This window comes from Trachinotus anak, unplaced genomic scaffold (assembly GCF_046630095.1).
Source record: "Trachinotus anak isolate AG129_WGS33_773 ecotype Australia unplaced genomic scaffold, CSIRO_AGI_Tana_v1 ptg000019l, whole genome shotgun sequence".
Lineage (NCBI taxonomy): Eukaryota > Metazoa > Chordata > Actinopteri > Carangiformes > Carangidae > Trachinotus > Trachinotus anak.
The window spans coordinates 8,321,951-8,394,039 of NW_027273870.1; the positions used below are offsets into that span (position 1 = coordinate 8,321,951).

The 72,089-nt window shown below is 41.0% G+C and overlaps 3 protein-coding genes and 2 long non-coding RNA genes across 5 annotated transcripts in view; 1 reads left to right on the forward strand and 4 right to left on the reverse strand.

Moving 5' to 3' along the window:
• Window positions 1-967: 967 nt before the first annotated feature.
• On the reverse strand, window positions 968-21,109 carry chrna6 (cholinergic receptor, nicotinic, alpha 6). Its single transcript, XM_071505216.1, has 8 exons — window positions 20,885-21,109; window positions 10,728-10,867; window positions 9,620-9,664; window positions 6,954-7,063; window positions 5,733-5,940; window positions 4,342-4,953; window positions 2,708-2,980; window positions 968-1,407 (listed from the first exon to the last, which is right to left on the reverse strand). The coding sequence occupies exons 1-8, from the start codon at window positions 20,940-20,942 to the stop codon at window positions 1,282-1,284; spliced, it is 1,572 nt and encodes a 523-aa protein (XP_071361317.1). The 5' UTR covers window positions 20,943-21,109; the 3' UTR covers window positions 968-1,281.
• A 10,675-nt stretch (window positions 21,110-31,784) lies between these two features.
• On the reverse strand, window positions 31,785-45,265 carry chrnb5a (cholinergic receptor, nicotinic, beta 5a). Its single transcript, XM_071505250.1, has 8 exons — window positions 44,491-45,265; window positions 39,687-39,832; window positions 37,362-37,406; window positions 37,148-37,257; window positions 35,882-36,408; window positions 34,530-35,020; window positions 33,643-33,788; window positions 31,785-33,013 (listed from the first exon to the last, which is right to left on the reverse strand). The coding sequence occupies exons 1-8, from the start codon at window positions 44,534-44,536 to the stop codon at window positions 32,998-33,000; spliced, it is 1,527 nt and encodes a 508-aa protein (XP_071361351.1). The 5' UTR covers window positions 44,537-45,265; the 3' UTR covers window positions 31,785-32,997.
• Window positions 45,266-52,425: 7,160 nt separating this feature from the next.
• On the forward strand, window positions 52,426-59,078 carry LOC139636984 (uncharacterized). Its single transcript, XR_011694510.1, has 2 exons — window positions 52,426-54,024; window positions 54,389-59,078. It is a non-coding gene; the product is annotated as an uncharacterized lncRNA (long non-coding RNA).
• LOC139636983 (uncharacterized) lies at window positions 56,241-57,024 on the reverse strand. Its single transcript, XR_011694509.1, has 3 exons — window positions 56,891-57,024; window positions 56,558-56,735; window positions 56,241-56,380 (listed from the first exon to the last, which is right to left on the reverse strand). It is a non-coding gene; the product is annotated as an uncharacterized lncRNA (long non-coding RNA).
• A 2,374-nt stretch (window positions 59,079-61,452) lies between the features above and the next one.
• Window positions 61,453-72,089, reverse strand: part of rnf38 (ring finger protein 38) — a 26,176-nt gene continuing 15,539 nt past the window's right edge. Inside the window, exons 4-13 of the mRNA XM_071504499.1 lie at window positions 67,840-68,042; window positions 67,383-67,755; window positions 67,107-67,271; window positions 66,676-66,846; window positions 65,898-66,083; window positions 65,693-65,796; window positions 65,502-65,586; window positions 65,135-65,256; window positions 64,899-64,998; window positions 61,453-64,082 (exon numbers count right to left, since the gene is read on the reverse strand). Coding sequence (XP_071360600.1) covers window positions 64,020-64,082; window positions 64,899-64,998; window positions 65,135-65,256; window positions 65,502-65,586; window positions 65,693-65,796; window positions 65,898-66,083; window positions 66,676-66,846; window positions 67,107-67,271; window positions 67,383-67,755; window positions 67,840-68,042 — 1,572 coding nt within the window. The 3' untranslated portion in view covers window positions 61,453-64,019. The remainder of the gene's footprint in view (window positions 64,083-64,898; window positions 64,999-65,134; window positions 65,257-65,501; window positions 65,587-65,692; window positions 65,797-65,897; window positions 66,084-66,675; window positions 66,847-67,106; window positions 67,272-67,382; window positions 67,756-67,839; window positions 68,043-72,089) is intronic.

A 72,089-nucleotide genomic window follows, 5' to 3' on the forward strand; every position in this document is an offset into this window, starting at 1 on the left:
ATTTAAGAGATTATGACCAGTAAATTGAAAAATGATTTTAGAGGAGCGAGTTGGTGAGTTTTATGGAAACTGACGAATTCAAGTTATGATGATGGAAGTACCACCACTGCCTCTGTTGCCTCCATTTCCCGTCATGGGAGCTGTACTTTTAATTCTTGTTTAACTTGGTTGAAAGCAAGTATTGTGATGGATGCCAGTTCGTCTTAGAATAGAAGGAAAGAAGGAAAGTCTCAGAAACACGCTTCATTTTTAGAGAGAGACAGATGAAAGAAATGCTAAATGAGAGCCTGCACTGATTTACTGAAGCAATAAAGGCTCGCCCAGATGTGACTTCATGACTTCGGCTCTCTTTTGCTGGATAGGCGGCAGTAACAGCACTCTGTTTTGGTTTTAATCTCTGGACTGTACAACTCTTACTTACTGCACTCACTGCCAGCTACACAGCTAAAGCGAGAGAGCTGCGTCAAGTGAAAGCCAGCTGGTGATATAGCAATGACTGGCTTGAGCTAAAAACAAAACTAAATTTAGTTATTGATTTTCATAGTTGTTACCTGTAGCTGACAGCTACCTTTTGTGATGAAGACATTTTTAATAATTCAATTAGTTGTTCTGGCTAAATGAGGCACCAGATAAATAGGTCAGGGTGATACGCTTAAGCCCAGCTAACCTCCTGCTAAAGCTAACCTTACTATTTTAGCTGAGTAGCTGCAACCACCTGCTCCCCTTTTGACTGTAATGGATTCTATGTTTGGTTAAGCTACATTTGAATCAAATATTGAATTGTACCTCAATTCATTTTATTGTATATATACAGAATATTATTAAATATAAAATACTTTTTTTTTTAACTAATTGATAAGAGTGGTGAAAGAAAAGATTTATTATGTAAATATTGCGTTATCCCCTCACTTTCTGTGCCTTAACTAAAGGCAGAGGGCAGTGTCTGCATTTTTAGTTTCAATGGCAATTTTTTTTTTTTCATTTTTCGGTAAATTAAGCCACCTTAAAAGACATAAAATTAAGGCTTACAACCTTTGTGTTTGTTACACAGTTTACTGACCAGCCTTTACTGGCCCCATTCCTTAAAAAAACCTTCTTCCTCAACTTCACTGCTTCTGTAGTTACTGCTTTCTGTGAAAGGCAAGAATCAAATCCAGCACACCAAATTGTTCTTTAGGACTCAAAACGTAGTTTTCTGATTTGTCAACTGAGAACTCAGAGTTAGTCACTTGTACAGGATTGGTCGACACAGGGTGGCAGCAAACCCTGATTGGTCAGTGGTTATGAGACGAAGCCAAAAAGCGGCTGGATGAAGAGGCCCACGGTTCCCAGGACGCACACGGTCACAAACACCCACAGGAAGATTCTATCAATCACCATGGCAACGTACTTCCAGTCATCCTCCACCTGTGAGCAAGGGAGGGGACAAAACAAAAAAGTGTGAGAAGATAGAGGAAAGTGTCAGTGGTGCCAAACGGAAGATGAACATTTTTAGAGAGATTCTTTTGATAGGCGAGTGAGGAAAGGTGAGACAGTGAAACAGCGAGAGTAAAACGGGTGATTCAGAATCTCAGAAGGTGGGAGGTTGTGGGAGTTGATGGGGTGAGGTGAGGATTATGCACCAAGGATAGAAAGAGGGAAAGACAGAAAAATACAGGCAGAGAGAAAAGATCTGAATATTTCTTGTAAGCCAACAGAAAATTGATACATAATTTACACAGGAGGAAATTATTATGATAATCACATTCAAATCACAGCGTCAAAAGAAGTGACAGGCGTTTTGACAAAGCTGATTGAGCCACGAGTTTTGCATATCAAAGGCTGCTTCTTCCCTTTGGGAGATTTCACCCACTGTATTTATAACTGACAGGGAGACATGGGAGAGCTCTCCACTCAAATCTAAAATAATTTGGTTCTAACTTACACTATTGTTAACTTATGAGCTGGTTAGGATTTGCAGAGCTCTCCCAGGCCAACACGGCTTAGAGTGTTTTTGCATGAATACATTATGCATCAAACCCACTTTCTGTGTGTTTGGTTTCTGTGAGTGGCTGTAGATTTATGCAAAGTTTAGAAACAGTGGAATATCATATTTCCTATGAGGTTTGATTCTGAAGTTTTGTCAGACACTGTATTTCCGAAAATAGTTCAAAATAGTCAAATTAGAGTAAAAAGACCAATTGAAGAATTTAGAATTTATTTTCATTTGGCCTTCATTTTTATCAGTTAGATAATTGTGAATGTGGTAGGTCAAAACTGATCTAGGAAATCACTGGTAAACTGACATGTACATTCACAACAGAGATTCATGGTTATAATTTTACTGTCTGCCTTGGCTAACCTGATGGTGCGTGCAAAATATGACTGATAGACCATTTTCACAGAGGACACATTGACATGTCACAGCTGGTAAACATAAGGTGCAAATACTGTTTACATTTAGCTGCTTCGGACCAGAGGCATCGTTAATGTTATGAATTATACCTACAGCTGTACAACACCCACACAAGTCTTCGAACCTAAATGGTCATATAGGATGCTCGTCCCAACCCTCTGATACGACCCTCTGATGCACCCCTACCAAAAACTAGACGTGTGAATACAGCAGCTGCTGAAATGAAAAAGCTACATTGCATTTGCTTTATTTTTTCTTCTAATCACTTGACATCCAGTGTGATCAGTTACAGTGAAAATAAGCATGACTCACCTCTTTGGCCTTGTTGCGGCTCCTCATGTTCTCTGCGATGTACTTGACGCTATCAATGGCCTGTTTAATCTCAGGTGAAACCACTGAAAAGGCCACCACTGTATTGATGCTCTGTGGACTCAGCTGACATGTCATCTTCCCTGTGTCTGGTGTTTCTGGGGTCTCCTTCCCATGCTGGCAGGGGCAAGGGCATTTCTTCCCAGTGCAGCCCTCCATGGAGGAGAGCTTACTGTCCCCAAACTCCAGACAGTTGAGGGAGCCTCCTCCGACCTGCTGGGGACCACAGCCAGAGTTCAGATAATGTTTCACATTCTTTCACATTGTTTGGTAATATTTTTTCTTTTGCAGCCATGGTTTGTTTCAGAGATGTGGGATCTCAGGGATAGATCTGTGGGGCTTCAGCAGACTTGTTTATTTCCAGCGTTTTGGGGAGTAAAAGCAGTGCGGCCGCAGGGCTCTCATTGCTGACAATAAAGTCGAAAAGTTTTTTAGTGGATTCACCTGGCTGTACTTGCAGGAACCAAACAGCTAGATCCCAAGGCAATACAGTATTGAAAAGTCTATGATAAGATAAGTAAGCTGTCAAATGGTCAGAAACACTTGCAGTTTGCTGGTGGAGGCAATCCAAGGTTTTGAGTATTACTGTAAGAATGGTTCAGTTACCTCCCCTAGGCTCTTTTCCGTGTTATAACTGCCTGAGATCTGGCAAAATCAATGACTCCCACAGCTAAACATATTGAGCTTCGCCCATGTATCACTGAGACCGAGCAGGAATCATCTCATTGCGCTACAAAGAAATGAATATTCCTTTTCTTGAGCAGGAAATTAAATCAAAACTATAGTGCTCTAGTCAAAGCCTGGCTGCCTTTTTCCTAATATTGATGGAAACATAAATTTAAATAATAAAATGTAACCGTATCAATGAATAGATTAATTTTCACAAATTGGAAAGTTACACATAAAGAATTAATCTTTGACAAAGGATCTTTGAGCTCTTTACATGTGATCAGCCACAGAATTGCTTTGTACCTGCATGAGCCATTGTTTTTCAATGAAGAGAGTGAAAATGGCAAAACCCTATAGCCCTTTCAGTACTGTTCTGACATTATGCTTCAGTCACTTTCAGCTTTGACCTTGTCCACTGTAACCTCTTAACCTTTGTTTTATTCTTCAAATTTCGTCACATGTTGGCTCTTTGTTGTACGGTGGCCCTGAGAGCTCAACACACTGCAACTTAAAGAACACATTCAAAACAAGCAAATTCAGAACACAGCCAAATACACAAACTCTGTGAATTGAACAAAAAGTGTGTCCCAGCTGGGTTCATCACTTTTTTTGTGTCTCCTGGTTCAGCTTCAAGTAACTTATTTGGTGTGTCTTGAGCTCTCAGGGCCACCGTAGCATTGTGCTCTTTGCCACACAGTCATGCAGTCAGACTTTCTTTGAGAATATTCAATTGCATAAAGAAACTGTTGCCTGAACTGTTGTTGGTGTGGGAGATCTTTCCACAACTCCAGATTTCAGGTGGTGTAGCGTAGCATGCAAGGGTTCTGTGGTTCATTGAACAAGTCTACAGTTGACACTTAGGTCTGAGGGGGGACAGCAGGAGTATATAGTGGGTAGGGTCCACTTACCTGCATCAAGCTGTTCTTCCTTTTTTTCCCTCCTTTCCCTCCTCCGCCTCCTCCTCCCCCTCCAGCTCCTCCTGCCTCCCCACTGCTGTCCAACCCCCCAGCTTTGCTGTCTTCATCAATCGGCCTCCGCATCAGCATAATCCTCGGCAGTACTTTGAGAAACACAGAGCGCACCCAGCCCGGCATTGTGTGGGTCATTGGTGTGCGGTAGTGTACATTAAGCACAAACACGGTGATGACGATGCTGAGTGTGACGAAGATCATTGTGAAGAGCAGGTACTCTCCAATGAGCGGGATAACCAGCGACGTGGAGGGAATGGTCTCGGTGATAACGAGCAGGAACACAGTGAGGGAGAGCAGGACGGAGATACAGAGCGTGACCTTCTCTCCACAGTCAGATGGGAGATAGAAAACCAGCACTGTGAGGAAAGAGATGAGGAGGCAGGGGATGATGAGGTTGATGGTGTAGAAGAGTGGCAGACGCCGGATGTAAAAGGAGTAGGTGATGTCTGGGTAGATCTCCTCACAGCAGTTGTACTTGATATCATGCTTGTAGCCTGGAGCATCAATGATTTCCCACTCGCCGCTCTCCCAGAAGTCTTTCAGGTTCACCTAGGGGATGGAAAAAGATCTTGAAATCAAATCATGCAATGGAATGACACTAGCACAACATTCAGGCTAAACTTACCAACAGTATGACACATATAAGGCTCAATGTTTTGGTTTTCATAGTTTTTTTTTTCCTCTTTAGGTGCAAACCAGCTTAAAACCAATTTTCACCTGGATTTTATGTCCACATGCAACCAAAACTTGTCACTGCAAGGAGACGCTGATCACTGTAGTTTACAGAAAATAGGAGCCATCTTGTTACAGTTCAGAAAATCTCAGAGTAGTGAAAAAGAAAATAGGTTAAAAAATGCAAATGCAGCCATTGTTTATCCCTCTCAGTGAGTAAAACAACGAAATGGTTAAACTACATAATGTAGAATGTAAAAGATGCTTTAAGGGAAACTTATAATGTTCTGTTCATAAAACTGAAGCACTTGCAAGAGACAGATTTTTAAAAATAGAACAATTTCAATGGAGAACCAGCAGAGGCTGAGACTTCTAGTCAATCTTCAAAAACACTGGATCCTACACCTCCCATAATGCAACATCATAAGCATTTGTCATCAAACTCACCCTGCTTTCTAAAACCTACTTTGTTCAAACTCCATGCCCCCATTTTATGATTGGCAAGGTAACCCTAATGACATCACCATGATATCATTAGGTTTTTTCTCAGACTTCAAAAAGCTCCTTCCAGAGCTACAGTTTTTACAAACTCAGTTGAGCTCTCCATCATTGGTTACACCACATTTGGACATAGTCGCACTAACACTTATACTGACCTTGGACCCAATAAGTACCAGGTCAATCTTGGCTTTGTCATAAGTCCAGGAGCCAAACTTCATGGAGCAGTTTTGATAATCAAAGGGGAAGTAGGTGATGTCCATGGGGCATGAGGATTTAAAAATAGCTGGAGGAACCCAGGTGATGGTACCATCAAACTTCAGCAGAGCCTTGGTCTTGTCCTCCACAAGGAAATCACCTACAGCGCTGTATATGATGTGTGTGAGTGTGTGTGTGTAATTAAGCACACATATTCCCATGGCAGAGAAGATATGAAGAGATATGATACAAAGGCATATGTGGGCGTTGAATAGGAAACAAAGGTTAGAGGAAGGCAGGCATTAAACAATGGGAAGTGAGGGGGAAATGGAAGCGAGGAACACAAGAGAGGGGAGAAGATAAAGAGGTGAGGTTACAGAGGTAGGAAAGAGGGCATCAGAATGACAATGAAACTGCGTTACACATTAATGTGTAATACAAAACTGCCTTAGATTAACATTATGAATCATTATTGTAAGTCAAAAGCGAAATGAGTCCACAATTAAATGAATTAAAATTGAGAGAACAGAGCACAGCTAAAAATATCCCTGAACAATAGACCATCATGTTAGCATTTTTAAGGTTATCAGTCAGTCACTGAGGTATAAAAGACATTTATTCTTCAAAAATGCAATATTTTGCAATAAGTACTTGGGAAACGAGCACCATGCTGACATACTATCATTTTATGAAGCTGATTTTGCCTATGTGTTAGCGAACAGTTGCCTATTTACGCCTTCAAGTTTCATGTTTCTAGGTTTTCTCTTCCTCCAGCCTAACTTGGAAACTGCCTGGCTCTTTAGCTGCTAAATGTGCCACTATGTTCACAAGCTAGTGGCGAACTTTGTCCATCTTTTTTTGCTGAAAGCAGCTACCTGCTGTTGCTGAAAACAAGGTTGATGAGGGTCATGAGAGTGAATGAAAACACTAAAACTTCAGGCTGTAAAACCAAAACAGTGAGCTGAAAGAACCTAAATTGCTCCATAGAGCTGACGGGACTAATTCTCTTTGGGTTTATCATGTTTAGCTTTTAGCATGTAGTCATTTCACCTATTGCTAATATAAAAATATTGAGTGATGCAGCTTTAAGATCCACTGTCAATGCTGTTTTTCTTTCTAGTTTCTAAAAATTACGGTTATGATGATGCTGTTTGAGCTAACGATAAGGTTGACAGCCTCACTTGTTGTAGAGCACAATGTCAGGTCTCCAAATCTTGTTTGACGGAACTCTAATGAACTCAATCCCATCAAACTCAGCCGGCATCCATCGCAGCTTGTAGTCGTTCCAAATCTTAAAGAGAAAAAGAGAAAAGCATTTTGAAAATACTGGGGAGTCAACCATCTGTTTTGTGTTTTGCATTGTACACTGCACAGATCATCAGTCACTGGAGACATTCTCCTTCATGGGAATATTTTGAAATACATATTTATACTGCAGGCAGAGCTCCCTTTGATGTTTTATAGTAGAGCCAAATAAGGACTTTGTAGCAGGAAATCCAATGTTTATAGACAGAAACATGAGTTTCACTGAGCATTGAAATACTGTCATTGCCTATGCACTAAAAAATTGAGCAAACGTGTATTTTTTTAATGCAATTCCTTCTGGGAATAGAGTCGCAATGTAGCAGTTTTGTAAGCAAATAATAACACTTTCACAATAGCCACATCTGTATAAGCAGCAGCTCAGAGAGAAGGGGAGCATATGTGTAAATAGCTCAGTGAAAGAGATGAGGGATGAGTGCGTTCATTTGCTATTCTGTCAAAATACCTGCGGGTAACGTTTCATGAGCTGTGGATCCATTAGTCGTGGCTATTTGCATGTCATTCAAGATGAATTCATTCATTAGCAAAGCGGATTAATAACCAGTTATGACCTGGGAGCTGTTTAATTAACCACTTCATGCTACACTGGTTTTCCATTTATCTATCCTGGCAGTTTACAGTATGATTGGCTGGAGATGTAATTCCTGATGGGTCAAAGTGGTCATATACATATACATATATCTGCTCCTGTACTTGATATGCATTTTGTTTTACTACAACAATTATTAATTGTTTAACAGGTAGCCATAGGTAGTGACCATGAACAGCCAACCATTCTCACAAAAGAATGAACGTCTTAAACTTCTTCCTACACTTAGAGACTATATCAAATCTACTGGGGAAATAGGGTGAAAATGGCTTGTGTAATTTTATTCTATTTATTTATTTATTTATTTTTTTAATTTAGTGAGCATAGAAAATAATTTGGTAGCTAGAGAGAGGCTGGAATAACCAAAAATGCTGCCATAAATCCAGCAAATTTTTCTTCTTCTAGTGCATGCAATGCTAATGTTGAATCCTATATTTTGCCTTTCCCATTTATAAATACTGTAACAAATTGCACCACTACTCTCATTATCACTACAGTAGTGGATTATCACTGCTCTAATTATTTTGTGATACAGAGGGGAAGGTCTGACTCCACAGCTTTTGTCTGAATCTGCTGAGAAACAGAGCAACCAATCATGATTATTGATCCTACAGTATTTATTTATTCCATTGCCTACTTATTAATTTAATTTAGGGAGAAATATCCATATTTTTCATTTGATATTTATTCGATTTCCTATTAATATAGTTCATCAATTAGGCAGCTTACTTTTTGTATTCATGAATTAACTGATAAATAAATGTGTCTATTGTATCAATAACATAATGACCTCTTAGTCTTTGATAAAACCTTTCTAAAATATTAGGTTCAGCCCTCCATTAGCATAGGCTGCTTGATTAGTATTGACTGGCCTATGAGGGCTGAAAGAAAAAATGGAGACATGCATCAGAGAGGGGAAAAGATACAAAGAGTGTCTGCAGTTGTACAGTATTTAGTTAAAATTAAGCTCTCTTATCCTTTACATAAAAGTAGGCACTAGAGCTTGGTCTTGAGGAGCATAGAGTGAACGCATTTAGAAACACCGTGCACTGTTACAGAAGGAATCCCCTGCAGTGTTTCTGCAGAACAGACGCAATAAATTCATCTAAAATGGCTTCCACTGTAAAACCGCTGGCTGTGATTCAAAGTCCTTATGAGTGACTGTGGTGTTGACACAGCTTCTCATTAGTGATGCCTTGTTATAAATAAACAGCTCAGCCATTACAAACAACAAATGAGATCAGCCCGTACAGGCCATTTAATGCATTTTAATTGGAGAGCCCAGAGATCACAGAAACATCTTATCTACTGCTGAATCACATCAGCATCCAACTGTGGTTCCACCATGTGGTGCAATTAGTCTCTGATTTAGATCATTGTGGTCTATAATATTTATAGTAACTTTTTTTTCTATAAGAGAAATACAGGTTGCGAATGGGTGAAGAGGAAAAGGAAAAGAACCAGAGTGGTTGCAGTTTGGAAGATTTGGAGGATAGCTGTCTGAGTGAGGTCAGGAGTTCAGGGTCCGTGGCTATAGATCTGCTGAGAGGCAGGACGTGACTAACCATATCACTAACATCAATCACCAGCTGCTTGCATCCAAGTGTCTATCTGAGATGTCCTTGTTTCCTTGTTCATTTGTGCCTTTATTCTCACTGTGTTTAACATTTCAGTGATGTATGACGTTCACATACACACACATCTCAAACAGACACAAACACACACAGGGATAGAGTGAAGCACAGGTTGGCATCTCATACTGGTGTCTGCTTAGTATGTATAGATATGTGCTCACACACATGACCCCTCTTCAGGCTTCACTTACCTCTGTCTCTGCAGACCACAGGATGGGGGTTGTGTCAATGAAATAGTTAATACACTGTCTGACTATGTGTGTGTGTGTGTGTGTGTGTGTGTGTGCACGCATGTACTTACATGCCTCAGCCATAAGTTTGTTTCCATGATCTGATTCACCTCATCCTGCAGAGACACAGAAAAGGAGTGGAGCTCTGTGATTATGTGTGTGTGTAAGACAAAGTGCGTTGTTGGTATAGACAAAAAAAAAAAAAAATCAAGAGAGGAATAAAAATACACATTTAAAAAAAAAAATGGAATTCATCCCCTAATCCTTGTCCTCTAAAGTTGGAGCTGATTGGCTGAAAAGGTTGACGATGAGTAAGTTAATAATAGATGGAGAGGTTACAGATGTCACCTCCTCTCTACCTTTTCTCTGTGACCATGAGGCAGTTTTGATTTGCAGCCCTGTGATTCTCAGGATTCCACATAAAGCACATAAAGAGACGCATCAGCCACATGCTGTATACTATATACAAGCAGCAAATGTACACAGACACACACACAGAGTGACACATTCCCTGAGTGCACCCATGCCAATGCACACACATCCACACACTCACCTTTAGATTAATCTCACCTTGCAGAGCAAGCAGATATAGCTACATATCAGTCCAGTCTGAAAAGGGCTCCTGCAGGCAATTTTCCCTTAATCTGAGGATTTCCATTCTGAGCTGAAAACCTCTTTTCACTGGGGGATGTGAAGCAACCCCCCCCCCCCCCCCCCCCCAACCACCACCACCACCAACCTCCACCCCTCCCTCCCAGCATCATCCCCCATCTGCGTTAAACTTAACACAGCCAAAGCAAAACAGCAGTGCATAACAAGACCGTGAGACATTTTTAGAATCCGTGAAACTGAAAAGACTAAATAAAGACTGCATTCACTTTCCGCTTTCACTTGTCTCGTTCCGCAGCTTATCTTTCAGCTTCTCTGATTCAAAAGGTAGAAAATACGATCAAGATTCTCATGAGAAGACGTCTCACAGTTCACACAGACTCTCACATGGTGTTTAGAGGATGCTACTAATGACACATTTTGGACTCATTCACCTTTGTCCATCTGCACTTATGAAACATGACATACAGAACTGAATGTGCACGGTGCTTTAAACACCTTTTACATTATGTTGAATTGAGTCTTAAATTCAGTTCCTGCCTTGTGTGTGTGGGTGTGTGTGGAGCTTACAACTTTAACCAGCTGCGAGATGGAAACCTCAAACTCCACAGTGACGGGGTCAGAGACATTTTCCACTGGTCTGATGAACTGGTTATATCTTCTGAACAGTTTTCTGAACAGCCGGTCCTCTGCCTTGGAGGAGAAGCAGTCTGAGGGGGAAGAGACAAAGAAGAGGGGGCAGACAGATTGATCAGTGGCTGGGCGAGTGAGTTTCAAAGAGAGATTTGAGAGGAAGTAGTTGAAACAAGATACTGTGTTAGAAAAAAAAAATTAATATGCAAAAAAATGTAGCAAATTCAGTTCAAGTCTAACTATATAAGTCATCCACAGTCAATTCCAATCAACTCAAGTCATGCTACAAATAATTATATTAATGATAAAATGAGAGAAAAATCTACGTCAGCCTCTTCTGATGCAGCGTTATGCAGCGTCACATCAATAAATCCTTTGAGTTTGTGGAGAGAACGTTTTATGATATTTGATGAATTGCCTATAAAGAAGTCTTTTTTAGATCATAGTGTCTCTGCTTAGATCATCAGAGTCTACTTTGAACAAGTCTTTGACTCGAGATAACTTCCGTTCTCTGTGTAACTGGGGGAGCCCAGAGCTGCCATGTCCATTCTGAATGATATGGTCATATCATAAATAGTCTATTATCTTAAATTCATTTTTCTCTTTCTGCTCTCACAGGGTATATGAGAAAGGGAGGAATAAGCTCATCACATCATTGCAGCTCACAAATGCCTCGCACTGACCTTTGACCCTGAGCTGAGTGACAAGACATCTTTCAATTTCACCCTTTCTTTATTTTCAATTTAGTTCAGACCCATGAGACTGTTGTCATTAGCTCCAGTTTCCAAACCCATCACCTGCCCTCTAGACTTGGACTTACTGATGCAGTGATAGACCTCCTCGCAGTCACTCACCATTCAACCCCACTGTTCCCTATCAGCTTTTACAACTGCAGATGTTAAACCCCTATTTCAGAAACCAAATCTTAACCCTGTAATTCTGAATCATCAAAGGCCAGTTTTTGTGATGGGTATTTTGAAACTGGTGAACCTAAGACAAACAACTCTCCTCTTAGCTTCCCAACATGAACCTTTCTAGCAAATTTCAAATATAGCTGAAACCACAAACGTCTATACCACTGAAACACTTTCTGTAGCAGCTCGGATTTATCTTTTCTTCTCCCCTTCCACCAACTGATCCCAGCTTCTCGACACAACATGCTATCACATTGCCAGCAGAGCCACATTAGTATCATCATGCATCATTGCCATGGTTCCATTTATCTCTGTAACATGTGCGGTACATTTTTTTATAAATTATATATATATATATATATATATAATGTATTAAAAAAATGTGTTAGTATAGGTCTGTTTTGCCTCGAAGTTATGGCTAAGTGCATGGTTTGGGTTGTGGACTCTCTGAGGAGAGCTTCCATCCAACATGGAAGCACAGGATTTAGCCTGGTCCTCTACAGTCCAAATAGTCATTGTCATAACTAGAAACCATTGTGACTGACCTGAATTGATGAATTAACTGACCACTGCTGCAGTTCATCAAGCAGGAGCAAACACAGCTTTGAGTGGAGTATCACTTTAAAAGCCAGAGCGTCATACTGTCTGCTTATTTAGGTAGCATTATGGGCAGGTGGTAGATATCCTAGAATAGAATCTCATCTAAGCTGAAGTAAAACGTAATATCTAAATGGAAATAAATCACAGTGACAAGCTTGTCCTCGTCTCTTCTCCTGACTAATGGTAAATATAGATGGGTAGGTGTTGCAGCTGGTGCTGGTTCATCCTGTATGAGAACACGATTTATTTAAATTTACCCAGATATAGATATGTGTTTGGCTAGACTGCTGCTTAAGTGCTGTATACTAAAAAGTGATGTAACAGTGCTTTAGGTTTATGTCATTGTGCAAATCAGAACTGTAGCTAATTCAAAATACTGTGTTGTTGCAGTCGTGAACAAAACACAAGGCCATAGTCGCCAAAGTCATCAAAATGGATCTAAAAGTAAATTAATTTAAAATCATAATCCATATGAATTTAATGACACCAAACTCTATTTTTGGTACTATTTATGGTAAACAGTTTTCTACCAATATCCATTTAAAGTATTATTATTCTGTATATCTCTACTAGTCTTCTTTGTTGGTAGCAGAGTATGCCATTCACTCACTGAAGTGTTTGGAAACCCCAGACCCAGATCTTCAGCCATCATTGCATTTACAAGACAAGAGGTTATAATATGTCCCCTGAACACCGTTACTTCTTCAGGCCAGACTGGATGCTACAAGGCTAGCTGGTTAGCATGCAACCTCAGTAGAAGAAAAGAAGTGATGGAAATACACGCAAGAAGAAAAGGATTGCTTTCCACAGCTGTTGGTGAGTAGAGGAATGAAGCTTTATGGTAAACTCACCACATTTATTCTAGAATGGTTAGTAAACATTTATCAATGCGAACATCAGCTATATAGCAAGAGCAAAAGTTAAAAATAGCTGATACTTATTATACTGAATAACAGTTTTCAAAGTGAACTATATCAAAAAGACAAGTTGAAAGTTTTCCACAGTCTGTTGCCTTGAAGCCTACTGAATCACTACAGTCCTTCAAGACCCCACAGCTGTCACACAGACACCCTGGTTGTTCCCCATCGCTCTCTATAAATACCTAGATCAGTACCACACTCTGCTCTTCTGGGCAGTTCTCAAGTTGTTGGATGGAGAAGAGGGTGCAGGGAGGGGTGGAAGGAGAGGCAATATGAAAATGGACAAAGGATGCAAGGAAAAAACAACTACAGCAACAGTCAAAGAATGACATTAAGAATAGGGAGAAACAGCAAAGAAGTCTACCATTTAGAGGACCTTTGTAGAACATGTGTCACCTCAAAGACACCTGCAGAGTTTGCCTTGAGGTGCTTCTGTTGTTTTTCCCCTCTTTTTAAATACTATCCTCATTTGAATAAAACCAGCCAAATTGAGTTTGGGATAGATGAGAGGAAAATCTCTTAATTAAAATGGACTTTTTTTTGGAAAAGGCCTTGAAATCCCAATGATGAAACATTGCTGACCCTATTACATCAAGATTCCTTCCTTAAAGGCAAGAGATAACCCTCTGCATGCAGGCAATAGTGACACCAGAAACCCAGCTGGTGCTGAACTCATGGTGACAGCCCTCTGGAGACAAGAATAATAGTAAAACGGAGGAGAGAGCGAGAGAGAGAGAGAGAAAGAGAGAGAGAGAGAGAGAGAGAGAGAGTGAGAGCGAGAGAGAGAGAGAGAGCGAGAGAGAGAGAGAGAGAGAGAGAGAGAGAGGGACTGAAAGCAAAGCCGTCTTAAGATGTCACTCAGAAGATTATGTGAATCCAGACTTCATAGCCCTCTGTCTGGTTGCTGCCTAGCATGTGCTAATGCTATGCTAAATAGAGTTTAAAGGAAACATGGTACTAAACACTTTGCATCTGATCCATGTTTGACAAAAAAGGAAAGATTTCAACGAACAATTATGACAGCAGTATTTTTTAGACAAGCACAAGAATAGAATGGAAAGAAGAGAACGGGATGAAGGAAGGAAGAAAGGTAATTTTTCATCTACATGTGAGTATAATTACAAAGGCAGAGCTGCTCTCTCATACATGTCCACTGACTAAACCAGTCCTTTGATCAAAACAGGATCCCGCATTTACACGCTCTCTCTCTCACACACGCACAGACACAGATGTGGACATGCACATACACACATTTGACATGGTCAGATGCATTTCACATTGAGAATCATAAAACAACCAATTATGAGCCAAAGGTTCGACCAACCTTCATCTGGATTTATAATGTCCCCTCTCTCTCCATGTTTCAAATTATTACGCCACCAATCTCGCTCTCCAGTTGTGTGTGCTTTCATCATGCTAGGATTAACATATTACATGACATAAACTGGTAAAGGGGTTCAAAATGATTTACACGGAGATGGAGAGTTCACAGAGAAATAAGTCTCATGACGAGTGAATAAAAACAAGATTCACAAAAACCTGTGATCATTTTCAAATGAATATCACTCGCCATCCACTAACAAATAGTATAAGCAACTAAGTAGATGTGAATTGACAGGTCACTGAACCCCCTCCTCCACACAATGATTCTCCAATCATATTTCAAAAACTGTAACCAAGCGGTAAGTCTGTTAAGCTTTGGATTTTTTCCACATGTTGAAGCAATGTAGTATATGGTGCTGAGGTATCTGCTCGAATGTGCGTCGCAATCGTTTGCTACAGAGAGTAGAAATCAACCACTACTTCCAAAGCCAAAGACCATATCATTTACTAGCCACATTAACTTGTGAGGTTGCACAATGTTTTCTGATTTAGCATATTGTGATGTCAATTTGAATTGGATGTAAAATCTTCACAGTTTACATCTTTACTAAACAATTGATCTTAGCTTTGTTCAGTAAACTACACAAACAGTTACACCTGGTAGTACCTGGGTACTAACCTGTTTGTAATAACTAGTTTGTTTGATGCAACTGTAAGAACTAGTTTGTGTGATGCAACCCGTTTTGATTTAATAATACATAAATCTCCTCTTACACATTTACATCATAAATGAGGTAAATTTGAACAACCATTCTTCTGTACTGTTTCTTTTTTTTACTAATGTCAAGCCTTTAGAGGTTATGTGGGCGGAGGTAGAGCGGTTTGTCCATGAATCAGAGGGTCGGTGGTTCGATCCCCGGCTCCTCCAGTCTGTATGTCAAAGTGTCCTTAGGCAAGATACTGAACCCCAAATTACCTCTGATGTGCCATCAGAGTATCTGTGTGTCTGATAGAGATGCACCGTGTAGATAGCAAGCGCTGTGTGGACGGGTGAATGTGACTCGTAGTGTAAAGCGCTTTGAGTGATAGTTAAGACTAGAAAAGTTGTATGTAAATGCAGTCCATTTATGTCCCTTCATCGTTTCTTTCCTGCTTTTTTTTCATGCTGTTTGACTCACCTTTGTCCTATTTAGGAAGCAATCCTATGTGTTTTTTGATATTGCTGCATAGCTATGTAGGTTCTAGCCATGCAATAGCAGCATAGCTCTAGGGTCAGTTGGTCAGTCAGTCCACCACTTTGGTCCAAATATCTCAACGTAAAAATTTGGTACAGATGTTCGTGGCACCCAGAGGATGGAGTGTAATGATTTTGGTGATCCACTGACCTTTCTCTAGCGCTGCCATGAGGTTGACATTTGTGGTTTGGAGTTAAATGTCTCTGCAACTACTGGATGGGTTTTCAACAAATTTGATGCACACATTCCTGCCCCCCACATGGTGAACTGTAATAGGTTCAGTGATCCCTTGACATTATTACTACTGACATCGTCAGCTCAATTATTTTTTTTAATTTGCCCAATACTTGTATGTGTATGAACTGAACTAAGATGGTGAACAAGGTAAGCATTATACCAACTAAACATCAGCATTTGTCACTAAGACCCTGTTAGCATGCTGACATTAGCATTTAGCTCAAAGCACTTCTCAGAGCTGCTAGCATGGCTGTGAACTCTTGTTCATTATCTGCTGAGACATTCTCTCTGATAAGACTTTGTAAAAGAAAATTACCAAAAAAATAAGCCGGCTACAGTTATGACAGACCAAAGAATTTTTCAGCTACATGTGCAGAGTCAGTCGAAAGTCACTTAGAAAGCAAGTGACTTCAAATATAATATACATCCCATGAAATATTTAATGCACCCAAGACATGAGGGATGGAGGTCAACGTGGATACTGTTAAAAGATAGTTCTGAGATGTCCGTCATTCAGGGCGATGATGGAGAGGAAGCATGAAGGGAAATGGGGTGGGGGTGGTGGGGGGTGGGGGCAGATAATGAGTGATGCAGAAGAAGAGACCATTTTATGGGCTGTTTGAGAGGATACTGTAAGAGCCATTTAGACTTCATTCTCCCTTGAGCATGCAAATGCTTTTAAAGGCGAGCGTGTGAGAGAAACAGAGAGATAGAGCGAGAAAGATGGGGTGAAAGAAAGTGTGTCTTTACTTTTCCATCTTTATTATGTACAATGCTTATATGGTAAACACTGTATAAAGGAGTAATTGCTTTGCTGTGAGCTGCTCAGCTGGTACTATTTGTTTTCTTTTTGTACCAGTAAAGCTCAGCTGAAATGAGCTGAATTCAACTGACAGAGATTAAATGGGAGAGGGAAAATATAGAGGGGGAGAGAGACAGCAGAGAGGACGGAGATAAAACTGAGTAAGATGAAGTAGAAAGATGATGACAGCAACAGAACCTGAGAGATTTGTGAGCGAGAAAGTGTGGCAGAGGCACAGGGAGGAGAGACGCAGGTGCAAAGAGCCAGAGAAGATGGGATAGTGGAGAAGGGATATGATTGTGTGTGTGTGTGTGTGTGCGTGTGTGTGTGTGTGTGTGTTGGGGGGGGGGGGGGTGTGGGGTGTGTGTATGTGTGTGTGTGTGTGTGTGTGTCCAGTAAATGGAATAGGAAGAGGTGTGTTTGATGCTTGTGACAACTACATTCTGTCAAAACCTGCAAACAACTTTCTGTCACTTGTTCTTTTCTTTTATTCTCTCTCCCTGTCTTTTTTCAGCCGCTAGTACAGGTCCCGTATAGCTCTATTAAAAGTCAATATGACATTCACGCAAGACTGCACACGTATCTGTGGGCTCACACATTTTCATTCATTTTCAAATGAACTTTTTTCACCTTCAAAATGAGCAGATCAAATAGAAATTACACATCCTTTCCCTCGAGGCTTATTCCCTAAAAAGTGGGTTAAATGAATTTGAATATGTTTCTTGTGAGAGAATCATTTGGCCTTTCACACTCCAATATCTCAACAATGGCTTTCTCATTTAAGAAATGTGCACTTTGTCCTGTTTAAGTGAAAAAGAGACACTAACCCATTTACTTCTCTCAGGGTTTTAGGAAATGTCACCTTGGACCATCCATAGTGAGAAATTTGGGCTTCATTGATCATATAATCATCATATAATGTTAAACTGAATATGTTATAAGGAAAAGTGTTAAAAAGTGAAATCTGTGTTGGCATGATCATGCAAAAACTGGTTAAAATATATATTTTTTTTTCACGATATTGACTGATGACTGACAGAAGAAAATGCTCCCACACTTCATTGATTATGATGAAACTGTGAAATGTAGCGAACATGTTGCATGTTTATGAAAACAGGTGGATGATTACCAGTTTGTGAGGCCAGCGCTGCAGTGTGAGGTGTTCTCAACACGTCTATCTGTGACTCAGTTTGCATTTAGCCACGCCCCCCTCCGCTCTGTGTTCTGCTCTATAAATGTTACTGTGATATAAGCCTTGTTACCACACAGATGCACACACATACACACCTCGTCACCACAGTTCACTGACCGGATCATCAGTCATGCATTCAAATACATTAGGAGAGCAGCCTCTGTTTGAACACAGGGGACAGCATTGTGAATATACCGTACCCACAGGCTGAAATAACACATTAGCAGTAGCACGTTTTGAAACCGCCAGAAGCAAAATATATACTGTAAAAATGTGTGCATGCGTGTTTATTGTTTGTATGTGTGCTCATGTATTTTTGGTGGATTTTAATGGTTTCTACTAACTGACAGTCCACAGACAAGACTGAGCCCTGAACTGTGAAGCTGGAGATTGCATCAGAACAGGAAGTTGTGGAAGCTTCTGAGAAAGTGAATTGAAGATGATAATTCACAAGTGTGTGTTACTCTGTACTCAGTGTATTTAACGCTGACTCCTAAAAAAATGTGTTTGTATTCTTCCAACTTACTTTGCCAAATATGGTACAGGAGAAATGTACTCACTGCCTAATCACATCACCTAACGATTCTTCTGTTTCAGACAGGGTGACATTTTTATACGGCACAGAATTCAAAGGGGGGGCAGGGTTTAGGTGTACAAAGCACAGGGCTTTGACACCATCACCTGAGTCTAACATCTTGCTCTTAGTTTAAGGATTCTTAAATACTTGTTCTTGAAGCCAGCGTTGAGTTAGTGAACGTTTAACCAAGACTACGATTTCCCCTTAACACTAACCCAGTGCTTTCAGTTGCCTAAACATCTGTATGTGATGTTTTAGTTTCCGATATTGGGGGGAGAGAAATGAAATGACATTTTACAGATAAGTTCAGGATGAATACTGCAATCACTATAAATGCTTTCTTGTTATGTTCATTGAAAAACGTAATCTAATGAGTGTTACATTTACATTACACGTATACTCAGATTTTAAGTGCACTTAGATTTGTAATTGTGTAAACCATCCGAAATTGTATTCTGACAATTGTGTGTGTACTTGCATTTGTAGATGGTCTCAGATTAGTGCGTGTGTAAAATGAATGTAGGCTACTGTCGGTGTTTGTGTGTGTGTGTATGTGTCCCAGTGTTTGTGTGTTTACTCTGATTTGTAGCTACTTAGATTTCTAAGTGGTCTCAGATGTCTAAAATGTATAATTTTATAAAATAAGCTGTCAATGTGCACAAAGATTTGTAAATTTCACTATGATTCATATCAAGAAGTATCCAGACATGAAAATGTAACATACCACTCCAAACTTTGTCGCACAGAAACTCCTCAGCACCAGAGTAAATTTTTGTAGATAGGAGGCACAGTTTAGCAAGATCACCAGCTGGCACATTTCTGTCTCTGGAAATGGAGAGGGGGTGGGGGGGGGGGGGGGGGGGGGGCACAAACATACACACAGACACCTCCCAGCCAAGAGGGTCATGTGTGGAGTAAGAATGTGTGTAGAAGCTGATAAACCATAAAAGAGCCTATCTGCCACCATGCATGAATCAGATAGCTGCTATTTGTGCCCTTGGAGCAAATATTTACGTTAATGCTTTGAAATTCTGCAGCATAATTACCGTCTCTGCTCCACAGAGTGGCTCCAGGTTAGATCCAGGCTCTGTGCCTCAGCTGCGGTCAGTGATTAAGTTGCTGGGTGCATTTCAGCAATAACAAATCCTTCCTTCCTTCACCCTCCCTCTCCTTCTCTTTCTTCCTTCCTTCCTCACTCCCTGCACCATTCATTCCTTCCTTTATTCTCCCCTTCCTTACTTCACTCTTAATGCAATCAATCTCAACTAATTGTGAAGGTCTGCAAACAAAGCTGCTCCCGGTCTTGCTTTTAAAAAATCCCTAACCTTCTTTTCAACCATCACTAGCCCACATACCTAATGTTGACTCCTTAACTCTAAAGGCAACTTGTCACCCTAAAATCCCTCTTCTACAGAGAGGATCCATCAAAATAACCTTAAAATGACCCCACTTCACAAAAATATCCTCTCTGAAGCTCTGAAAATCATTTCACAAACAAATGGAAGAACAAACACACTAAGACAACTTAATTCAACTTTTTATTCATGCCACAATTGGGGTAATATGAATTAAGGTTATCAGACTTATCCAGAGACGCACATTGCTGGAGAAAGGGTTTTTATCAATAGCCTGCACACGGCCAATCCCCGCTCACTAAAAACCTGCTGTCTGCCCTCTGTCCGAATAAAACAGTGTTTGCACAGGTCCTGTTCAGCCTAACCTACAAACTCCGACACCGACACATCCTGCAAACAAATCCTCATCTGTTTTGGTTTCCTGAAATCACGACTCATGCCTCTAAACAACATTTGCATTCATCAAAATTCTGCATTTCATTTCATTGGCCTAGTTAACGCGGAACCAAGAAGTCGCGGAAGAGGTTTATCTCGCGTTCATATCGACTTAGAATTCATAAGGCTGAGGCGGATCGTGTCTGGATGTCTTAACGGTTTTGCAATTTCCAAAATAATAAGAACCAAAAGAAAAAGTTATGAGACTGACAATCGACTGCCTTTCTACACTGAGGCGCTTCTTCGGCTTCTACGCACTGGACAGAAACTCGACTACCTTGTTGCTGACTTCCCACAGCTGGAAGAATAAGACAAACTTACTGAAAAGCGTCAGACTGAACCATCACATCATTATCTCACATGTCCAGGCACCGACGCGCAAATCTCACTCCGTATCCTCGCCCTCTCTTTTAAACTGAAGGATCTAAAATCACTCACAGGTCTCTAAAAGCATCAAGCATCTACAGGATATATAAAACCCTAGCTGGGATAAATCCTACTTACCTTGTGTTGTCAAAACCACGAGAAGAAGCAGTAAAGTCCGTCTCGCCGCCGGCTGCATGTCTCCCCCGTGTCGTCTGGGGATCCTCTTCACTTTTTTTTTTCTTCTGGATGAACTCTGTCTGTTTACTCGATGAGAGAAATAACGTCAAACGGCAGGAAAACGCGCGTCTCTCCCCTGGTGCCGCCTGTCTGGCTCTGCCGGTGCGCTCCTTCCTGCTCTGATCCGAACTTGACTTCGCTCGTCCCTCCCCTATGAGCGCAGAGCTCCCCTCTGGCGCAGCCACACACGGGGAGGGAAGACCTTCCTGACACTTGCTCTCGATGATCGTTTGATTATGTGGCTGACAGGAACAGAACATACATGAACTAATACCAATTTGAGTCTAAAATCAGGTAGAATGTTTAACACCGGTGTCCAGCAACTACAGGCAAGTGTTGCACTCACCGTGGTGTAGTTTTTTTTCGGTTTGTAGAAACGAAAATAGTTATATAAATAATTCTAATCATTTATGACTACATTATATCACATCAACAGTCGGCAGTCGCTCTGCTGCCGGATTTGCAGCTCATACAGACGCACGGGGAAGTGGTTGCACATGCTGGGCTGCCTTCAGCACCACGGACAGCGCCAGGGAGTTTCACTGAGCGCTGTCCGTGGTGCTGAAGTAACTAATTCACTTCATGTTGAGGGATATTTCGCACATTATTAACATTTAACACCACATTCTGTCGCATAGGAATATCATTTATATCTAAATATATCTTTCTGAAACGTTTGTTATTCTATCGTGGTGAGTTAAAGTACAATCTTTGCATTGTGAGTGTTTGCGGTACTAAATCCAGGACTAGACACAGACCGTGTAGCGTGTTGTGTCTTTTCCAGCCACTAAACTGCAGCACTGCGCTGCGCTGAGGCGCAAAGTTTGTCTGTTCCCAAACATCGTCTCTGCCTCATTATGAGCTCCCTAGGTGCCTGTTTACCAGCCTGCGGATCGCGCTGATTAAGTTTAATTTTAGCCCGCGAATTGTCCACGCTTGGTTTGACGTCATCAAACAAAGTAATTAGGGAGGCAGTGCTTAGTGGAGCCGAGCTGAACTGAACCGAGTCAAAACCTGTCAGCCATCGATGGGAGAAAGAACAACACACAGCTGGAGGATGTGTCCTGGAGAGAGAGAGGGTGGGGGGCGAACCTGCCTCTTCACTCAAATAATAATTTGGCTTCTTGGGGTAAATTCGGCCCTTTTGGCTTCACAGCCCCCTGTTAAACAAGTCCTGTTTAAGTTAATGAATTTTAATTTTTCCTACTAGCCTAACATGGTCAGATTATGAGACAATGGACCACTGAGCAGTGACACGCAAAAACACCTCTTCCTACCTCCTCCTATTTCTTCAAGCAGAAATATTCTGCTGGCAAATATATACTAATTATTTTTATTCTATTCTAAACATTTTAGATCAAGCTCACCATTATTTTCTGTCAGGACAGCCCCTTCCACCATCCCCCACATTATGTGCTCAACTGTTTACATCATTACTGCTACTACTTTTATATTCTAATACATCTAAATTGGTGTAGTTGTTCATTTCTAAAGCGAGATCCTTTAGAAAATACACTGTAGTTCAAGAATGCGCATATAAATATTCATCAAATAATTTATGAAGTAGCATCATTTTTTCAAATACTGTTCTCCTGATGAGTGGTCAGTGGAACACCATTTAAACACTGAGATATGGTGCCACCCAGGAGAAACACAATCAACCTTCACAACAATGTCTGAGCGCTGTCACAACAAACAGTATCCCTTCATTTCAACACAAGCGCAGCCATCACAACAGTGTGGATTTCTTCTTCTCCTCCATTCTTAGCTGTTGGAAGGGGTTTACCGAGTCTAATCCCTGCAGACAAGAACTGCATAAAAATGACAGATGAGGAAAACCAGAATAAGCACAACGGGGATAATGTGTTTTTGCGGTTGCTGGTGTCACCATCTGACAAGTGCTGAGCTCACAGTGTGGCGTCATGACACGCTTGTCTTCACCAGCCTTATTAGTGAAGCGGTTTAGAGGAGGAACTAGGTGAGAATCGATGTTTCTGCCAGGGCTGTTTAGTGTGATGCACCATAGCCTGTCCCGCTGCTCTGCCCTGGGTGATGTTTAATTCATGTTTTTTGTAAAAGCTGGATGCACCATGTCCAAAAGCCATTAGTGTCGTCTTCTTTTCCCTCCACAACGTCATCTCTCCATTTTCACTTACACTTCTTTCAGTCATCATCTCAATGATACACCAACTTTCTTCATCAGTCACTTTCTGTCCTCCTTCTCTTCGCTTCTCTTCCTTCAGCTCCTCTTCCTGTGCTTTCATCTCGAGCATGCTTTCCCTTCTGCACCTGCTCTCATTCATACAATGTACACTGGTGCCATCTTTCTGCCTTAAGTGAAACACAACACATAAAAATATCCATCTCCCCCGCTAGAACTTTTAGGCCATCGTGAATTATTCACACCCACATATCTGCACCACATCCCCTGACCCTGAGAGAAGTGCTTTTATTTTCAACCCCAAGTAATGAAATCTGGATGGCCCCCTTTTTTTTTTATTCTCTCTGGCATGATTGTTTCACTGAGGTGGGTTTAATGGAGCGGAGGTGATCAGCAGCTTCTGGAAGCTTCCAGGAAGCAGGGAGGTGGATATCATGTCTTCCTTATATGGTGAGAAAAGAAATACCAGGGTAGTCTGGTAGAGTAAAGAGGTCAGGGATGCAATATGGACAGAGCAGAATGAGTGATTTTCAGAGGTCCAGTGCTGCTGCATCCAGGAAATCACATCAGTCAGATCCAAAAAACAATAGTATATTCTGACAATGGCGGCACCCTGATGCAATGCATAACCCAAATTAGATATATCATAGTAATACAATACATATAGTTGATCAAATAATGTTATAAGCAGATACAGTTTTTTTTAAAATCATCACATCCTCTTAATAATAACAACAACAATAATATAGACAACAACAACAACAATTATAATAATACATTTCATTTATAAGCGTCTTTCAAGTCACTCAAGAACACTTTACCACACACAGTAAGAGAAATCAAATATACAGTAGCAACAGACAGTAATCCAGCAAGGCATAAAATACAAAATAAGTTAGAATAAATACAACTGCATAGAATAAATATGATTGCATAGATTGCTAGCACTCGAGTCAAACAGAAAAGGCAAGTTTGAAGAGGTGTGTTTTGAGGTGGGAGAGGTAAGAAGTTAGTCAATATTACAGATGTCTTGTGGACGTGAGTACCAGAGGCGAGGGCCAACGTGGCTGGAAGCTCTAAACCCCCCTGATGGTCAGGCGGGCAGGAGGTACAGTGAGATTAATGGAAGAGGATGATCTAAGAGTACCGGCAGGTGTGCAGATGCGAAGTAGATCAGAGACATGTGAGGGTGTGAAGTTGTGAAGTTACTTGAAAGTGAGAAGCAGAATCTTGAAATCAATTCGGTGTTTAACAGGGAGCCAGTGCAGCTGCTGGGGGACAGGAGTGATGTGTTCTGTTGAAGGGGTTCTGGTGATGATACAGACTGCTGCATTTTGTGTTATGTCTCTATCAGTAGTGACTTGATCCTGTGGCTTCCTTGCACTAATCTTTCAGTTTAGTAAGGACACATCACTATAGTTCATCCAGTGCAGTCCAATACATGAAAAATGAAACCTAAGTTCTTACACTATTTATGATCAATTCTCCACAATAGCCATCCAGTGTATTTGCATTCAGTCATTATCTCTCTGTATAGCAGTTTTTATAAATGACGCTTAGCTATAGTCCAGTCAGAAACACTATCCCCTTCTGTCTCTATCACTAAGCTCCACCGGCTCATTTTCATCCTCATCCAATTACAACCTGACATGCTGGCCTCTAGCCAATTGCTTGTATCACCCCTCCACCCCCTCACCTGTGGATGCCTGACTATCTCCAATCCAACCCCTTCAATCAGAAGTTTCCCTCTCATGAAGATGTACCCATACACAATCTCCATTCCTCATCACCACCACCAATGTCCAGTCTGCAGGGGACATTTCCTCTAATCGGAAGCATCTTACTCCTATGGACCACCAATGTCTATATTGCTTCTGATCACTATAAATTCCATTTTACTTCAAATTTCTAATACTCCTTTGTTCCTCTTGTTAGCCTCTCCTGATTGAAACAGTGGGAGTGGTCGCGATGCTAACTTTCCAAACAAGTCACTTTTCTCAAGCTCTCTCTTCCTGTTTTATTGTAAATTGAAAAAAAGGTTCCTAAATTAACTTTTTTTAATAAACTAAAATAGAGGTGGGTGTCCTTAGTTCACTCAGTGATTATAGAGGTAGTGGGTAACTCCTGGCTTATCCAGTCCACCTCCATTGTTATGAATGCATGCTATTTAATATATCCGGTTGTGTCTTTATAAACTGGCATAAGGTGTGCCAACAGAAGCAATCTTGTTCTTGAACGAAGGATTATCAGCTTAATTTACACACATCAAGGTGGAAGCCCAAACACACACACACACACACACACACACACACACCTACACAAACATCTGTTCATTTGTCTGATTAAGCGAAGCAATAATTTGATTGACTCTGCTCACACAGAGCTCTTTAGCTCTATAATGTGAGCATACTGTTTATACACACCTGTGTGTGCAGCAGACCTACATGAGGATGATTTACGTGAGCAGCAGGTACCATATATTTTACACTGGAACCAAAAGTGAATATACACAGAAAAAAACACACATTCCTGCTTCCATGGTTTTATGCTGGTTTTGCAAAACTAATTTCCCCAGGGACACTAAAATGTCATATGGTCTTGTACATGCAGTCCAAAAATGGGTTAGCTCATGCTGAGTGTAATTGCAATTAATCAAATTAAGGACACCAATTTTTGCCCCGAATTATATATAAACCCCCAAGCTTACGAGTTAAAAAGACTGTCACTGTATGTGGCTTATGATAGTAGTTCACGTGCACATACCCACACTCAGGCAAATCACTGAGTTCCACAGGTCTCTGTGTGAGGGGATTGCAAGTCAGAGATTGTAAACTGATGGGTATAAATGTGAAATAAATGTGGCAGCTCACCAGGCAACACTTTGAGTGTTACAGCTTGTGATAGTGAGGGAAGGAGTATCTGACACTCATACGTACTCGAGCCACAGGCAAGAGGAATACTTAAACATGCTCAAAACCTCTGTTAGTACATCATAAGAGCTGTCTAAGAGCATCGCACTCATTACTGTCGGCAGAGCTGCCTATCTTTTATTCATCGCTGCGGCGGCAGAAGGGAAAGGGGAGTATAATTAGAGCCCAAATGTACTGTCAACACTTGGGATGTTTTTACATGGGGTGGGTATCCAAAATGAAATCAAAAGCCAGATTTAAAAGTTACTGCCAACAAGAGTGCATCAGCGCTGTTTACACTGTGAAATATCGGAAGGAGCAAGTCTGGAGTTTGCTCTGACATTTTGTTTACAGGACAGAAAAGCTGGGCATTTGTTTTTCGTCTTGAATTTATTTCTCAGTGCGGTCTTTCTCTCCTGGTGTCCTTTTTGGTCATCTCTAGCCAACAGGCTGGACACACACACACGCACGCACACACACACACACACACACACGTACACACAAAGTAGCTGACGCACAGAGCTATCAAACATTGTGTGCTGCTGAAAGCGGGTTATCCAGTGGGACAAGCTGACTTAAGCCATCATGCTTAGCGGGCGATATCTAGAGGAGCCACAAAGACATAGTGAAAACTAAGAAAGCATGATATTGCAGGGTCATCTGGGAGTGGCCTATTGCTGCAGTCGTACAACTCTACCTTGGCTTCTTCCCTCTGCTAGTTTTCACTCTGGACTGAAGAACACCCAGCACCTCTCTAGTCCACAAAGATTGTTTCTCACTCTATCAGCTATTTCCATTTCTAAAGTATGAATGCTGTGATCAGTCGATCTGTTGTTCCACACTAACAGAAGTCAGTGGAAACTGTGCAAAGAATTCACTGGACAGCACAACACACACAGGTGTGGGCACACAAACGCTGGTATCTGGCACGCAGCCTGTCCCATGTTCTAAGCTATTTGGGCGTGTAGCGTGAAAAAGGACAGATAATTGGGTTTATCACCGTCGTATTTTTAGTTCCCATTTCTCCACAAGCACACAAGCAATTCACAAAAGACACAAAAGAGACGGGGGGGAGTGTAAGTGCAGAAACAGAGAGAAGGGAATAACGGAGAATATGGGGGAAGAGAGGAGTGGAGAGGAATGGAGGTTAATAAAGGTAGGAGAGAGAGCAAAAGAAAGAGAGTGCCACAGGGATTGAGCTAGGCACGTGTCCAGGTTTGGTTGAGTATGTGTGAAGGAGCAGTAATGTTTCCACCCTCAGGCACCAGTGCGGGTAGATGGAGCAGAACGAGCCCTCTGGACGACTGCTGGGCTGCCTGACAGACCCTACTTATTCAGGAGAACAACCTTAAGAAACTTTAGTGGGGCAGGGAGCTGGATTTTCCACCATGAGGCAGACCTGGCAAGTGTTGCAGGGCATAAGAATGTAAATCTGCTGGTTGCTGTCTGGTTTGAGACATCAGGGGATTTTTCTTCTTCATTTAGTTGTGGTCTAGAAACTAAAATCCAAAACCAACCTTAAAGGAGCTATTTGTAGGTTTTGCTATCGCTACATAGCCTGCATTAGCATTAGCAGCTGTTTACTTACCAGTCTAGAATAACCAACTCCTGGCAAGAAACCATGTCCAGTGGCAGAGAAAACTTGCAAGTAGCCCTTTAATAATGAAGCATAATTTAGACACATTTGAGTTATGTGTATAATGTATGCATGTATAGGACAAGTTAGGAATGTACAGCTTTCTTGCTGAGAGTTCGATGAGAAGATCAATACAATTGTTATGTAGGAAACTAGCGAGCTAACTTGGCTCTATCCGGAGATAATAAAATCCATCTACCAGCACCTCCAAAGCTCCCTGATTAACACATCATAACTGATTTGTTTAATCTATACACAAATCGAAATGTAAAAATGTCAAATTGTGGTTTTATGGGAAATTGTTTCAGACCTCTCCTCTCACTCTTGGCATGAAAGCTAAAATGCGTTTTCCTTAAACTCTTCTTTTAAGGAAACTGAAATAATGAGCGAGGTCTGAATGCAGAGTTTGACTCTGTGCTTGCTCACCACCCTGATTCTGACTTCCTATAGTCATGACCTCTTCAAGTAATATTTGACTCATACCAGAGGCTTGACTCATACCAGAGACTCATACTCACATAAGTAATTATTGGCATTTTTAGACATTGAGAACTGTCTGAGAAGTTTTATGACAGCATGCCGAACATGGGACACGGAGCCATGGCCTTTACGTCAGTCACCACAGTTACTGTGCATTAGCGCGAACATGTGTGTGTTGGACAAAAACTACTGATCTGAAAAGCTGGGTCCACTTAAATTATCACTGCTGTGGGGCAGCTGAGGCCAGCTCTGCCAACAGAGGTGGGATGAGGTGAGGGCGCGGGTTAGTGGTAGCTGGTGGAGGGTGGCACCAAGAGGAGAGATGGAACGAGATGAGTTACAAAGCACTGTCCTGGAAAAGTGCTGCTTCAGTCAATGGAGGCAAACAAGTGAAAGCAGTGACTCATCTTATTGTTGTAGTTAACTTTTAAACAGCTAAGCACAATAAAAGCTCATTTATATCACATAAATATTGTAACACAATAGTACATGATTAACAACCATTGAAATTACACACAAATGAATGATTAACAAATGTCTTGCAGTACAACATTATATCGATATGGATCACTCTTATAAATACCTTTGTAACCTTTTAAACATTTTTTTTCATACAAATGAACTGTTAGTGTTTAGGTTGCTGTTGCTAAGTTGTTTATGTGTCACTTTCAATGATTTGTTTTAACCATTTATACATTAGCTATTACAATTTTAACTTTATTACTTCAAATACTATTTTAACCAGTTATACATTACATTTCACACTCCAGCCATTTATCCCATGATTACTATTTGAAATGTTTAATTTTAAATAGGTTTTTGAATTGTTGATCTGTTACTTGTAGCTGTCTCTTATAGCCATTTATAGATTAGCTATAACCATTTTAAATGTATATTTTACTTTTAACCAACAATTTCAACTCTTAATTCATTATTTCAGTAAGGTACCTTTAAATAGCTTCTTGAAATGGTTATGTATTACTTTTAGCTAACTTTTTAGCTAACTGTCTCTGCTCATTTAGTTTTGATACACCCTCAATCCAAACACAGTATATGGATATGTGTTTAATCAAATCGTAATTTATAATTGTATAATTGTATAATTGTATAATTGTTGAATTGTTTTACTCCACAAATACAGTACATCCTTGGTTAGAGGTACCCCACTGGGCCACCATATTTTACAAACATATAATAAATTATTATTTGCATCATATAAGGAATGCATTTGCAAGCCTTGCTTTGATTTATTTGTAAATGAGATTTGAAGGCAATCATAAAGTATTAGTTTTCAGCATTACAGCAACACAAAATGACACTACAAGCAACAGGATTCTTCTTCCATGAATTGATTTAACATGTGCTTTCTTATGAAATATGTAGTTTAACATACTTTTTTTTTTTATAATGTGTCCTTTCTGCTGGAGAGTTACTTCCAAATTTGAAGAGTAACAATGTTTGTTTATATGGGTGAACTATCTTATAAAGCAGGAGAAAACTTTGCACATCTATTTAGTAAGGCAGGTGTGTAGGAGCAGGATGAATGGATTGGAAGTAACAATAAAAAAATCCTGCACACTGTGATTTGCAACAAACAATTTAACGCAACATTTCATTAAATTGCAAATTGCGTTACATTAAATTGTTTGTTGCAAGTCAGACAGTGTGCAGGGTTTTTTTTTTATTGAAATACCTTATGTAAATTCAATGGCACGCGGTGTTTGCAGTTACATCATCACCTTGGTAATGTGTTCCTGATGTGTTAGCTAAGTTGTGCACAACAACATTACATTACACATTTTTAATACCACAGTATGACAGCTGGCCTGCTCTGTCCTTCTCTGCCTTTCCCCCAGACACACCAGCATCACATCTGTCACCTTTATGCTCCAGTCAACCTCATATTGATAGGGTGGGGCATGTGGTAAATATCACACACACACGCACGCACGCACGCACGCACGCACACACACACACGCACACACACACACACACACACACACACACGGGGGGTCACTGTAAATATGCGTTGTGTCGATAGCTGTCCACCACAGCAGAGGCCTATAGTATTTTTGTAGATGTGCTGACTTGAGGAATCAGTGCTTCACTTTTGCTGAGATAAAGGATTTGGGCCAGTTAAATCTTATCATAGTGTATTATATGTGCGTGTTCATTCATGCAGTAGTACATAAAAAGTAAGTGTGCTCTGTCCTCACAGACTGCCGACAGTTGGAAGGTGATGTTATTTTCACCTGGTATTGCCTTTCTGTCGGCAGATGGATTTCACAAATTGGGGCATATGCACTCGCAAACAGACAGACAGACAGACACACACACACACACACACACACACACACTCACCCTCAATGTAACAAAAGCACATTAGTACTGTCGAACACATTTCCTCTTTTGTCGGGCTGAGAAAGTTCACTCTCTCATACACACACACACAGACACACAACCAGAATGTCCATTAACAAGATGTGACCCTGCATGTGGATTCAACCTTTTTCCATTTCACATAGATCCACTGACCAGAGATAAGGCTTCAAAAGGGTTTTAACTCAAGTCCATGTTTCTGTGTGTGTGTGTGTGTGTGTGTCTGTCTGTCTCCATAAATTGTGATTAGTTAATTGTATCTTATCAATGCCACTGATGAACAATAATCAAATTTTACACAGGACAAATTTCTCAGGCAGAGCAGCCTTTACACACATTTACAAGACCATTCACACACACAACACAAATTTCCTCCGAGCTGTTTGATCAATGTTCAAAATGTATTTCAGGTCATCTACATAAAACACACGCCACAGACGACACATTAGTGTCATTATGTTTGAAAAGTATAAAGATACTTATATCACTTTCTACTGACTCTGTCTGCCCTGTTCCACACGCTGAACACCTTCTTTTATCCCACGCTGTCAGGACTCAGCCTCAGTGTTTGCACAGTGCCAGTTATCCCATCCACTAAAGCCATCAACCGCTTTCTCTTCCAGTAATAGTTCCTCCCTCCTCTCTCCGACTGTGAGAGCACTTCGACTGTATTTCCCCTCAGAACTCCTGCTGTCAGTGCTCAGCTCAGAGTGAGTCTGGACACACAGCTGAATCACATCCTGTACAAACCCCCTCAGGTATGATGTGAAGACAGGGTCTGAGCCTGTAAAATGATGCTCAAACAAGGTTTGTGCACATGTGAACTTGGCAAAGACTTGTGGCGGTACATGTGTTTTGAGAAAGTGTGAATGAAATTTGTGCACAAAGGATTTAAACTGTGTGGACTCACTGGGTTATGTTAGAAAAGAAATAGTTCATACTGAGGGTCTGAGGGCCGAGTATAGTTTAAATATGGCAATAACAGCGTCCATTTTCAGTCAGTCTCTCCTGGAAGGCATTCATAATATTGTAATCAGTTGTTCACACAAAAAGTGCCAAAAATAATTGTGTAAAGAATTAAAAAAAGGAAGCCCATGTCCCAGCCAACATGCACAACACCAGGACCCTGAAACCAAAACAGTTAAATCATTCTTATTTTATTATTTAAACCTGTGCTTCCCTTGCTGTGACATGTCTGCTGTGAAAAGGGCCTGTGAACAAATGAATGGGGGAAACTTAAAATCCACAGCTTTTTATTCAACATATTGTATTAGAGTACAGTCAGTGTGAATTTCATGAATAATATGTAGCCTGGTGCTGCTACAGTTCACTTTTACAGTTCAGTCTCACTTGATCATCTGTCAGGAAATTCAACAACAGTTTAAGGCAGCTGTAAAAGTGAGGGCCAAAAGCTGTCAGAGAGGTAAGCTGTACATGGAGGCAGAATTTGCCTTTCAAATAGTGATGGAAAATAAAAAGAAACGTGTCTGTGCATATGTATATACTGCATACATGTATGTACTTCTAAGGAATCAGTTTGTCACCATTGTTTTGCATTTCATTCATCTTTTCAAGACCTCTCCCAACCTTTACGTCCATTTTCTTATTTTTCATTTTAGCACAAGTTTCTTTAAGCAGTCTTGAGAGAAAATAAAAGAATAACCAGGCAAGTGAGAGAGAGAGAGAGAGAGAGAGACCAAAAGAGAAGGCAAGAGAAGAATACACATTTTTCAAAATGAGACAATGCATTAACGGTTAGAACACGCTGCTTGGGAGATGGATGGTGGAGATGAGGCACAAAGCTCTGAAGCAGAACAAGAAAAAGAGATGAGATGAGAGAGATGGTGCATTAATATTTTTATGAAGAGAAAAGGTGGGTAGGACAAAGAATCCTCACTTTGTTATAATAGAGCTTGGTCTGGGAAGTGTAGAGAAAGAGAAAACATGGTCCATTGTCCTGTACCAACATGAACAACTGGTTGAAAGTCTTATTTTTCACATCAACTATACTGCAGAGGAGAGCAGGCCTCATGCCCTTAAAGGATAAGAGATTATCAGCAGTTCTCACCACTTCTGTGGTTTGTGGTTTGTTCTGTACACAGTGAGAGTTAAACACCGGGGAAAACTTGTATGATGTGTCAGAAACTGTGCACAGGCCTTATCTTTGTTTGATGATAATGTCATCTTGATGGTTGTTGTGCATGTGATGATTGTTGAACTTCGATGGATGCATGGGTTGGCAAAAATAAAAGCCATGCAGTCCAAAAAAAAAAAGGGTGTCTGGTATGCTTTTGCTTTAAGTCCACCGCTGCAAACGCAACTAGTGCAGCTGGCTGCTTTGATTAGGCTGGTTGTGTCCGACCAGCAGAGTCAGATTAGAGCCAGACCTGGTGTAAGTTCCTATGAGAGATGCTTTTTCAACTGTTTCCTTTTACCCACCACAGAAATCCTAGAAATCTCCATACCTATGGAAAGAAAGACACAATGTGGTAGCTATAAATGAAGATATACTGTGTCTATACTCTGACATTTTAATATGAATACATTAGTGGCTATTTTCATACCCAGGAGTTTGTTTGAAATGAAGAGAAATGTCTGGAAATGAACAGAATTGACAACCATTGTAAGATTTTAACTGTGAAGCAACTGCAGCTTCATGTGGCCTTAGGCAGCAATGTTAGTGACTGTGAACTGAACTAATTAAATGAAGAGGTGCAGGCTGCCGGTGCTTGCTACAGTTTGGCAAAAATGTCAAACTCATAGTTCCTACAGATTTGGAGCCGCTTTAATCAGCACCAGTTCTCTATACTGGCCCTGGCTAAACAAAGACCATGACTTTGTTACTCTTGGGAGGCAACCGAGAGAACAACAGACAAAAAACAACTATGCATTTCTACTGGTGAAACCTTTCAGATACAAACTCCTTTTGGTTGTTGCCATACAAAATGTTGTTAAGTGTGCATAAGGTCGATTCATTTGCCACGTGTTCAACAGTCAAGCATTATCTAAGTCTTGGACATTTAAGTAAGAGTCTTTGTCAAACTATTAGGTGTGTTGTGATGTGTGTAACTGTGTGCTTTAGTGTGTTACTCACTCAGTGTCATCAGCAGTAGGTGTGTTATAGCTCTGGAACAGCGGCTGCATGAAGAGCCCCAGTGTTCCCACCACACACACCAGGATGAAGATCCACAGGAATAGACGGTCTATCACCATGGCGACATACTTCCAGTCCTCTATGATCTGGAGCCAAACCAACAAGTTTAACTATTAGGTTGTTAAGACGATAAAAATATGTGTGTGTGGAAGCAGAAGTTCAGGGAGACACCACATTTTACCTCTTTCTAAAGCTTTGTATGTGACAAGAAGTGTTTTATTTACTGCTGCTGTGGCGCTTAAGCTTCTAAGACACCGTTTGTGTATCAGGTTATATTTTTAACTGCACTGCAGCCGGTTGATACTGAGAGGAAGAGAGGCGGCTCCATGAAAAACCTGCCATGAGCAATTGCAGCTGCAAACCTTGTTTGTAATATTTATTAAGTGGGGGAGTTTTGCGGAAGTTTAGAAGCTCAGGGCCACATATCTGGGGTTAGGGTTAGTGCTGTGTTCAGTCAGCTTGTGTTTGTATGTGTGTAAGGGTGTGCAGGGTTTTCTGAGGATATCTGATGTTTTCAGGAAAAGGGAGATGATTTACAGGTTGGAATAATGCCACAGGGGAACAAAAGCAAATACCAAACGGTTTAGGATGTGGCATGTTCTGTGTCTCATCTTGCCCTGATAACCTCTTCATTTCTTCTAATCTTCTCATTCATCCCTGTTGCATCTTTGTCATCATCCATCTCCATAATCTGCTTTTGTATGTCTTATCTTCCCTCATTCCATTCATAACATATTCCTTTGTTCCTATTTTTTGATTCTTTGACACTATCTGTTCCTGCTCATCACAGATATATACATTTTTTTTACTGGTCTTTATCCTCTCACCCCTTCATCATCGTCTTCTGTCTTCATGTGTTCAGCGATGTATCTCACTCCGTCCACTGCTTCCTCCATGTCTGCATCCCACTGAGCAGCCAAAGGCCTCCGGAAGTCTGAAAACCCACCGCCCCCATCTGGAATGTCACCCACCTTCCAGCAAAACTTATGGGCCAAGTCCTCATTCACGTAGAAAGAGTCGGTGTCTGTTCGGATACCACCGAGCCTGATGTTGGAGTACTGCTTCTTGTCTGTGCAGCTCTGGGAGTTGTTTTTCCCCATGGTACTCCGGTTGCCATACTTCCGGCGGAGTTTATCGCGGATGTTGGAAGAACCTGGACGCCTCATGAGGAGGAAGGTGGGCAGTCGGACTAGGAAGAGACGTTTGACCCACTCGGGCATGTGGTGGGTTGACGGGGAGCGGTGGTGCACGTTGAGGACGCAGACGGTGCTTACAATGGAGAAAGTGACCAGCACCATGGTGAACATCAGGTATTTACCTAAGGGGGAGTTACAGATAGAGAAAGAAAAGACGAGCAAATATTTCTTTTGTATATTTCAGTTTGCAGTCGTTTGTTTTTCTCTGAGGTTCCAATATTAAAAGACATACTGTTTTCATTTACTAAGCTATTACAATAATTTCTTTATTGATAGCTCTTAATTTTCTGACAATAGTGCTCAGCACTTCCTGCACGTTTCAGATTAAAAGCCTATCTAGGCATGTAGGGATTATGCCCCTTGAAGTTTTTGGCTGGGCCAAAACAGCAGGGCTAGCCCTATAATCGTGAATGTCTGTGACTGAGTGATCATATTTCCACCACTTGTCAGATGAATGCCATGTGAATGAGTTGGAGTTTTCCCATTGCCTGTTGTTCAACTTAGCACATTGACTATACACTGTCCAGCTATTTATTAGGTTTTGTTTTTTGTTTTTTGGAGTGTTGATTGAATTTATCCTTGAAAAGTTTCTTTGATAAAGCAAAGTCAATTTTTATATCTATAGCATCAAATCAAAATTCAAGGCACTTGGCGATATTGGCAAGGAAAAACATCCTTATAATAAGCAGAAACTTCAAGCAGAACTGGACTCAGGTTGGGCAGCCATTGGTCTCAACCAGTCATAAGGTTATTTGTGTGTTATTTGTTGAGTGACACTGTGTTCACGTAACGTTTTACTTAGCTCAACCTTAGCTTTTACTTACCTTAACCTCAACATACTTTCTGTTTCAGTTTCAAGTTTTCCTATAAATTTAATTTCTAAAATTGCAGGAATAAACTGTAGGTCATTCCAAATGTTTCACATCTCTGATTTTCTCCACACTACACACAGGTGCACACAGACAAACATAAACATGACTGACCGATGAGTGGCACCGCCAGAGAGGTGGGTGGCACGATCTTTGATATCAGTAGCAGGAACACAGTGAGGGCGAGCAACACCGAGATACACAGCGTCATCTTCTCACCACAGTCTGATGGCAGGTAGAAAACCAGGATGGCCAGTGATGTGATCAGCACACACGGGATGATCAGGTTGATGGTATAAAAAAGCGGCTTCCTCTTGATCACAAAATCGTAGGTGATATCCAGGTAGGTGATGTCATTGGGGTCCTCATTTTTGCGTGCTGGGAGCGACACGATGTCCCACTCTCCACTGGGCGTGAAGTCATCGCGACTGGCAAAGTCGCTGGTGAGGATCAGGTCCACCTCTGTGTGGTCGTAGGTCCAGGAGCGGAACTTGAGAGTGCAGTTCTGCTGGTCGAAGGGGAAGTTCTGCACCTCAATGGCGCAGGCTGACTTGTAGATTGCCGGGGGGAGCCAAAAAATGTCCCCCGTGTTGGAGACTACAGCGTTGCAATAGAAGGAAACCTCGTAGACACCATCGGCACTGTCACAGGTTTGGAGTTAATGTTAGATTAAAGAGAGTATTGAGTCAATGAGTTAATCAGTCAACTGTTGGTAGGCAGAGTCTGTCACCTTCAGACAGAGCCAGACCAGCTGTTTCCCTCTGCTTCCAGTCTTTGTGCTAAACTAAGCTAAGCTAACAATCTCCTGGCTCTAGCTACATATTAAACAGACAGACATGAGAGTGACATCAATCTTCTCATCTAACTCTCAGCAAGAACGTGAATGAGCATATTTCCCAAAATGTCAAACTATTCCTTTAAATAAGATATATCTGAGCTCTGAACACATTTTTCCCTTTTATTGCAGTGATTAATATTCAGACAAACCTAAGTGCTCCCTCATGATTGGCTGAAGTGATAATAAACAGATTATTCACTAATCCCCTGCACCTCAGCAAAGACATGTTTGGAAAAATTAAAGGAAGAGAATGCAGAACATTTCTCCCCCATAGAAAAACAGGCTTATTTCAGCCATAGATTTTCTCCTTGTAAAGCCTGGATGGTAATTTGGGAAAACCTCTTAATGCTGTAGAATGATATACCGAAACTCCATTAATAGCATACTGTAATCCATTAATACAAGGTCACATGCACACAGGCTGTTAATGTATTGTATTTTTACATTACACTGACTATAAAACAGCATATTAGAACCACATTGCCCAAATCAAATACTGACAAAATGGTCTTCTCTTTGTGGGACGACATACATGTACTTACTTGTTGTAGAGCACAATATCAGGAAGCCAGATGTGTTTGGATGGTATTCGTAGTTTCTTGATGCCTTCATACTTGTCTGGATCCCATCTCAGCCTGTAGTCATTCCATTCCTGTGGAGAGAGTGTTCAAAAACCCCATTACTGACAAACATGTCCACATACCATACAAACTGTACACTGCAGTACACTCAGAAGTGACAGAGATTGTACTGTACCTGAAACAGCCATAAGTTGGTCGTCATTATTTGCTCTCTCTCATTCTGCAAGAAAACATCAGTCAGCTTATCAGACATTGTGCATATTCCAATAATATTTTACTAAATAATATAAAATGTTGTACTATTATAATGTTGTGTAGTAGTGGTGGTTTTAGCGATACTTACTAAAGGTCAAACTGAAATATCAAAGCAGGCCTTTAGGGGTTGAACACTATATCACAAACAGTTTTGGGTGAAATTACATACCTTCCAACACGACATGTCATGTCTCCTTAGTAGGCTAGCCATCCAGCTAACATTAAGCTAACTGTTGATGGTTAGTTAATACAAGAGGAGGGGGACTTAAGTCACATGACTTTACTCAAGTCTTGACTTGTGTGCAGTGAACCCATAACATTTTAGTGCAGGTCCAGTTAAAGAAGTGGATCCAGGATTTTTTTTTTATTTAGCAAAGACAATAATAATGATAAGACTAAAATTTTAATTATAGCAGTGGGTGACTGCAGTCACAGATTCAGACTTTATATTGCCACAAAATGTCAAATATCAGAACAATGTATAAGATGTAAGCAGGCTGCTAGAGGTTTCGTTAATATTAGAAATAAACCTAAACCTTTCATGGCCACTGTCATTTAAGTGACTTGTGTGTGGAACCTGGGGTTGATCAGAATATCGTATGACTCGACTTGTGACTTGCTCGATCTGAGCAATAACTTGTTTCGCTTGACTTACCGCAGGGATTTCTCACCACAGTAACTTGGGACTTGCTTGTGACTTGCACATGTGTGACTGACTCCCACCTCTGTCTGGTAAATACCCTGAATACCCTATGTTAAACCATAGTGTCTCCTGTTTCTGTTTCTAACTGTTAAATATAGAGAATGCGTGATGCTGGAAAGCCAGAGTTTGGATGAGTAACAGAAAGGATCATGTTTAGAAGCCCACTTAATGAGCTGAAGATTTAGTGACTACAGTGAGATAGATGTTTCAAATTCCTCTGATGCTTCTACAGCTTGTTTACATCTGGTTTGTTGGCACACCTGTGTGCCACAGCTTTGGAAAGCCTTTGCTGTAGTGAATTAAAGCGTGTTAATTCACAGAGTTCATGGCACACACTGAATAACAGACTGCAGTCAGTATTCCAAAAACATGGATAATCCACAGATGGATTACTTAAAAAAAGACAAACAAACAATGGTCCAAAAATTATCTTTCTGTCCATTTTCTAAATGACCTGTCCTGAGACTGAGGGTAGCTGCAGTCTATCCCATAAAGAGACAGACTGCAGGGGTAGTGCACAGCCTGGACAGGTCACCTGTCTATCACAGGGATAACTCAAAGAGACAGGCAAACAGATTCCGACTCATTCTTACCTACAGGCAATTGAAAGTCACCAGTCCCTCTAACCTGCATGTCTTTGTACTCTGGCGATGATGCATTGCTTTAAAGCTTTTATTATAACACATGATAATGTAATATTTATTCAGTGCATTTAAAATATTTAGGTAGCTGATGTTTTTTAAGGGAGACCAGGCCAAGTCGCTGTAGTGAAGCGGGTACAACACAGCAATTATAAAAGTTTAAGTAAAGCAATTAGACCCCTTTGTCACAGCTTTTTCTAAACAAGTTGGTGGAGTTTCCTGATAGAGCAAGCGGCTAGGAGACAGAGGACAGCACTGATTAAATATAATCAGTGCTATAATCATAAGTTATGTAAATGTTAGTAACAACTGTGCTTTTCCTGCAGTCAAAATGTCAGAATGTCTGCTGTGAGAAAGGCCTGTTGGATGGAGCAATGCTTGGATTTATATGATGTAACCAACCTTCATGAACTAATAAAATTGATGCGAGCATAAGCTGCCGTAACCTAACCCTATTATATCAGTGATACTGTCTCTGCAAAGTGTGAAATTGGCGATCTGCATGTAGAGGACGACTCAGTATACTAAAAGACTAAAAAAGTAGACTGAACAAGACTCGCCAGAGGCTTTAAAAGATGTGAATCCAAGTTGTCGGGTCCAGGTGACAAAACAAAACAAAACAAAAAAGGTCCCGAGGTGAACTCCAAGTGGGTAGAGATTTTGCATATACATCATTTGTGCACTGTGGTCCTGCTGCAGAGAGATATTAAAACTGGATCCAGCTCATGTACAACTCTTATATCTACGAACAAACCAACCTAATTGTCTGTAATCATCACATTAAATTGTCATTAAATGGTAGATCTATCATGTATTAACCATGAGTGTTGGTGTCTAGGCCCTAAGCCTTTTTATACATAGTGATCTGTATTTGTGTGTGTGTGTATTTAAATATACTTACTACACTGATAAGCTGAGACAGAGACACCTGGATGGAGATGGTGACCTGCTGACTTTTATTGACAGCTGGTCTGATCAGTTTATTGTAGCGCTCTGGACCCAACAGGTAGTTCACCAGCCGCTCCTCTGCATTCTCTGCCCTGCTGCCTGCGGGAAAAACACAAGTATGAAAACCTTGCATAAACTCTTGGATGCATGTATGCTTAAATTTACTGCTGTGTTCAAAAAGAACAGACCAGTCACCCAAACATAAACGTCAAAAGGGAATTGATGGCAAACTACAAACTCTGGTTGAAGGGGTAGTGTGTTTCCCTTTCAGTGCAACTCGGAATACAGAAATGTCACCACATCCCGTGCAGTGTGTTGCAGTTTGCAGTCTCTGTCACAGTATGTTTTCAGTCCAGTGTCATCATGAGTAATGAACAATAAACAAGTTGGCTGTAAATGAAGTAAATTTACCAAAGGGTGTGTGTGTGTGTGTGTGTGTGTGTCTTGCAGTCTCACGCTTTACTGCAGGGTTTTAGAGCAAAAGAACAAACAAAAATCCAGTCATGCATCCATCCCTGTGAGAGGATCCCTGAAGCTTTGTGTTTCCTCAGCCCTAAATTATTGGTTATGTAAAAGTGATGGTATGAATAAGTCAGAGGCAAAATGCTTTTGACCGGCTCTCTTGGCTTCCGCAGCCATTATGTCTACATTGTCAAACAAACTGACAACAGTGCAGAGAGCGTTTAATATCTGGACTGCTTCACCCCCTCTGTGCCACATGAATTGTCTGTTTTTGTAAGATTACATGCGGGGAAGGCTGAGTGAGCATGGATGTTCTCTTGTCAGCAGCACCCCGCTGCTTTCAGTTTTCATGTCACAGTTGACGCTGATGTTTTCAGCTGTTTGAAAAGGGAGAGAGCGACGACTCATTATTAGAACTAAATGAAAAGTCTCCATCTGGCAGATTATTTGAATGACGCTGACTGAGGATACATGATTTGTCATTAAGTAAGAACCTGAAGAATCTATTTGTGTAAGAGAAGGATGTTGGTTAATTAAAGGTTAACCTGATAGTTAGAAACTTAATCACATTTAACTTTCATCTGAAGTGGCCCCAGTGTATCATCATGGTCTGTTTTATGAACATAGTATATAGCTATAAATGTAAGATTAATAACTACAACTTTATCCAGTTGCTAGCTGTCTAGCTAGCATCACCTCAGCTAATTTGAGTCACTGAATTTGACCTCTCAGACATGTTTGTGCCTTTTCGTGGATTTTTCATGCAAATATCACACGTCTCACCTCTTCACCCATTTTTGCATTAGCCAGGAATTAGACAGACTCAGGCACTGCCAAGATGGTGATGGCGGAGCAGTCACCTCTGAGCTTGCTGAGAGTACTGCTAGGATGACACATTTTTGTGGGCCAGTTTGGAAGTTATGTAGCATAACCCTGGTTCCCTTGACAATAAGCCTATGGGATTTTTACATTGGCTTTTGGATTACTGCAGAAAACAAGATACTTAAACGTTTTGTTCAGCATGATAATCTTCACAAATGAACACCACTTTTGGGATTTTTAAAGCCTAAATACAATCACCAGCTAATGTTAGGCCTTAAACCAAGTGGCAACCCACCGTGACGTCACCCATTGGTTTGCGAATTGCCGTTTTGAAGCCTCGAGTTTGCAATTTGGCCGCCACCATCTTGATTTTTTGAAACCAGAAGAAACCATATTCGGAGAAGAGGGTGGGGCTGAGTAGGAGCGAGGGGTGGGGCTGACCTGAGAGCCGAGGTCACTATGCCCGCCCATCTAAACTGTCGACCTGACAACGGCATCAATCTTTCGGCTACGCAGCGCTGCTGAATCCGAAGTCATTTTCCATAAGTCGAGCTAAACTTTATTACGAAGTGTTAAAGTACTTTTGATGGTTAATAGTTAAAAGGGACTGCTCTAGATTGACAAGCCAAAATGTGTCAATCATACGTTAGCCACGCCCCAATGCATACCCTATTTTATCATCTATTTTAAATTCAATGGGTCTATAATTTTAAAAATGAATATCATGTTGTATTGAAGAAGATTTGAAACTAGCGATTGAGACCATGAGACCATCTTACTATGCTTTAAACAAAGTAAACCACAGTCACATGGCTTAAGCATCAGCACTACTAAACTTCCAACCTGTAGTTTGAGTTAGTGTGTTTACCTCTTCTACAAGGTATAGTATAGTATAGTATAGTACAAAGTTATAGTTTGCAAGAGCATGAGTATAAACACCATGAGGCTATCAAAGCGGACTGGTTAGTAGATTGGTTTCCGAGTCCAGCATGATTACATTTAACGGTCCTGACAAGCTCTGTAGTCTGATTAAGCCACTTGTTAGTAACTGGGCTTTATGTAAAAGCTTAAAAAAGTCACAACTGAGGTAGGCTATTTATTGGTGTATTTTATGTCACAGATAAAACTTGAAAATACCTTGAGCTTGTGTTAAGAACAAACCTTTTTTCAGTCATTGAACCACATACCAATTCAAAAAACTCATCAACTTCAGGACCAAGGAACCTGAAGTGCTAAAGTGCTAACTTATTCTATGTTTTAGGACCGACTCCAGCAGCACCCTATACTGCTCTTCAGAAACAGTATTGGGTATGAGTGACATCATAAGGCCCTCTTTACAAACAGTCTATGGAAAATAGGATGTTAAAGGAATAGTGCAAAACTTTGGAAATACACTTTGCTTTATTGTTGATAGTTAAATGATAAGACTGATATCACTCTTCGTGGTTATCTTAGCTTAGCATAAAGACTAGAATTTGAGGGGAGACAGCTAGCCTGGCTCTGTCCGAAGGTATCAAAATCCACCTACCGGCACATCTGAAGCCCACAAAGTAACATGTTCTATTTCATTCAAGATTTGTACAAAAACCAAAGTGTGAAAATGACAATTCAGTATTTCAATCAGGTGGCGTGGGTTTTTTTTTTTTTTTTCTCTAACTATTTCTTGGCTGAGACATAGTTTCCAGTAGTTCCTGACAGTCTCCAGACTACAGTCGGGACAAAGCACTGGGAATGTGAGAGAAAGCTCCCTTATTAGGTTATAGCAAGTCCAGGATGTGAAGGCTTTTACATAAAGCCACCCGATGTGGACTCCTTCCTCCATCATAGCACAGTGTAGTTTTCAGTTAGTATTTCAGTCGTACTGTGTCTATAAATCACACACTGATGCTGTACTCATTTGTGGTTTTAATGTCTATGTTTTACAACATTTTTAGTGAAAATGATGAAGCTGTCACTGAGAAGTGGTGCCCAACATCATAGCATAGTGCAAAGCCTGGTCAAACCTTCAGGCCTTCAGGGAAACACAAACACTAACAACAACATGGTGGAAGACACACAGAAGCGCTATGTGCCCTCTCAGTGTATTACATCATTTAAATAATTTAGCTCTGGAGTTGAGGGTATCTTTGCCTTCATGGATGCTGCAGAATGATGTTTGACTATGTTGCTTGTCGTACCTGATCTCTGTCAGAGTCCAGCTGTTTTTGTTGAGCGAATATGAACAACGATGGCTCTGATTTAGTTTTTCGCCTTGTTAATTTTTGTTTTTTAAAGACCAACAAGCTGAAGCTAAAGCCAAGCCTGTAAGCTTAATTTCATGGGTAAAGGATGGAAAACTCAACAATCCATGAAGCACAGGGTCAGGTTAATAAAAGGACACTTTTGAGGTGGAGATGTTCAAGTGTTCTGCCTAAAAGAGACGGTTCTTTCTTTTTGGTAGACAAAATTGCCTTCTGTAAATTATTCAAAGAGCCCATCTGCTTTTACTTACAAGTATTTTAAGACCATGAACATCACACATGCTTTTTAAAACCCCGTCTCTGGGGTAAAAGTTGTTGTGAGGAGTGTTGTGTCTGCTTCTGATTCAAAAACTCAAACAACAACTGATACCAGATCTCCTCTTCTTGGGAAACTCGGTGGTCCTTTGAGTTTGTTTCCTTTTTTTAGACTCAGACTTCTGATCAAACACTGTCATCAGTGTGAATCAGATTTCACACAATACATATAGGTGAGATAGCTCAAAAAGCATAAATACCAAACATAAAACGCTGTCACTGAAGGCACCAATGTCAATAAAAATAATAACATAGAAATGTTCAGGATTACTCCATGATTGGTTCAAACTTTCTTTCATATTTTTCTGATTACCAGAGAATATATAGCCTAGAAGAGTATTACTGTAGAACTGAAACATTTCAATACACACCCATCTGTTCTTTCATTGCAAGGAGCATTAACTATACCTAGTGAGATCCTGATTAAAAGCCCATAAGACCGGTTCCTTCATCCTGGCTGCTTCAAGCAAAGAGGGATTTGGAATAAAGGTCAAGATTTGACTAAAAGTCGATATCAAATTCTCTAGTGCCACCTTTAATGTGAGCCGTGCATGATCATCTACAGGACTCTGCTGGATTCACTATGACCTGAGCGACTTCAATCCTCTAGCAGCTCATTGCACTGGGCATGCTGACTGTAGCAGGCCTCTACTAAATACCAGAGGGGTAGTGTGTCCGTGTGTAAGGGTGGGGGTATGGGTTGGGGGTGGGGGGTGGGGGGGTGGCGCTTTAATATCTTAATCACAGAAACTGATTAAAGCTCACAAATAATATGAGAACAAACTTGTATCAAACAAACTGTGGGATACATTTTGCATCACATCACCTCACACTCATTTAGAGCGCGCACACACACACACACACACACACACACACACTCATACTTTAGAGTATAATATATAATATTAAACAACGTACTTGTGAGAGAGAGGATGGAGAGCAGGAGGAGAGTGTTGGTAGTCATCTCCTTTCTTCTTCCCTGGACGAACTCACTACTTTTTTTCAGATGGTCCTCCAGGAAAGAAGAAGAAGTGGTTCGTGTGAGAAGAAAAAAAAAAATCAGTGTTTAGATTCCGTCGTGCCACAGTAGAAGAAGCCTTCACCTCACACCTCTGTTGTCCGCTGGACGCACACGCACCTGCACCGACTGTTCGTCTGTTGCTGGGATCTTCAGCAGCGCGAAAGATACACGAAGAAACTTCTGGCTAATGTGATAATGAGGTTATTTGAAAAAAAAAACAAACAAAAAAAAACAAACAAAAAAAAACGTTTATTTACCAAAAATAACATATTGGTCATTGATTTTATAGCGTACAACTACAAGAGCTGGGCTGCCCATGGTGCGCCGCCGCTTCAGCCACAAACCAGCTGCGATGACATTTAAACCGCTGGCGAAAATCCAAACGAAAATCCAACTGTTCAAATCAGTGCAAGCTGTAGTCGTCCAAAAAAAAGAAAAAAAAAGAACCTCGTTCAACTTCTTCCTCTGAGAATGAAAGCACCAGAGCTCACCTGCGGTAAGTTCGCTCCCTGCTCATGAACTTCTAGTGCGTAAAGAAAGTGGCGCAGCTCAAAGTCCGGGGTGCACCTCCAGGACGCGTCGGCTCCTCAGTGTTTTTACTTCCAGTTGAAGTCCACTAAGAAGACAGGAGCTGTTTCCCGTGAAACTCACGCTGATCGGAGGAGAAGCCACAGAGAGAAGCGGGAGGAAGAGGAGGGTTGCTGTGGAGGGGAGGGGTGTGTGTGTGTGTGTGTGTGTGTGTGTGTGCGCGCGCGGCTTGAGCTCCTTGAGTGGAAAGGACCCGCGTCACGGGCTTGGACTGATGTTCAGCTGCCAGTCCGCACTGTGGATGGCCTCTGTTCTGCCAGCGGGGCTTCGGTAGCCTACTTCTCGCAGCACTAAGTGAACTCAACCTGAACCATACAGCGAAGAAAACGCATGAGAGGCCGTAAGAAATGGTTTTAAACAGAACAGAGCTCATCTGTTTTTACTCGCTCATTATCATTCATCATCTCATTATGTAGGCAACAACATGATCACTGGAACAGGCTACAGGTAATATCGTTCTTATATAAGCTTATATCGTTCTATATTGTATCTGTAGGCTGGTTAGTGATGGATATTTGATAGTGTGTATGCTCATGACATCATAATTTGGTGCTGTATCTTGTTTCATTTTATTTCATTGCCTGTTCTATAAGCTAAGTACATGTATTGTTGTAGTAATTCTTTCCATGGAGCCCAGGAAGAGTAGCCTGCCTGTTGTGCAGCTGACAGCCGCTGGGGACCCACATAAATAAATGAACAGTTCTGGTTGATTCCCCCTTAACAGGCTCTGCTCTACACTCTGAACTTTGACCTCTGTGTGGATTGCATCTGGAAAAAATGTGAAAAATAATTTGTTTGATATGTTTTTTTTACTTTGAAATTCTTAAATCGACATCTGCTCTTTCTCTAAAAAAAATCTACATCTACGAACATGTAAATATTTTTATATTATTATATCTCAAAAGTTGTAGGAAAGAATTGTCTCCTACCTGAGAGATCTGTTCTCAGTGTGTGTGTGCTGAGAGGTTCAAGTTACCACATCACACTTGTGTAAGTTGTATGATGGACCATGACTTCCTGCTCATATCTGCATGTCTTGAAAACTGAGATAAAATGTCATCACATAGAAACTTTCCCTCTTCAGCAGGTGGATGTAAAAATCAGCCACTTCTGCACATACATCATTCTGCACAGTGAAGGTCAAACCTCACCTTGAAATAACGACACAGCTTTGAGGGTAGGGGGCTTCAAAATCACAAAAATGTGAGCGCAGGAAATTCCAGTGGTATTTTTTGACATTGTAACAAGTATGTGACCTGTGAGGGATTTCTTTAACAAACACGATCCTCTACATACTGAAAGAGCTGCTGTCTGTGGCTCATCTCGCTCTCCCACATTATCTAAGCTCAGACGCCGTAAACAGAATACTCATTTCTGGCGCATATATGTGTGGGCTTGCTTTTATATTTGTGTGCATGACGTGAGCTCACGCAGAGTATTTTTAACAGTTGTACTGGGTGCATGTGGCTATGATACGCCAGCGCGGTAAGAGGAGAGTCATGTCGCAGGCCACTCTGCTGAAGAAGTCACAGTGAAAACAGAGAAAAATCTTGGGTGTGAAAGCAATGAAGAGGAAAAGACATGAACAGACTGCACCTCTTTTAGACATTTCTGCTTGTCCCTCATGAATAATCAATCGCAGTTTCAGGAGCCAACCGTCATAAGCATGGATGGAAGCTGGACGGGTTCATTAATATATATTTCTCTTTTGAGATACAATAAAAATACAGTTATGTTTCTGAGTGTTTTAAAACAAATAACCTTATGGAAATGGAAATTACCATATTATATACTATCAATATTGCAAATATTACCTAATAATTGAATCTATAACAGTTTTCCCTATCAATTTAATTCTTTTTGATGCAAAATGTGTGAATACCACACACCCCCACACCCCCACAAGATAATCCTCCTAAAATAGCAATAATGATGTCAAAACAAAAACTGACGAGAGATTTACTGGTGTGCCGTTACTGATGGGTTTGGCATGCACATAAATCCCTCACAGTCCAGGCCATATAACTAACACATTACTCTCTTACACGGCCCAGTGGAGATTTCAATCTCCCATAATGGAAGTGTGTGTCTGCTGCAGTCAAGTTAACTGGCACAAGGGTGCCACAGCTTAAGGCAATTCACAACACCCTCCCTCTGTAACTCTGCTGCTCCATCACTGCCTCTGCCTCATACAGGCAGGTTCAGGCTGCTAAATAAAAGTGCCAAGATCGTACCTGCCATATTTATATGTTTACAGTCAGGAAAATGTACCGTGTATGGTGGGACCAATATATCGACATATTACACAGAGGAGGGGTCACACTGGTAGAGCTCCACACTCGTGTGGTTTTAATCTTTATTTATCCAGATAAGGTCTGCTGAGTGTGCACGCCGGAGAGAATGCTGAGCCTGTAGAATACAACCTCTCGTCCCATTCATAGATGCTCACACACAGTCCCACCTGAGTGTTTGTGCTAATGTTAGCCAATGAACAGCTCCGTTGGAGGTGTATTATTTTCTCTGAAAAATGGAAAGACCTACTGCAGTAGAAGTCCTTGTCGCAGATTGAATTCTTGTATTTGTTTGCTTTTTCTAATGCAGAGTTTTTAATTTTTCACTTGGAGTGAAGAAGCCCAGATAAATAAAAATACACGCCCCCTCAGTCCAAACCAAGCATCCTACAGAAACGTAGCAAGATGGAGAAAAAAGCAACAACAACCTGCAGAGCACATGTTTATCCATATACCTGAAAATTACACTAAACAGAAACACAACAGATATACTAACAAATAAGACTATGGGTGTACTGCAGGAAATATATATTGATATAACACACAACTATCAAACAAGCATTTTGAAATATCCTTCTGCAGCATCCTGGTGTTCTAGAGATTTTAGACACTAACCATATAATCATATGACCATTATAGTGTTCTGTGTCATACCCACACCTTAACTCTCTACGAGCTCTTATAGAATAAAATTTGGGGCAAATTGTCCCAAAAATACTTCACGTTTGACAAAGGTCTAATAAATGATCAGTCTTTCTGATGGCTGATCTTAATACAATAATATTAACCAGAGGTGAGAAGCCAAAGATGACATGTTCAGAATTGCATCTCTCAGTTACATCTTAAGCTACATCCATGAGGCAACAGATTCGTGGTGGATTGTTTTTTATATCCATGTGTGTTTCATTTGTGTGTGTTTCAAGTGTTCCCTTGTAGTGTTTTTCCTTTACAATAGTGAAAATAATAATGGCAGTAAAGAAAAGGTCAAGATGAAAGCAACAGAGATATCATTACTTTAAGTGCTTAGTATGGGTCAGCTTCCAAAAACTCTGATCCCCCCCTGATTTCCCACAATGCAATTCAATATCATGTTTTCATTAGATCCTCACAGTCTGATAAACACAGCCCCCCTAAATTAGTCATCTCCGAGCGGAGATAAACTGTGATGACATCACTATGAGATCATTAGAGGTCCTTCCTCACAGTGCGTTGTACACCTCATGACCAGGAAACTAACCTGTATGTGGAAAATCAGTGGAGTGCCCATTAAATTAGGCAAAAAGGAGCAGAGTATTAGCTTTAAATAACATGTGGAGGGCAGGGAATGGGCCAAAGGGAATGCTGATAAATATGCCGCCCAATCAGAGGATCAGATGCTGAGGGGGGATCTGATGCACAGACCAATCATGGAGGGGGATCTGTGTTAGGTTACGATATAGCAAGAGAGCAGATACACAGCTGGGATATGCATCAAAGCCTGACATGTAACAAGGAGCCAGTAGAAGGAGATCCTGAAAAGAAGTCACTCTGGATTCATGAGTAGCAATGTAAAGGGTGTGTATACGGGGCAGACTGCTCCAGTGTAAAGAGTCACTCCATCTTCTTGAGAGTGCATCAGAGGTAGTTGGCTGACATCCAGCACAATACGCAGACCTCAGCTTGAGGGCTGGAGGCCGGAGGAAAAAAAATAGATCTGAGTGTCATTGGCATAGTAACGGCAGGAGATGTGGGCTGTTGGGATAGGGCAAAATTAACCAGTATATAGAAGAAGAAGCAGATGGCATCTAGGACTGAAGCCTGCGGAAATCCAGTACTCTCACCCACATACCTGATAAGTGTATTCATAGAGGTCAGGCACAAAAAAATTATCAGACCCAAGGGTATCAATTCACTAGACCCTGTATCATATCTTGTCGACACAAAACTTGCTAATCTATTTTTTATAGTAGCTGCAGGGATCAGCCCTGTCCCACCAAACCTCTACTTTCTAACCTCTGGTTTTATCATGTAGCTCAGATTTTCTGTATTTGTTATTCTTCACATCCTAGGTAAATAGAATTAATTAAAAAATGACAAATAGTCAGACTCAAAGGCCAATATCATATAAATCCATGTAAAGTTCATTCTATAGCAGCAGGTATTGCAGGACAATATGAGTACTGTCCAGACAAAGAAATGCAAATGAAAGAGCAAGCACACACATACATGCAGAGGGTGACAGGTGCAGTATGCCACCGTGATCAAAGCCCCAGAGCTCTCACCCTGCAGTCAGTCCACGTCCTGCGCTCTTACATCATCACATTAACATATATTGGCGGCATGTGCATTCAGATGTGGCTTTTTATGCAGCACATGAGCATGTTTTTGGGAGCATAATTAATTTTGTAAAAATGCTCTAAAGCTCACTTTTGATATCTTAACACTTTTACACATTAAAGGACAGGAATTCTCTATAAGCACCACAATATGTTGATCAACCTATATTTATCATATTACAGTATATATAATATGTTATATCAACCTGCAGATCATATGAAGGGCAGGCAACTAAATTTAAATTTGCATCACATGAGATTTATAGTCATTCATTATTCCTTCAGGTTAATCTGTTTTCTTTACTGGCACGGTTTTCTCAGTGTAGCTGATCACATTTCCTGGTGCTCTGGAAGTGTTCCCCCCAGTTTAGGTGGATTAGATGACTCTCAGCGTAAACAACACCTACCACCTCACTTATCCATCTTGAGAGCAGCTTGGATCTGTTTCAAACAATCACTCAAACACTTGTTTCGAAATCATTTCAGTCAAACATCAGCCAATGACTCAATTTAACTTGTCAGTCCGGGTCTGTATGTGGTGGCTGGTGTAAAGGTTTGGTACACACACACTCAAGAATTCATCCAAATGTGAACTTGTACTTCTATGGTACATTGAGTTGGAAATGTATCCAAACTTCACCACAGAAATGGGAAAAAAAATAACAGTTTATATTTTCTCTTCTACCTGTTGTATGAATATAATGTTAAATCTCACTGAAGCCAAGCTGACCCTGAAAAAGCTAATATAGTGTAAGAAATGGATGGATATCATGTGGCCATTGCCTATACTGTATTATGTTCACCACTAGATGGCAGTAATGACATAATAACAACTAAAACAGAGGGTCCTAATCATATTGCAGCCCTACAGTTTGAAGCCACACCATGGTTTTGAGACAAATAAATGAACAATGAAGAGAAATATTGAGACACTTATGTGTGCATTTGTGCATCGGCATCCCATTGCTTCCTATATACCTCCTGAGTCATGCAGGTTCATTACGAGTTTAAAATAAGCAGCTGGGTTCCTATTAGCCCATCATTCCTTTTTTCTTTGTGCACTGTGTACAGTCTTCCTGCACTGGAGTATTCAGGTTCCACTATGTAGTTATTTTATATAAACATATACCTGAGGTAAAGTAATAATGCAAGTCCCACCTTAATGCCCTCATAATGTCAATTTATATATTTCCAAACAAAGTTAATATGACTTTAAATCCAGGGCTGTGCAGTGACTCTTCGGGTTTGGATGGCCTGTGGGGCTTGAACTGCTAAATCCATCTCAGAGTTAGCGTAGAAAGTCATTGCTAAGTTCCAGTGGCGTGCAGTGACTTTTACAATGTCTTACATTGGATCACAGGGTAAGTACAGTTCAAGTCCAAAGTGTGTGGTGAAGCAGTGTGCTACTTAGAAGTGACACTCCATCTTCTTAAAGGACATAGAGATGAAGGCTGACTCATCATCGCCCATTCCCTTCCTTCACCTGAGCTTCGAGAATGGGGACATAATGGAGAGTATATGGGATGACTGCAGGACTGCAGAGGACAACAGCAAGGTTTAAATCAAAGTAAGAGCCTGTGGGGCCAGAAAACATGATGTGAACAGCACTACAGCAGCAACGTCTGTGGCCCTTAGACAAGTCGCTGGTTGTTTAATCAAGTAAATTTAAAATGAACAAAAAATCTACAATCTGAATAGAAGAATCATTGCAATGTCTACCTAACAAATTTTCTCATCATAAAAAGATGATCAAATAACACTTCAAATCAGTTGCAGTAGTAACATGCACATTTTAGTGAAACTAAAAAAATTATGAAATTGTGAAATTTATTACATTGTCAAATGCAGTTTTCTGGGGAAAGTCCTTAGCTATCATTTCTCAGTAACGTTAAACTGAGTTAAACTCATCAGTTCTACCCTCTTCAGTTCATTTTAGTGTTGTCTGTCATACTGACACAGTTCCTTAGATGTTTGCCTGTCTTGTCTCACTGATAAAGTTAGGTGAGTGAAAAGCTCAGAGTGATTGATAGCCTTTTTTCAGGGCAAATTAAAGGTGTGTCATTCACATCTATATCAGAGTCAGGCAGTCTCATGTTTTACATGTGTCCCTTTTCAGCCCATCCCAATACTGATGGGTTGTCAAATGCTTGACATCATTGTTCCACACATAAACTGACCAGCCATTGCATTATAAATGTACACGAATGCCTGAGGAGCCCCATTTCAGACAGCGTTGATAGGAGGTGACCTCAATGATACAGAGCACAATAATGTCATAGAATCACATGGAGACGGGCAGAGTCCTGAGAGAACAGATCAGTCCTTCAACTGAAACTACACTGAGGCACTTGTCTGTCGTTCTTTTCATTCATATTTCAACATTAGCACTCAGTTTGCTTCAAGAACGCCCATGGCATTAAGTAGAATGTCAGCTCAGCTGATAGAGGAAAAAAGTCAGATATTTTGAAGTGCAAACAACTGAACAGAAAAGTCAATTATGTTTGTGAACATATGTCAAATTTATGTGCTGATGAAGTGTTGGGCTTTTTATTAATTGATAATAGTTGATTTATAATTGGACAAACTAATTATTTTGAACAGAGTCATAGTTTTTTTTTTTTTTTTTACAGATGTGTATTTTATGCTACGATCAGCCAGTTGTTTTTGAACTAAGTAAACATGTCAGTGTTGAAAGCATCCATATTGATGTGATTGCGATGCAGTAAACCCCTCAGGCTCTCCTTGTTAATGAGATGAAACTGAAATTAATACAGTGGACTGTGTCATGCTCTATGTAACAGCAAATGACTTCATGTTGTGTCCTGCTCCCCCTCTATGAGGTGCAGGCCTTTCTTAGCGAAGGGATCTTTGGAGAGGACGCCTAGTATGCAGACACCGTCACCAACACAAGACGAGTGCTGGAATAGTTAGAGCACGAACTATTCATTCGTCAAAACTGCCACTTAATATATTCTGTAACATCTGTCACATTTCGAAAACCTTCCTAAAGGATTACCGTGTAGTTTGTCTTGTGGGTGAAAGTAAACAGTAAAAATCTAAACTTTCATATCTTCCACAGATTAAAATTCTCCAACACCTGCAGACTCTGGATCCAGACTAATTTCATCTTGTGAGCTGGAATGGCTCCTTCCATGAAAAATTCATTTGTCTGAAGTTTGAGCTCCTGGACCTGAGTTTGCATAACTACCCACAGGTTTCTGAAGAGTGGTTTTAAAGTTCAGCGTCATCGCCATTTTAGCAGTGCACTCCACCTAACTCCCAGCTAATCCAAAAATGGGCAAAGCGAGCGTGCAGCCTAGACTTAAGTACATGCCGGTCTAATTACTGTGGCAATAATGCGCCCCCGTTAGCATGGTTAGCACAGCTGGGCGTCTTGCTCGAAGGCTAACCCAAGGCTAATTCATTTGTTGCACTATTTACGAGTTAACAAGTGAAGCTAACAAGCCAGCTAGTGCAGACACCGACACCTGCTATTTAGTGCGAACATTTAAATAAAATAACACCAGAGTTCCACTCACTTCAAAACACAGGAGCACAGTTAGTAAATTAACCGCACACAAGCCTTAGAAATTCACCCTCTGTACAGTTGTCATGAAGGGAGACATTAGCTATAGAGACCAACTGTTTTCTGTGCCGAGCTGTACTGTCTCATTTTTGGTGGCCAGTCAAAGAGAATTCCAGGTTAGCTGCTTGATGGCTGCACGCATGTTTTCAGTCTCCGTCCATGGTCGAGAGCCACCCAGTTCCACATCAGATATGTTGGATTTTCCTCTTAGCTGCTCTCAGGAACATCAGAACTGTCTGTTGCATAAGGCGGCAGAAATCCAGCACCTCCAATGTGGCTCATCTTGACAAGCTGAAATGAAAGAACAGTGACCTCATGGCAGCACTGCAGAAAAGTGAACAAAAGCCGCAGTCACAGCCTCCAGTGGCAGCGGGAGAGAAGCTCCCTCCAGAAGGAGATGAAGAAATCAAGAGCTCTGTATGCGGCTCAGCTTGACCGGCAGAAAAGAGAAATTATGAACCTTGTGGCTCGTCTGAAGAGAGTTTGGCAGCAGAAGGGGAGTCAGCGTATCGACTGGCAGAAGGACAAGTTTTTTACCTTTTAAAAGAAAACTTGTAGGTTATTCAAGAAAACTGCAGGAAAAGAAACAGGAACTGACAGAGAGGCGTGAGGGCAAACCTGGTGGAGCCAGAGAAGGAGATTGCTCCCTGGGTGAGTTTACTCCCAGGTTCTCTGGCTTCTTCCCACACTAACAATTTAGAATGAAAATAAATTGAATTATATTTTTGATGTCTGAAAGAACTTCTTAAATTAGAGCTATACATGCAGATAAGTGTACACACACACACACACACACACTCAATGGAACAAAAGCACATTAGTACTGTCGAACACATTTCCTCTTTTGTTGTGCTGAGGAAGTTCACTCTCATACACACACAGACACACAACGAGCAGAATGTCCATTAACATGAAGATTTTAAATGCAATTTAAATATTTACAGAGTTTGTATCCTATACGTCCAACAAGTGATGACATTTTTATCTCTCTGTCTGTACCCATGTCTCATTTCAGAGGTTGCGTCCTTCATAGGCTGCATTACACTGGGAAGATTGTGCTGCGTTGCATGTCTCCGAACTGTCAGCTCTGTCTTTCTACATTGTTTGCCTCGGATGATGGCCACCGGCAGGCTACCTAAATGTGGGATTTCTTGTTTATAAATTAATTTCTGCTTTATTTTTGACAGAAAATGACACTAAAATACCACTGTCTCCACATGCAGCTGCTAACATAGATAAAATATATAATATTTGATTCGAGAACCAATTGTGTCACAGCGGCATGACAAGGCTGTCCCATTTCGAAGACTCTTACAAATGCAGCCAAAAACTGCATCCTTTGTTTCGCAGCCCAAGATTCATTGGGCGCTGGTCTCTAATCACTCTGGAGTCACTCATCATAAAGTGAATATGACATACAAATAAAATGCAACCGTGGGCAATTAGGAAATCCTTGGTAGACCAGAACATCTCATTTCGGTTCAGCTGTTCAGGTGGTTATGAAAGCCAGGCCTTCGCAGCTCACGTCCCTTCTAAGGATGTGGCGCCTAAATTGACACTGTGTCTGTCTGTCTGTCTGTCTTTCCAAATCAAAGTACTGGGTTTTAGCTAAGTTGAATAGGTAACAGTACAACTGGTTAAAAACCAACAGGGGGGTTATCATCATGATAACCTGATTAATTTTTATCATAGAGCTTTAATGTGTTCGTATATCAGCAGGATGTCTTTTGCAACAGTGAAGTTAAAAGGACCATCGCCTGGTTTGATCATCTGCCTGGAGGGGCTTCTGCCCTGCCTCTCTGTGCGTCTGCTCCTCTCTCTCCTTTGCCTGATGATTCCATTATGTTAACATTTCCATAAGCACTTCATTCCTTCCTTATGAAGATTTGATCCAATTGCCTTTAGTAATGTCATGTGGGAGTGAGGTAGCAGCATAGCCAAATATATGTAGACGCCGCATTGAGCCCATTGCTGCAATACATTAATGTCGTGGGGTTCAAGGGTTTATGATCTACCTGGAGCAAAAATAAAAGTTTGGTCTCCAGTTAGTTAAATGATGATGATGATATATGCTATTTGGAATATAATTCATATAAATCCTGAATTTACTCAAAGTCACTAAGGGTAGGTGATCTTACAGAACACTATTATTTCAGCTGTGATTATTCTATTGAATTTAGTGTGAAAACTGCAGATAAAAAGTGCATAAAATAGTCCCTATTAACAACTTTACAATAATGTGATTCATAATATAATTTGTTTTTTTTTTTCAGAATTTTTCATAGCAACTTCTAGTATTATATGTAATATCTATGATGCTTACTGTATATTTACCAAAGCACCAAACAGTGCAAAGTTACACTAATATCAATAAGGTCTTCTAATCAAATTAAACTCTAAACAAATATAAATTATAACTCAATATATGAATATATAAGTCCCTCTCTGTCAGATTTCTGAATTCTACATGAATAATAACATTGTGTATAATATTGACAATTACTAGAAGGCTTTGTTTAATGTAAAATACTCAATGTACATAACACAATAAGTATTGTAATATTCATGAGATAAAAAGTATACATTACATTACATCTATAGTAACATCTTCAGTAACATGTAATAAAGTAGAAATGCAGAAATGAAGAAAATGCATTGTTTTCTCATTCAGTCTGAACTGTGCATCTCTTTCTCCACCGTCTTGATTTCTGAGCAAGGGTGGTGAAAGCTTCCTGTGTATGTTTGTGAGGAGCTTCCCAAACTCACCAGCGCAGAAGAAGCACATGGTGACAACCTCCTCTGTGCAGTTCTGGCCAGGAAGCTCCTCATCGTCTGGACAGGAACTGAAGAGGGTGGTGCTGGGGGTGGAGGGGCAGGGAGGTTGTCATGGCACTGGATCTTCAGACAGGGTTTGCTGTAAGGCTTCTGAGAGTGGGTCCGTTCTCTGCTGTAGTAATGGGTCTTCCTGGGATGGTTGACGCCCACTCTCAGCTGAACGAGCCCTGCACTGTCAAACAAGTAGTGAATTAATTCAACCTTTGCTTTGTAGATAGTTGTAGACAGTTGTTTGATGTGGCCTCTAATAATGAAATTATATCATAAAAAATAGAATAATATTAAAAAAGGTTCCCATAATAAATGTAATCCACAAGCAGTATGTAATGTTAACTTTATGATTACTTACTTAGCTGGGTGAAAAACAGGCGACCACCCCTCTCCAGTTTGTCCTGTGGTCATCCATCCTTCTCACCTGGCAAACGTGTCTTCACTGCCATCAAGGAAATCCTGGATGTTAGGTCTCGGGCTTCCATGTTGTTGCTTCTTGTGCATGAGGGGAAGTGCTGCCTCCTTCACAGCTCCACCTACCACAACAAGAAAAAAAAAAACATTGGTTAACTCTGTGATACAACAGTTTTGTTCTGTCAGAGGTGGAGTCCAATAGTATAATATTAAGGAACAGAGGTAACAATACTGAGGCACTTGAAAAGTAATATGAGGCCATTCAGCATTAACTTACCTTTGGTTGGTGAAGCATTTACATCTTCTAAAGAAAAAAAATACGTTAACAGAGTGAGTAAGAGAAAAAAATCTTAGCTATTAAAAAGGTGAAATTATTTTCATTTTGTTAATAATTGTTAACTTACCTCAGCATGAGCACCTAGAGCCAAGTGATAAATTAGAGACACAGTAAACAGAACAAAATGGTTGTTGGCAGAATAAATAATGTGATAGCTATGTTACATAGTAAAATTGATAACCAAATGCAATATATTATATTTAAGATAGTTTACACTGTTTCTTTGGTTTATATAACAGGCTATAGTAGGTTCTTTTCTCTGCAAGTCAGATTCTCATACTTGCCTTTTCTCCCACATCATGTCATGTGACAGACCATTTCATACGTTACTTGAAGGGTTTGGTTTTTTTTAATCCCCTGACTCCTTTTTCCAAAGCAACCCCACTAAAGCCCAGGTTAGCATACCTAGGCTGGATGGCATGTTGGAAGTACTGGCAGATCTGACCAGGACAAGGTCCTCTCTGTAGTACCTCTGCAGGGAGGCAACAAAGTATTTCATGGAGCAGAGCTTAGCACTGCTGTCTAACAGCAGGAAGGTTTTGATATTGCATGTTCTCCTTGGGCCTGCGTGGGTTTTTTTTTTTTTTTTTGCAGGATCAGAGTCCAAAAGTATTCAAAGTCTTGCAGGTTAGATTGACTGTGGATGATTTTCTGTCTGTGTGTGTTACCTATGACTGTCCAGGGTGTTCTTCTGTTCACTATGAAGGAGTGGCACACTAATGTGATCTCACCTAGATCAGGGAAAGAGAAGACAATAGACGGATATGTGTCTATGGTCAGGCTCAGAAGGTTGAGCCAGTGTTGACTTGACTCCTGGCTCCTCCTGTCCATATGTTCAAGTGTGCTTGGACAAGACACTGAACCCAGAAATGATCCCAATGTTTAGGCCAGTGCCTTACATTGTGGATCGCTGTTGTCAGTGAATGAGTGTGTGTGTGAATAGGTGAATGAGAGGCACAATGTAAAGTGCTTTGGATTAAAGTACTATATATAACTGCATTTGTGGGTCTTGTCTAATACTATTAAAGGTACTTGTTATTTTTAAGAAGAAAAACTAATATGAAAATCCAAATGTAAAAAAGGCATGGTACAAGATGTTGCCTAAGTCGTTGCCAACCAACCATGCCGGAACACGGGAGGGATGCCTGTATTTTAGCCAGTCCTCCAGATTACAAGTGGGCAAGATATTTACAAATAGTGCAAGGCGCTATCAAGGGCTTTGACAGCCTCGCCAGATGCTAAAGCTTCCTGGGGCTTTACCCAGCCAGACGCAAAGGCAAGGCCACAAAGTTTCATAAAAATATGAAGAGAGAAGTAGAGATTTCTAGGACCCACCAGATTCAAGTGGGCCCTCGTGCAAGACCCTGCCTAGGGCACTACCAACCATGCCAGATGCAAAGAAACTGGGACATCACCAGCTCTGTTAAATGGAAGGTTTTTACAGTTTCTCAGACTTGCAGTAAACAGGGCTGTCAGACTCGCTGTCTTAAGCCAATCTTGGGGTTCCAAAAGGAACCAAGCCTGACATTGAAGGAGCTGGTTCAAATTTTCAAACAATTTGATGCCCTCAAACCAAAACAGTGACATTACTTACATTGTAAACGTAACGACCAAACTCATGGCATTACAACATGTGCTGATGTGTAGCTGTGATCTTGAATTCCTCCTGTCACAAATAACAGTCTGCTAATGTGTTCATAATGATTAAACCTCAGACTGAACCAGCCCAGTGTTATTGCATCAAGTTGTCACCAACAGGTGCAGAATTCTTTTATAACTTTTTTCTAATTATAAAGAGACGGTACAGTGTAGGCCTGCTAACACATTTAATCAGTACATGTGCAGTTTGACATCCAACCAGAGAGGTTTACTCCTTGAGACTAATTAGGAAGTATAAAGTAAAAGCATGCAGCCATGAAAATATAGGCCTTCTGTATGACAAAGAGTGACTTCACTCTCCAGCAACAGTGGCACCTGAGCACAGTTTTCCTTATTGAACACTGAGTACCAAACAGGATGGAAGATTAAATAGACTGTAATCATGACATGTTGATGTTATTATAATCTGAATAATTTGAATTTACGGCAATACTTTTTATTATTTTGATTAAACTCTACTTTGCTTTAATCATGATTGTCTGTTGAATATGTTCAACGTGACACTAAACTTTCAACCACTGAACACCTTCAGTACATATTATTGGTACAATTGCTTAAATGTATATATAATTAGATTTGCAATGATATATTGAGGGGGACAAACCTACTCTCAAAAATAATGCTGAGGTCTGCAGACTAAAGGTGAGAGGATCAGTAAAATCACAAGTGTCACATTATTGCAAGGTCATGGAAAGTTAGGGCAACATAGTTAATGTACATCTCAAGAATGAAAAATCACATTCATGTGTTTTGAAACACATGTGATGATAATTTGTAAACATGTTGATTTCAAACTAAGAATTATTGTCAAGGAAAATGATTATCTATGTAAATGCCCAACAATCAATATGGTCTGTTTAAATGCTTTGTGTATGAATGTATAGCTTAACGCAACAGCTCAGAGTGAGAAACACACTGGCTTACGTTTTATCACACTTGACACAATAAGAGGCACGATGACCAGCTGAAGCCTTGTGCTATATGGCAGCATTTTAAGTGACTATATGCTTCTCTTTCTATACTTAAACTACACAACAAATAAGCAGTATACAGGGACATCAGGTACCTCAAATCATGGTTGTCCTGTCACTAGGATGTTAGCTGAAGCAGAAGGAGATATTTTCAATTCTTAGTTAGTTATTAATGGGACGTTTAACATATGAAATATTGACTTTATTACTATTAACTTGCCTAATTCTTTAGCATCTTGATAAACACACTGATCTAGAGTGTCTTTCTTAAAATGTCTTTCAAAACAAAAAATGCATTTGTGTCAGCTCACCAGCTAGTGGAAAGTGTTTTTTTGTTTAAATATATTTTAATACTGTTAAAACATTTACGTTTATCACTAACACTGTCAAGTCAAAAAAGTCTAAGCTAACAGATGGAATTAAACCCAGCTAGGGTGAAACTGGTGACCCTTTTCATATGCACTCACGCAGACAGGAAACTAGCAGCTTTTGCTAACTTTAACAGGCTTTAATCAAGCTTGAGTCATCAGGTTTAAGTCAGTTAACACACTGCTTCTCCAGATAATGTTAACCTTGCCTCTGAGTTTTGTGAGTTTTGTGTTCAGCCTCAGTCTCTGTATGTTTTAATTAAAAAGTGAGTTGATAATAGAATAATAGTAACAGTAGTCTTTTATTGTGAATGGATCATCCATTAATGGAGAGTAAGAGCAAAGTAAACTATTCCACCTGTTAGGAGCATTGAAGCTTAACTGGCAGCACGTGGTGTCCCACCTTTATTTTGTTTTTGGTTTTTTTTTGTTATATGTAGCAGGAATATGTAATTAAATTCAAAATAAATATCATTGTAAAATTTGTAATTAAATTATAATTACTGATCAAAATGTTGGTGTTTAGAAAGGCATTATATCTGGATGCATTATTTTTAGTAAAACGCTTATATGTATACTATAACATTCATTCTGTTGCTTTGCGTCTCTTGGCCGAGCAGGACTGCCTTCTTGTAGGCTTACTTAATTCAATATTGTGTTTTCATTCATTTGAATTATCAGTTTTTGTCCACATAGGTTGTAGAACATTCATATACCTTGAACAATCATATCTGCCGTATATCATAAGGCTTTTAACAACAGAATTGTCTACAGGCTCTTCCTCCCTTTTCAGTTTGAGAACCTCCATTTATCCATTAGCCATACCAATTGTCCTTAAAGGGTCCTGGGGGGTATAGCCAATCCCAGCTGACATTGGGAGAAGGCGGGGTACACCCTTGGACAGGTCAGCAGTCTATCACAGGGCTGATATATAGAGACAAACAACCACTCACGCTCATTTTCACACCTTTAGAATCACCAGTTAACCTACTGTGCATGTCCCCGGACTGTGGAAGGAAGCCGGAGTACCTGGAGTGCACCCACGCAGGCACAGGAGGAACATGCAAACTCCACACAGAAAGACCCCACGCCTGCCACAACGTGTCTGCAGACATGTGGTGTAGTATAGCTCATGATCTGGCAGTGGGGCCCTTTTACTTCCTCTGAAAAAAGTGTTTAAATCACTTGCGCTGTACCAAACAAAAAGCTGTATAAATGTGTTGCACTGCCAACTTGACGCAAATGTTGTCAGCACTTGATTTTTACAGGTAGAGAAGAAAAGTTAAATTGGTAAGAAAGTAAATAAATAACATTGTTAACACTGAGCTGGTGCAACTCAAGGAGAAAGAATTAGGGCATCCCTGATAACAGAACTACACTGCCATCATGTGGACTGTCCTCGATAAACATCACTTAGCTGTGCTGTGCACCACAATGGAAAAGCAGGTCAATAATTAGATTTTAAGAGCTGACAGAAAAGAAAAGAGGACTGGAAAACACAATGTTTTAGAAGAGAATGTTATACATTTATTATTGAACCAGCTTTTGAAATCCAAAAGATGGGGTAAGGGACTAAAAAAATCATTGCACTACTTAATAAAGTATTACTAGTAATAACTCTCATACAAAATGTACAAATGTTTGTTAAAAATTTCATTATCATAACAGGCCTTCAAATGATTTTGGTTACAGATATAATACATGATGAAACTACTATGACACCATTTTAATGATAGAGTTTCATAGAGTTTAAAGGAAAAATCATCAACCAACCCAGCAACTCGCATGGAAAACATTAGCAAAATGACTCGATAAGCACTAATCATACTGGTTGCACCATTTTCTGAAAAGACATAAATAGTGGGACTGAGGTAATTGCTAGTGTACCAAGCAACAGAAAACTGTCCAACACAAAAACAATCCTAAGACACAAAATGGATGCTTACAGTCACAAATATGACCTTTGACCCCAAAGAAAAAAAGATGACAGAAAATAGAATTTCCCCAACATTCCCGTGGATATTACATGACTTTATACACTGACAACACTGAAGAGGCGTTTTATAAAATAAACGTTCTTCCTCCACACCAATACACCTGGTTTGCATTTAAAACAGGTTTAAACAAATGTATTGGTCTGATGTGGTGATACTGGATAGATACGAGTTGTACCTGGGAAATGAAGTTTAAGGAAAAAAAAAGGCATCTCAGATGTAAGACTGCAGGTGCCTGGCTGAACTTTCCAAACCAACACAATCTCTCTAAGTCCTATGTTAGGCTGTCATCTTGACACAACATGTCATCTGTGATAAATAGTGATAAATTACATGAGTAAGCCTGCTCTGTGCATGAGGTGAACATCTTGGAGTTACATTATGACATGCTGACATAGGCCTTACAGAGATTCAAGTATCATTAAGAAACAGAGCCCAAAAAAAAACCCAAAAACGTCTGGACATGTACAGATGTGCAGTGAGAAAATAAAAGCGTTGACACATTGGGGTACTGTAGATACTAGAAGCTGAAGTGGTGATGTCTGTTTTTAATGCATTCAAATATTTGTTCACATACACACACACTGACTGAAAACTGATCAGTGGTTTGTTCACAATGAAAAAAGAGTGAGTAGGTCTTAAATCTATGTATTAAAGTGCTGAAGTGTCAGATCCGGCGTCCGGTGAAACATAGATTTAGCTGTGACCTTACAAGTCTCTTTAAACTTGTTCCCTGTCAGTGATGGAGAAAACACTGCATCTGTATCTGCCAACACACAGAAAGCTGCTTGTGTACTGAGACAGGTACAGATGCATGGCTTCAAAGGCCTTATTCCTATAAGAAAGCTAGTAAACTGAGCATGAATGACAGTTTTGGAGACGTTTTTTTAAATGAATGTTGTGCATCCACCTGGTCAGCTCTGTGAAATCTGACTGTGTTCATATCATGTGCCTCAGAGGAGAGCTTAGTGGATATGATGGTTTTATTATGGTTAGGAAATACTGTATCACAAAAAAAGTGTCTCTCAAAAGCCTTCAGCCTTAACTCTTTTCAGACAAGAACAATGTAGATGGGGAGGTATGGAGTGATGGAGCCAAGGTTGCAGATTGTGTTAATGATGTGTGGCATAAAACACAAAGAAACATGACACAGCACTGTTAACTTCCCTGGAGGTGTTCCTGGTCCTACACTTTGATTTTTGAGCAAAACTTGGCGACAAATGTTAAATCAGTCTGAAGTAAAGGAAAAACTGAATTTGGGATTTAGTCAATGCATTGTACCACATGAACTGTATAAATACCACAGGAAGAGTAACACACACACACACACACACACACACGCATCTAGAGAAAATAAAGCATATTTTTCACCGTTCCAAAGTAGTTTGCTCTTTGACACAGTGTACAGTATCTTTGTTTCACCCCACACAGACTGCTTAACTCTCACGTTGAGGAATGCAAGAATACACATGGACTGATTCGGTTCAACTGTAATTATAAAGACTCCAGTAAAAATGACAGTCTCTGCAAGCCAAGATGTGAATGCTTCATTATAAGCAGACTAATAACGATAAAATTAAAATAATCTTTGGACTGCCAATTCTCCCCGTGAGGGGCTGTTAGTACAACTATACAGAAGTTCTTCAAAGCAGTCTTTTCTCTGTCCATCTGTAGAAGACTGAACAGGGTTCATAATGAGTTTTACAAATACACATATATGTCCACCTGCACATGACACTGTTTGTTTCAAAGGCCATTCATAGAAAGCAGGAACCATGAGCAGAAGGCAGAGTAGTAGTCCAAAACAGAAGGCCCAGGAAGTCCAGCAATTAAGTGAGCATGAGTCAGTAGGAAGTTTCCACACCCCTAAATGTTTATCCCAGGTGAGAATTACTGTTCACTGTCCTGGAGGATGAAGAGTGAAGGATTAAGGAGCACTGGTCCCAGTTAAGTGGCAGAATTTGTGAGTGATGGTATTTTAGAAAAAGAGATAAGTTCACTGATTGGTTTGTGCATTCAAAAGGGAGACAGAGGGAGGCAGGGAGTGTGGGTGTTGGGTGTTGATATGAGTCAGAGGTCACTCGGAGTCCCGCTGGACCTCAGACGCATCGGCTCGACAAATAGGACAGGTCCGGTTAGCCTGGAAGGAATAAAAAATAAGGAGATGAGGTTAAACAGATTAAAAAATGTGCCTGAGAGATCAATATATAATAGACACAAAGTCAGCGGATTAAAGGCCCGGTCACATCAGCATTTACAGGTGATCATTTAAGTTTTGTGGCAAAATGTGCACTTGGATTCAGGGGATTTCTTTGTGTGAGTGAAGTAAAGCCACTACATTTTTTTGCACTGAGTTCAACTTTTATAAATTTTTAAAGTTAAATTCACAACACTGAACAAGGGCAAGCTAATATATAGCTAAAACAATACCAACCCAATCTGTGATGGAATGAAGAGCTGTAACTGAGTCCAAAACAGAGGAAGCTGTGTAAGTTATTAGTCGCTCTATTAACTTTTATCACACCCATTATATAAAACATCAGGGCACAATCTGCTCCACAACAGAAGAATGGTTTGCAGACAGGATCACAAATTAAACTGTGTCAACTTATTGCCCAGTTAGCCAGCTTGCTAACTTTCTGCTAACTGTCTTTTTTCAACCTTCAGTTATTAACTGAAAAGATGTATTATCCTGAAAACAAAATTCCAGGGGTAATAAAAGGCTGCTACTGAGAAAATAGAAACAGCTCTGAGAGCTATTGTGACTGACTAACGTTCTAAGCTGACTAGCATGTTAGGCATTCACTTGCCAATTAGCCCTGTGAGCAGTCATTACATCACCAAGCCTCCAGAAACGCAATATCACAAAACATGTGGATACATTTTACTTTGACTGAGCCTAAAGGGCCCAGAGGGAAGCTGATAAATTTAAAATCATGCAGTTGTCCTCACTCACCTTAAGCCACTTGTCTACACATTTGGCGTGGAACTCGTGATTACAGGGCAGGACCCTGAGGAGCTGGCGAGACTCGAAGTCACACATACATACCACACACCTGTAAGAAAAAGCAAGGTTCACCATTCAACCGTGTCTTCTACAGACATTTTAAAAATCATAACATCCCAAACCTACAACTGCCCAGAACAAAAAATCCATACCACACATCTTCTCAAAGACAGAGAGGTACTCACAGTGTTTGCTCAGACTGATGGTTGTTAGGGTTGAACCTGTATGATGGAAGCTGTTCTATATCTGCCTTGGTTAGACCACGGGGCTTGGCTTCTCCTAGGCGTTCTGCGAGGTTCAACAGGGCCTGAAGGTTTCACACAAAATTCAAAGTAGAGGTCAAAGGTCACAATAGAGATAGTGTCAGTAAAACTCTCAAAAGCAGTCAGAGAAATGAATTCTCTCCAGTCCAGGTTGTGTGTTTAAAGACTATGAAATGACACTTTTAATGAACTGCCAGAGTTGTGTTGATTTAATTCTTTCAAAGAACATGCTGTGGGTCATAGGATAAAAGTAGTCTCAGCTGAATGTTGTGGTAGCAGTTTGTCTCACCTCATAGTTCTCCACCTCTCCATCGTCTACATCCAGCTCTAGACTGATAGTGGGGGCCACATTTGGGGGCACGGGAAGCATGGACCTGAGAAAATGAGAAAAAGTGAGTTTAGTAGACTGTATGTGACCTCTCTGGGGCCAACTCACCTGTATAGTTCCAACATAAACCTGAAGAAGTGAAAAACACTTACAGGAAGTAAGGCAGGAAGCTGGGGTGGTAGGGTGATGGGGGAACAGCCTGCTGAGAGCGGTAACGCCGACTTGTGAACCGGCGAGGCATGAAGTGGGGATAGGGCTGTGAAAGGTGAGGACAGAGAGAAAAAAATCAATTCATTACTCCAAATTATGACACTTCATTACAATCCAAAACAAATATGACTTAATGAATGTACCCACCACTGTAAAGAGCTCCTGTGATAGGGGGTCATGGTGAGGCAGGAACTGCAGTGGTGTGGAGGGCGGCAGGGTGGAGGGAGGCTGATGGTGATGGTGGTGGTGGTGGTGGTGAGCATAGCTGAAGCCTCCACCCACTGAAAGCTGCTCTCCAAGGAGTTCAACCTCATTTTCAATCGTCTGTAACGGCTGGGAAGAAACATGTTACATTATTGATCATGTTACGGTGGCACAAGAACTGGGCCAAGGATGTCGGCTGTTGTTTTATTTTGTAGGACATTTAGCTAAAATCAGGACAGCAGATTTTAACAGTTAGATCTATGTTTGCAGGTTTAAATATTGTATGCTAGTACAGCTGTTGTTGCAGTGGTAAAGAGGATGACTGATAACAGCTATTACACATGTTGTGACACATTAACCTATAGTATATGTCCATTAATGCCATCATAAAATACTTACGCAAAAGAAAACTTTGATAAACAAAACATAATTATCATGTTGCTATGAAAACTTAACAGGTAGAGGCATTCATAGTTTATTTCACTTTGCTAGTGCTGTCAGATGCAAATATTCTTTCCGGGCAATGTAGATCCTGCTCTGTTATGTGACTGGAAAACTGACTGAACTATGAGTTAATTATTCATTGGGTTTGTGTGAGGTCAATAAATGCTAGTAGTAAATATTAGTGACTTCTTTTAAGTACAGTCCTTGTACTGGAACTTTTTAGGTAAATAATGATGCAAGTTAATGTAAATAAATAAAATACAAATCTTTCACGTACCGATCGAGGTTGTTGTGTCTGGAAAGGCAGGAACTGTCCGGGTGTGGGGAGGTGGGGTGGGTGGTGAGAAATGTGAGGTGGAGGAGGTAGCAGGAACTGAGGGTCACTGGACAGCAGTGAGGGAAAGGCGTAGGGCACCGGCAAATGTTGCATTGAACATGCCTGCAGCATCTGGAAAAGCGTGAATAAGAAGAGTAGGAAAAAGAAACAATTAAAATGCATGTTTTCTCATTGTGGTGACTGAATTGTGACGAGTCTTGCCACAAGGTGGCAGCCAAGAGCTTTCAAGCAGGAAAACACTCGGCTGGTAATTGCTACTTTTTACCCACTTTCCCTCAAGCACTTCCTTTTCTTTGCTTGAATACGGCACAAAGTGTACTTTTTCTTAACAAACAAATCAACACACAAACTGCACACGTCCGTGTTCTCACCGGGTGGTAGTGTTGTCCAGTGCTGAAGACCACACTGCAGGTGGGGACCTGTTGTTGTGAGGAGCAGGTAGGGGGAAGGTGCTGACCACTACACAAAGGTGCTGCAAGACCATGAGGAGGGACGGGGGTCACTGTGTAGGAGACTGGTACACTGGCCTGCTGCAACTGAGGAGAAATCACACCACAGTTGATATACAGTCTCTGTCTCTCACATAAACACACAGACACACACACACAATGTCTGCTGGCGATCTTGCACAAAAATTGCAGACTAACCTGTTCATGCAAGTCCATGACCATGGCTCCTTGCTGTTGTTGCGCTGCATGATGCTGTTGCTGATGATGGAGGTGATGGTGATGGTGAGCAGCCGGATGCAGTAGCCGTGGTGACAAGGTGGGTGGGTGGAAAGCTCGGGGCTCCTCAGAACCTGCCCCACCACCACCAGCTGTGGGGGGCTGACCATAGGTGCTGGGTGTGTGTGTTGGATATGTCTGGTGTGTGGAGGGATGGGTGTTGTGGTGGTAGTTTTCATCCTGGAGCTCTGATGGCGACAGGCGAGGTGCGGGGCCTTGGGTGGAGGGGTGGTGATGTGGAGGCATGTGGCGGGTAGGTCTGGAGAGACGGCCACGCTGGCGCCTTGCTGGTGGGCTGCGATGGGAGGAAAGGGGAGGTTTCATAACTCACCATAACTCATCATAGTGGAACTAAGTTAAAATCCAGAAACCACCTTACCTGCGTCTGTGCCGAGCAGGAGTGAGGCATCTCTCCTGGTGGTAGTGTGTGTGGGGGTGAGGTTGCCTCCGACTTGGGGGTCCTGACTCCCAGGGGCGGATGGGGGGAGATGGGGTGGACGGTGGGGGGGCGGATGAGGTTAGTTGTTCCAAAACAGACTGACTGGACAGCCTCTGGCGCTTTGGACTGGGGCTTTCCTCACTCTGCAGAGAGAGGGGTGGAAAACAGGGGAGGAAAGAAAGGAAAGAAGAGGAGGGAGGGAGAGTGGATGGGTATTGTGGTTAGTGACCCATAGCACTCGTATCAGATAAATCAATTTCACAATGCTTGACATTCCCTCTGGCCTACAATCCATAGTACTGCATAGACACAAGTTCCTTTGTGACTCGTGGCATTTCCTGTATGATCCAGAGTCAGAGTGAGTGTATGCTTATATGCTTTCGCAGGCATGTGTCTGTGAAAGACAGCATATTACACCACCAGTGCTCAGAGGCCCTGAGGGTTCAAAGTCACTTCCTCTAGTTGTGAGGAAATGCAAACGCAAGACAAGCTCTCACAAGCCCATGTGCGAGTCATATGTACACACCCTCCACTGGATCTAGGCAAATACTTTGAGTAAAAAAACTTAGTGATATATGCAAAAACAGTGACATAGCTGAGTATGTAGTCACCCAGGTTTAGACTGACTAAGGAGTTATCATTTTCTCTTGTTTCAGTCCTATCAACTCATCTGTGAGTCACCTCACTTACAGTCAAGCAGTGACTCTCACACTTGGCACTTTATGAGGCAAGAACACAAACACACACTCATGTGTCAGTTCTTAGTCATTGTTCCTTACGCAGACCTTAGCTGTGCTCTGAGAAACACACAGGTTCCTTAAGAACCAACACACACACACACACACACACACACACACACACACACACACACGTACACACGTTTCCTCATAGTTACCACCATCTCAACACTTTTTTTCCCCCTCTACTTACTTGATCCCTGCCTCCACCTCCCCTCTTTGTGGGGGAGACACGTTGTTAAAGTGTGATAAAAATGACTCAGCGGCTGTGACTTTTAACACACACACAAACACACACATATACAGCTCAGCAACCTTGAGAGCAGTGTGATAGCTAACAGGAAACAGCTGGAGAGCAGGCAGCAGAAACACACGCACACTCACACACACACACACACACACACACACACACACACACACACACACACACACATTTATGAAAACGCCTGTAGACATGCAAATTCACGTTCACACATGGGCAGATGCCACTGTTTGAGTTCTTCATATTGTTTTATAAAGAACAATACCTTCTGAAGCTCTTTAGAGGTCGACTCTGCTGTTCATACAAACCTGAACAAAATGCTTTTGATTGTCAGGCCAAACACACTGTGCCCTAATGGCTCTATCAATCCCTCATAGCACTAGATTTGACCTGAGCTTGAGCAGCTTATGGGAAAGACAAACAATAACAATGACTTCAATTAGTCTTGACTGGAGCAGACTGCATGTTAGGAGAGGGCTGGAAAGAGGGAACAGCATTGGAAGAGTAAGAGAACTAGAGATGGAGTCAGTGTGTAAGGCAGGCAGACATGAAGGAGGGGTGAGGCTTGGTGGAGCCTTGGGGCGCACCAGACCCTAAATGACAGAAGAAATTTGGGTTGTAGTGAGGGATACACACCACAGTTTTGAATGCGTCTGTCTGTGTTTGTATACGCCGTGTAAATTACCATGCCTGAACGCTTGGGCACAAGATGACTGGTGTATCAGCAAGCAGCTAACGATCACTTCAAAGCCATATCATATCTGAACACGTCCTTCCTTGCCTTATGCATCGCTCGAAATACATTTTGGTCTTTAATTTGTTTCTGCAGGTAACGGCTGTGGTGGGGAGGGGTTGCCTCGAATATTTTCAAATAACAGATCAGATTCATTGCAATGGCTCCTAGCTTGTTCTTTATTACTACTAGTCAAAATCTTTACTGACTGGGTGAAGTCAGGTTGTTACTGATTCAGTAGAAAGTGAATTTTCTTCAAACACAGGTACTTAAAATCTGTCTCGACCAAAAATATACATATACTACTCCTATGAATGGAGGACATACTGTATATGCCTGTTTCTACATAGGATCTATAGGATCAGAGCCACCCCCACCCTCAACCTCTCTGTTCATCTCAACAAAACCCCCCTTTCTTCCAACCCGACACCCCACAACCTCTCTACCAGCCTAGCCCCAACCCCAAAACCCTAGGGACATCTACTGTGCCCATTTTTATATCTAAGCCAGCCTCCTCCATCCCAACCCTGACATACCCCCTGCACCCTCGACACACACACACACACTCCCACCCACCCCCCTTTCCTTCCATCAGGGATAGAATCCCTCTACAGTCCCCTCTTCCTCTTGTTCCCTCCCCCTTTTTCCTCTGTCTGTCTGTCCTGTCCGAGACCCCAGCCTGAAATCTGAGGGGACAAGACAAGAAGTTCTTAGACAGGACACACACATGCACACAAACACACATACAGTCTGTCTTAACACATGCAGACTATTGCCCATTAGTATGAAAGTTTGATGGGCCTGTCTACCCGTGTTAGTGGAAAGGGAGCTGTGTCAGACAAAGGACTGTGCATATGTGTGTCCTCAAGCAATATGCCATAATGTGGCCTTATGTTTTAATAGAGAGCTTGTTGTAAACAGAGACACACACACACACACACGTCTGGTCCAAACGTGTTTCCACTAAAGCCAGAGTATATAGAGAACGAAAAACATGCTGACTTTCAGAAGCTCAACACGCACACAGATACACACAGGGACTCCCAGTGCGGCCCACAAACATTGAGGACTGCTCTATGGGTGATATTACAGCACATTCTGCAGTGCTCACAGTGTAGAGACCAACCACACTCACACACAGACACACACCTCCCCTCCCATCCCCTTTTGCTCTGTCCACATTCACACCAGGCTGAACAGGCATCCTGAAGCATGAGTGCAGACACACCCTACCACATTCTATTTCACTATGTCCACATTTGGGAAATGCATGCATCCACTTGCACACACAAAGTAACTGTGGCCAGCAGCTGTTGTGGCTTCGCTGTCATTGCTGAGAACCAAAATAAAGAGAATCCCAGAGTGCATGCAAACACAAACCTAAGAAACACAACTGAACTCAGCTTTCTCTGTCCCAGCGTTCATGCTCTAGAAATTGTGCATGAATGTGCACACTGATCAAATATGGTCATTTGCTTTTACAGATTCATTAATATTTGCAGACATGCTTCCACTAACAGTCAAACACTTCTCCCTCCCCCACTTATTTTCTTTCCATCAACAAGATTTCAAAGCCCATTTTGTTTCCTCTGCCACTGTTCCTCCCTTCCTTCCCCTCCCTCCCTCGCTCCTTCCCCTCCTTTCCCCCTCTCTCCCTCCAACCAAGTCCCACAGCTGGAGGTGAAATCATTAGCAATACCCCCTCCCTGTTTTTGGCCTTGCCTCCTTCCCTCCTTTCCCTCACTCCCTCCAAGCTCTCGGCAACACCTTCCTCAGCATCCTGCCACCCCTCTTCTCTGGCTGTTTTTGCTTCATCTGCTTTTAACACAGGCCTCTACTTGTGATGGTGACAATCACTTACTGAAGTGCACTTGTATAGTCTGTTTCAGTTTTAAATTGAGCCATATGAGCTACATGTGTAGGTTTTTATGTCATTTTGTGCCATCATTGACATGGCAGTGTTGCTGAAATTATCAATACTATCTTGAAAATCTACAATGTTATTTTTCCCCTTATGAATTTAAGTTTATAGTTTCTAATAAACCCTCAACAGAGAGGAAAATGTATATATGTAATGGAGATATGAGTGCTGCATTGATATGTCATGCAGCACTCGTAAGTAAGTATTAAGCTGCTAAACAAGGTTTCCACTACTAGCCATCAGCTGATTATTTAAAGCATGACCAGCCTCTACAATGTCCTTTCAATCACATTAAGAAACTGAAAAACTAAAACATATATGTTGCCTTTATTTAAACTCAAGACATCATTGAGGGCTGGTCCTCATTTACAATGATGTCGAACAACAGTTTAAGTTACTTCGAAAGGTAAAGAAAAAAATATAAAAAAGACACAAAATAAAAGAGGACACTTTAAAAAGAGCTATATAAATGCAATTAATTACATACAAGAAAAAGATACATAGGACAACTCAGTTAAAACAGATGCTGAATGGCTT

Coding starts and splice junctions, on each gene's coding strand:
- chrnb5a (XM_071505250.1), bottom strand. CDS start 44,536: ATGACTACCAACACTCTCCTCCTGCTCTCCATCCTCTCTCTCACAA. Junction 37,407..39,686: donor TGTCTCAGCTTATCAGTGTA/GTAAGTATATTT, acceptor GTTTTCTTGCAG/AATGAGAGAGAGCAAATAAT. Junction 35,021..35,881: donor TCTGGCGGTGCCACTCATCG/GTCAGTCATGTT, acceptor ACTCCCCCTTAG/GTAAATACCTGATGTTCACC.
- chrna6 (XM_071505216.1), bottom strand. CDS start 20,942: ATGCAGCCGGCGGCGAGACGGACTTTACTGCTTCTTCTCGTGGTTTTG. Junction 7,064..9,619: donor CAAACTTATGGCTGAGGCAT/GTAAGTACATGC, acceptor TTTCTCTTTAAG/ATTTGGAACGACTACAAGCT. Junction 1,408..2,707: donor GCCGCAACAAGGCCAAAGAG/GTGAGTCATGCT, acceptor CCTTGCTCACAG/GTGGAGGATGACTGGAAGTA.